Consider the following 72,089-nt stretch of genomic DNA (forward strand, 5'->3'; position numbering starts at 1 on the left):
GCTGTGTTGGGTCTTCGTTTCTGCGCGAGGGCCCTCTCTAGTTGCAGCACGTGGGGACCACTCTTCATCGCGGTGCGCGGGCCTCTCTTGTTGCAGAGCACAGGCTCCAGACGCGCAGGCTCTGTAATTGTGGCTCACGGGCCTAGTTGCCCCGCGGCATGCGGGATCTTCCCAGACCAGGGCTCGAACCCGTGGCCCCTGCATTGGCAGGCAGACTCTCAACCACTGCGCCACCAGGGAAGCACCCCATGTTTATTCTTTAGCCCCTGCAGTCCTCTAAGCAGAAAGAATGGGAGAGGAGAGTAACGAAATTTGAAACTTGCTTATCCATTGGCTTCACCCAAGCCAGCAGTTCTGTCTGGGGCACAGCCTTCCCTTTCACAGGCTGGGAGATTCCTTGGCACCTCAGTTGAGATTAGCTCAAAATGTAAAAAACTCAGTAGGAAGTAGAGATCATCTATACTGAAAAGTAAAAAACAGACAAACAAAAAACCCCCGAAAACAAAAAACAAGGGCCACCAAATCACTAGATTACCATCAGTTGACACTACTAAACCTGCATACGTTTTAGAATCAGCTAGAATAATGTTATGTAAATTTCATACTTAAAAGAAACACCATAAGCCATCTATTAAGCCCATCATTAAAACTTTAAGCTTGTATCTGTAAAGTTAGCTACCGATGGAGGTAGAGGCCAGTGTCCCCAGTAAGTCTTAGGACAAGTAGAATTAGTGGCAAATAGAGTATATGGTAAGACCCAGTAAGACCTTAATAAATGTTTATTGACTGGTATTACATGAAAAAAGAAAATTCCCTTGTTTTCTGAAAGCAGTCTGAAGGTTGTGAACCACGGTCAGAACAATAGGAGCAAAGCAAGAATATTAATATGCATAGTCACTGTGAAACATAAGCTTTTTAAAAATAGCCCTTTTCCTTTTAAAAAGTAGTCAGGAATTTAGAAAATACAGATGAGTGAAAAGAAGCAAATTACATCCACTCATCATCCCATAAACAGTCCTATTAACAATTTGCAGGTTGTTTTTTTTTTTCCTTAACAGCTTTATTCTATTGAGATAGAATTCACATAATAGAGAATTCACCCATTTAAAGTATTTGATTCATTTTTTTTTTCGTTTGTTCAAAGGGTGTGCAGTCACTACCATAATATAATTTTAGAATATTTTTGTCCTTCCTAAAAGAAACCCTTACCCATTAGCAGATAATTCCCATTTTCCCCAGTCCTAAGCAACCACTAATCTATTTTCTATCTCTGACAAAATTTGCCTACTATGAATGTTTCATACACATGGCATCATACAATATATGACATTTTGTGTCTGGCTTCTTTCACTTACCATAATTTTTTCAAAGTTCATCCATGTTGTAGTATATGTCAAAACTTCATTTCTTTTTAATTGCCAACTAATAATCTACTGCATGGATATACCACATTTTATTTATCTGTTTAACAGTTGGTAGACATTTGGGTTGTTTCCACTTTTTGGCTACTGTGAGTAATGCTTGTATGACCATTTATATTCATGTTTCTGTGTGGAAACGTTTTCATTTCTCTTGGGTGTAAACCTAGAAGTGAAATTCTTATGGCATATTCATCTTTTTGCCTTTGCTTACATATTGATATATAGGGGTTCCCTCCCCCTACTAATGGACTCATTTTGAACATACTGTTAAGTAGCTTGCTTTTATTTTTTTACACTTAAAAACGTACTCTGAAACATCTTTTCATATCATTAAGTATGCCCAAACTCTAATCTCAAAAACAAATGCGTGTTTTGGGCAAAATACAACCCGTGTCTAGAAAATAATATTTAGGAGGTGGCATTGTAAGCAGCTCCCCAGAGGCCCCCACCCCATCTTTTCTGGGGGTTATTTTGATAATAAAGCCAAACAAAACACAAATTGTTTTCGTGGAGTGATGCATAATTTAAAAATATTAATAAAGCTCTAATAGGGAATCATAAGAATTCCTTACTGTTGGGAGTTTGGGCCATGTATTTCCACTTGGATGCCTTCAGCCCGGGGTTCCTTCCCCAACAAAGGCCCTGCAGGAGGGAGGGAGGCCATTTCTTCTGCAGGGAGAGGCTTCCTGTGTGGCTAGCAGGGGCCGGTCCCCCGGGGGTTTCACACTGTCCTCAGCTCCTTTGTGACCTGCTGACCCTCCAAGTGTTCAGAGAGCTCTGAACTGACAACAGCATGCTTCCTGAGAAGGATTTTAGGGATTTTTCAATTCAATTTTCAAACATTTTGGGTATAAAAAGGACTAACACCAAGTACAGAAAATGTACCTAAAATGAAATTCTGGGATTAAAAATGATTAAAAGTTAAAACGGTCCATTGGGACGCCACACAGGACACAGGAGGCTCGTACTTGAAAACCAGTGTGTCTGGTCATGTCCCAGACGAGGAGGCAGAGGTGAAGCATAAAAAGAAAGAACAGGAGCAGGAGAAAGGAGTTAGCGATTCAGCGGCACAGGCTTACCTCTCTTGTTTTTCATCGTTTTGAGTAAATTTTGGATTAGACACAAAGTGATATTTTATTTTATTTATTTATTTATTTATTTTTGGCTGCGTTGGGTCTTCGTTGCTGTGCACGGGCTTTCTATAGTTGTGACGAGTGGGTGCTACTCTTCGTTGCAGAGCATGGGATCTAGGCACGCAGGCTCAGTAGTTGTGGCTTGCGGGCTCTAGAGCACAGGCTCGGTAGTTGTGGAGCACGGGCTTAGTTGCTCCGTGGCATGTGGGATCTTCCCGGACCAGGGCTCGAACCAGTGTCCCCTGCGTTGGCAGGCGGATTCTTAACCACTGTGCCACCAGGGAAGCCCCACAGAATGATATATATATATGTATTTTAAATTTCTTTATTTAATTTTATTTTTGGCTGCTTTGGGTCTTTGTTGCTGTACATGGGCTTTCTCTAGTTGCGGTGAGCGAGCGGGGGCTACCCTTCGTTGTGGTGCGCGGGCTTCTCATTGTGGTGGCTTCTGTTGTTGCGGAGCATGGGCTCTAGGCTTCAGTAGTTGCAGTACACGGGCTCAGTAGTTGTGGCTCTCGGGCTCTAGAGCGCAGGCTCAGTAGTTGTGGCACATGGGCTTAGTTGCTCTGCAGCATGTGGGATCTTCCAGGACCAGGGCTTGAACCCGTGTCCCCTGCATTGGCAGGGGGATTCTTAACCACTGTGCCACCAGGGAAGTACCAAAATGATATTTTAAAGGTCAGTTATGCTACAAACAATAAATGTGGGAGAGGGTGTGGAGAAAAGGGAACCCTCCTACTCTGTTGGTGGGAATGTAAATTGGTGCAGCCGCTATGGAGAACAGTATGGAGGTTCCCTAAGAAACTAAAAATAGAACTACCATATGACCCAGCAATCCCACTGCTGGGCATATATCTGGAGAAAAACATGGTTTGAAAAGATAAATGACCCCAATGTTCATTTCAGTGCCGTTTACAACAGCCAAGACATGGAAGCAACCTAAATGTCCGTCGACAGAGGAATGGATAAAGAAGATGTGGTACATATATATAATGGAATATTACTCAGCCATAAAAAGGATGAAGTAATGCCATTTGCAGTGACATGGATGGACCTGGTGATTATTGTACTAAGTGAAGTAAGTCAGGGAATGATATATATCATATGATATCACTTATATGCAGAATCTAAAAACAAGATACAAATGAACTTATTTACAAAACAGAAACAGACTCACAGACTTAGAGAATGAACTTATGGTTACCACAGGGGAAAGTGGGTCGGGGGGAGAGATAGATTGGGAGTTTGGGATTGACATGTACACACTGCTATATTTAAAACAGATAACCAACAAGGACCTACTGTATAGCACAGGGAACTCTGCTCAATACTCTGTAATAACCTAAATGGGAAAAGAATTTGAAAAAGAATAGTTACATGTGTATGTATAACTGAAACACCTGAAACTAACACAACATTGTTAATCAACTATGCTCCAATATAAAATTAAAATTAAAGAAAAATAAAGGTCAGTTATGGATGACGGAGATACACTGGACACCGGGACCACCGCCCACTGGAGAAAAAGAACGTGGAGTTCTCTGTGAAGACCCCTGGTCCTTCGATTCCACCCACTCCTTGCCCTCCTCGGGGGAGCCCATGGTCCTGAACTGTGTTTATGGTTCCCTTGCCTTTCTCTGAAGTTATATTACACGTGCTCTTATCCCTACATAATAGGTTGTATCATTTACATGTCTTTGAACTTCATAGAAATGGAATTATACTCTGCTTTCCTCTCACTCTGTCACCCCCTTCCTGCCCCCCACCCCTGGCTTCCAATATTTCATACCCGAGATTACTGCATGTGGTTCTAACCCGTTCATTTTCACAACACAATAGGGCCCTGCTGTAGGAATAATCCAGCTTTGTGTTTCCAGTCTACTTGTGACGGATCATTTGAATGCTCCTTTTTTTATTTTATTGTATTTTATTTTTGGCCGTGCCGCATGGCTTGTGGGATCTTAGTTCCCCCACCAGGGGTTGAACCTGCACCCTCGGCAGTGAAAGAGCAGAGTTCTAACCACTGGACCACCAGGGAAGTCCTGGGTGTCTCCGTTTGATGTTAGCAACAGAACTTGGATGAACATTGAACATTCTTGTTCTTGGGGCCACGTGTTTGTCCTTTGATTTCTCACGATGGCAATCCCTCCCATTCTCAGCCTCATCACCTAGTCCTGTTCACCTGCACCCAGTTGTTGCAGCAGAGTGCTGGGGGAACCCACCTGAGTGAGTTTTCCAACCACCTTTATTGTATGTCTGGTTTCTACAGAGCTCTGTCCAGGCCTTTCCTAAGTGGGGCCCGTGGGCAGCTGGGTTCTGACCCCTTTGAACCACCCTTGGCTTAGTGATGGTTTTCCTTCTGGGAACTAGCTGATGCTTGTTGTCAGGGGATGAACCCCTGAGCCTGGGTCTCTGGTCCTGCCCCTACTTGGGACATACCTTATGACTTTCAGTACCTCAGTTTCCCTATCTGCTAAATGGGGGAAGAAATACCTGTCCTGCCTAACTCAGAAGGTTGTCACAAAAAGGAACTGTTGAAAACTGGCTCCAAAAAATATCACCAACACAATCTGCTGGGAAGACCAAGTTGAGTTTATTACTTACCAGGTAAGGAGCAATCCCACTTGGCAAAGTTCCCCCAGGGCCTCTGAAGGGGCAAGGCAAGGTCAGAATTGATTGAGAATTGGAAGTGTGGCTTCAGGCAAATCGTTCAATGAGGAGACTTGATTAGGTCTGGGTAAGAATCATGACACAATGGTCCAGGATTTTTGGGAACGGTTAAGACGAGGATTTTGAAATAAGCCAAGAATTCGAGGGATTCAGAGAATCTTAGGGTGCAAACTGTCTGTTGGTGCTTTCCACTGAAGAGTTGATGGGTCTTTCAGCAATTTCTTGTGATGATCAAACCATTTTCCTGGACAGGAGACTCTGGGCAGCACAAAGACTTGCTCCGGAAGACAGGGGAAGAGTGAAGTCACCTTAATGCAGACAGTCGGGTCTGGTTCTCAGCTGAGTGTTGGCGAAGATGGTTTCTGTTTCCCAAACCCAAGCATGGACTGGAAAGAATAAAGCTCTGTACAAAGTCAATGAATTAGTGATATTAATAAATATGTCTTTATAGAGAACAGACTTGTGGGTGCCAAGGGGGAGGAGGAGTGGGGGAGGGATGCCGTGGGAATTTGGGGTTAGCAGATGCAAACTAGTATGTATAGGATGGAGAAACAACAAGGTCCTACTGTATAGCACGGGGAACTATATTCAATACCCTGCGATAAGCCATAATGGAAAAGAATATAAAAAAGAATGTATGTATATGTATAACTGAATCACTTCGTTGTACAGCAGAAATTAACACAACATTGTCAATCAACTATACTTTGATTAAAAAAAATATCTCTAGCTTTCTGGAAAGCACTGATGTCCAGATGTGGAGTGAGATGACCCTAGTTTGTACAACCCAGAAATACAGTACCTGGGGAGGTAGAATTCCAGGTTCAGGGCCAGGGAGCCTGAGGCTCAAGGATAAGGAAGCAGGATGTCCCAGCCCTTGTGCTCTGGTTGCCCCTTGTGCTGTTTGGTAGGGTCAGGGGACATGTGGGGAGGTCTGCAACAACCTGTGTTTCTGTTCATGGGGTTTCTTCCACCTGGGGTACCGACCCTCTTCCTCTTTGGCTGGCTGATAAAAATGAAAGAACACCAAAGCCTCTTATGTTGCTTTAAATAGAGCCCATACGGAGGACTTGTAAACCAACTACCTCTTCTTCCATCTTCACACTGCTCCTGACTCCCCAGACTGTGGACTGGGTGCTCCCTCCTCTGGGCTCCTGGCACCTGTATATCCCACATCTAGCACCGCCTGCTTGCAAGGTTGTCTCCCCCATCAGACAGGGAAGACCAGGCTGGGACTCCTCCTATTCACCGTCATGTCCCCACGTCCAACCCAAAGCAGATGCTCAATGCGTTTTCTTTGGATGGATGAAGTGCTTCTCCGTAGGGTATGTAGGATTCCACTTTCTAGGTTCCAGAGACCCCCTCTCTGAGTCTCAGATTACTCTCATTGTCCTCTCATTGTCTCATATCATTGTCTCAATACTGAGATTTGCTGGTGACCTTCTTCAGGAATCTACCTGCACCCGTGAGCATCTGAAGGAGAATGGGATCCAGGCTTTGCAGGCCTCCGGATCCCCTTTCCAGGGGGGACTGGCTGTGGGGATCGCAGGAAACTCCTCCATCTTCCCGTGGCTCCAGCAGGATCTCTCTGGACTCCGGCAAGTACATGGATTAGCGGGCCAGCCACATCTCTCCCCAGCTTCCTGGACCAAGAGGATGACCCCAGTCAGCAACTCAGCTCAGCAGGCTGCCCGAGGCAGCATTAGCCAGGCATCCATGACACACTGGTTTTGGCACCGGTCTGCTGTTTGGATAATGTTTTTCTCCTGTAATCAGCAATTGACAAAGCACTCTGGCTCCAAACACCATGTCAGAGAGGGTGCGTGGAGCAGGATGAGAAAACGTCAGCTCCAGGCCGGGCTCAGTACCTCTCTGAATGGAGGGAGGGGTACTGATTTCTCTGCAGCTTGTGGACCGACCTTAGTGGGGGCATCAATGGAGGGTCTTTAGCTTCCCTACAATCTCCACCAGCATCTCCCCCAAGTCATCTCCCCAAACACAATCTAGATAAAAATGTGCACGAGTGCAGTTTTTTTTTTTTTTTTTTAATGATTGCTTATTTATTTATTTATTTATTTGGCTGTGTTGGGTCTTCATTGCTACACGCGGGCTTTCTCTAGTTGCGGTGAGGGGGGGCCACTCCTCGCTGCGGCGTGCAGGCCTCTCCTTGCGGTGGCCTCTCTTTTTGTGGAGTACGGGCTCTAGGCGCACAGGCTTCAGCAGTTGTGGCACATGGGCTCAGTAGTTGTGGCACGTGGGCTCTAGAGTGCAGGCTCAGTAGTTGTGTCGCACGGGATTAGCTGCTCCGCGGCATGTGGGATCTTCCCAGACCAGGGCTCGAACCCATCTCCCCTGCATTGGCAGGCGGATTCCTAACCACTGAGCCACCGGGGAAGTCCCACGAGTGCAGTTTTAAGGCGAATCTTTGAGTCTCTCTTCTGACCCAGATGCTATATTACCCAGAAATTCCTGCTCAGCTTGTATCAGTGTCCTCTAGGCTGAAGTTCTGTTTCCTGGCTAAGTTTATCCAGCCAAGTTAGCAAGGATTGCAAAGAGATTTTACGTGGTAACATTCCTGTGTGACTGTGAAAATAATTTTTTTCTAAAGAAAAAGGATCTCACATGACTTCATCACACAACTACCCACTTCTTTCACTGCCTTTAACACCCATCTCAGATGTTTTCTCTCTTTTCATCTCCTGGGACACTTAGTGCTTCCACAGTGTTAGACCACCGGGCATTTTATTATATATCATTCACTGCTTTTCCATTTTGTAGCTGATTGTGTCACGTTACTCCTCTCTGGAGGAAAGTATCCCAACTTAGCCCTCAGGATTACACAGACTAAGTTCAACTAAATACAGGCTCATGATACATGATTTCCAAACACATAAGGAAACCAGCCATCGTGAGTGAGAATCAGCAGAATCTATGAACAACAGACTTAGATCACCTAAGATTTCAGACTGTGGAGCAATCAGATACAAAACACGAAATAATGGTATGTGAAATTTAAAAAAAAAAGAGTTTAAAAAATGAACAATCAGGGTTTCCCTAGTGGTGCAGTGGTTGAGAATCTGCCTGCCAATGCAGGGGACACGGGTTCGAGCCCTGGTCTGGGAAGATCCCACATGCCGCGGAGCAACTAGGCCCGTGAGCCACAATTACTGAGCCTGCGCGTCTGGAGCCTGTGCTCTGCAACAAGAGAGGCCGCGATAGTGAGAGGCCCGCGTACCGCGATGAAGAGTGGCCCCCGCTTGCCGCAACTGGAGAAAGCCCTCGCACAGAGACAAAGACCCAACACAGCCATAAATAAATAAATAAATAAATAAATAAAAATTAAAAAAAAAAAGAAAAAATGAACAATCAGAAGAGACTTCCAAAAATGACCAGGTACAATTTTAAAAGAACCAAATAGAATTTTTAGAAATGAAAATGAATGGAGTAAAAGCAGACAATTAGACACAATTGAAGATAGAATTGATCACCAGGAGGACTGAGTGTAAAAAGTTAGCCAGTATGCAGCACAGGGAGACACAGACAAAAACCACAAGAGGTTAAGAAACACAGAGGACTGAATGATAAAGTTTAAGGTAAGTTTCATTGGAGTTCCGCAGCAAGAAGAGAGAATGGGGAGAGGCAATGTCTGAAAAGATAATGGCTGAGAGTAATCTACGACATACATAGGTTACAGGGGAAAACTCATATGATGGTCTCAATAGCCTGGAAAAATCATTTGAGAAAAGTCAACAGTCATTAATGGTTAAGAAAGCTTAGCAAAACTAGGAATAGGAGGGAAATGCCTGAATCTGAGTGGATTAGTTTTCTAGGGCTGCCCTAACAAAGCACCACAGACAAGGGGACTCACAACAGAAAAACATTTTCTCACAGTTCTGGAGGCTGGAAGTCTGAGATCAAGGTGTCAGCAGGCAGTTCCTTCTGAGGGCTCTGAGGGAGAATCTGCTCCAGGCCTCTTTCCTTGTAGATGGCCGTCTTCTCCTGTGTCTCTTCAAACTGTCTTCCCTCTATGTGGCTAAGTTTCCCCTTTTAACAAGGACACCAGTCATATTGGATTACTCCTCCTGCCCCCACCCCAGCCAATGACCTCATTTTAACTTAGTTATCTCTGTAAAGATCCTGTCTTCAAAACCAGTCACCTTCTGAGGTACTGGGGGTTAGTACCTCAACATATGAATTTGGAAGGGGGGATACAACTCAACCCATAACATAAACTAGAAAATTCCTTAATCCGAGAAACCATCCTTTTAAGTTGGGAACATAACAAGGATCCCCACCATTACAGTTCTATTTAATATGAAATAGGAGGTCTTAGCTAATGCAGTAAGACAAGAAAAATAGATTAAATGTAGAAGAATTAGAAAGAAACCAAACTGTCATCATTTGAAGATGACCTGACTGTTTATATCCATGCTATCCAATAGAAATATAATGTGAGCCACATATACAATTAAGAATTTTTAGTAGCCACATTAAACAAAGTAAAAAGAAGCAGGTGAAATTAATTTTAGTACTGTATTTTATTCAACCCAGTATATTCAAAATGTCATTTCAATATGTAACTAATATAAAAACTTATTCATGAGATATTTTCACTTTCTCTTTGAAATCCAGTGTACATCTTAAGCATACAGCACATCTCACTTTATCCACATTTCTGGTGCTTGGTAACCATGTGTGGCTCATGGGACGGCCACCCATACCTTCAGCAGTGAAGCAGCAGCCGTGTTTCTGTGGGAGGGTCTGTGTTACGTCAGGCACTGTTGCCGCTCACACATGTTGATCGTTACAGGTTCACCTTGTTGCTGTGGAGTCACAGGTGGTCCAAGGCAACTCCAGCTCCTGCCGGACCTCCTCCAGCCAGGTTTGTGTGCAGCTCTGGAGGGAAAACCCCGACTTCTCTTGCAGGTCACCCACACCACTGAAGTTGGAGGCATGGAGGAGGTGATAGACCAACATGGGTCCAGCTCATCCTTGTGGGTTCCAGTTATCCTTACTTTCCCCATTTTATGTCCATCTTTCCTGTTCAACTGTCTGCCTACACTGAAACACAGCTGTACATAAACTATGTGACCAGCTCCCACATTCACCCAAGGTCAAAACCTCAAAATAGTACCTTCTTCTATAGTTCATTCTTAGTGGTTCTGGTCAAACCTTAATGGATATAGGAAGAATAGTAATGGAAATTCCCTGGTGGTCAGTGGTTAGGACATGGTGCTTTCACTGCCCGGGCCCGGGTTCAATCCCTGGTCAGGAAACTAAGATCCCACAAGCCGAGTGGCACTGCCAGAAAAAAAAAAGGGGGGGAAGAATAGTAGATGACTGTAGTGAGTTCTACCATAATAAATATATAAAAATCTACAAGTCAATGATAAACAAGAAAAAAATATGAAAAAAAAGCTTAAAAATATGCCCGTCTCATTTGTTACCATTGGAGATGACTATAACATAAATTCTTTTCTCTGGAAATTGGTAATTGAAGGAAAAGAATGAGAGCATTTATCCTGGTGGAAACTATTTCAGGGGCTTCCCTGGTGGCTCAGTGGTTGGGAGTCCACCTGCCAGTGCAGGGGACACGTGTTCAAGCCCTGGTCCGGGAGGATCCCACATGCTGCAGAGAAGCTAAGCCCGTGCTCCACGACTGCTGAAGCTGAGCCTGTGCTCTGGAGCCTGTGAGCCACAACTACTGAGCCCACCCACCACAACTGCTGAGGCCCGTGCGCCTGGAGCCGGTGCTCCGTAACGGGAGAGGCCACCGCGGTGAGAGGCCCGTGCACCGCGGCGAAGAGTAGTCCCCGCTCACCGCAACTGGAGAGAACAGGCCACTGCACGCAGCAACGAAGACCCAGCGCAGCCATAAATAAATAAATGAATTTATTAAAAAAAAAAAAAAGAAACTGTATTTCAGGGTAACCAAGTAGCGTCCATTGATAGGGGAAAGCTCTGCTTACAGAAGAATGCCAGATAATTAATGTAGACTGATAAAATTAGAAAATAAACATTGTGTGTCCTTGATGCAAAAACAATTATCAATGGATGCTAAAGCAGCGAGGCAGAAGGTTGGTAGTGACGTGTGTGGTTGCATGATGCCCAAGTTCGCCCCTTGCAGACTGCTTTCTGGCTCTGGGGGAGGCATGAGGCTTCTACTGTCTTCGCCCTGTGATCAATCCTCACATTACAGTACCAGGACCAGCAGACATGTCCTCATGACCTGATGTTATAGAAAATACTGAGGACCAACGTCTGAAGGATTCCTGCTGAAAAAAAAGGAAACTGGATCTAGATCTGCCCTTTCACAGGAAACACAGGAGACAGAGGAACAGGTTAAATTACACCACAAGGAAGCAATCCACATACTCCACGTGACAAATGACCCAGTTTCTCTAGCAAATCACAGTTGTAAAAAAAGAAATAGGAAGGAAGGAGTGACTGGTAGAGGAAAATGGAGACTTACAGGAACCTGACAACCTGCCACAATGTGGTTCCAGATCCAAACAAACTAAACGTAAAAAACACTTTGGAAACAAATCAGAGACATTTAAATATGGGCTGAGTATTAGATGATATTAAGGAGTTACTGTAAATTTCATTAATTGTGAGGGTGGCATGGTCATTCTGGCAGGCTGAATAATGGCCCCCAAAGATATGCCCATATCCTAATCCAGATCTAGAAATATGTTACCTTACATGGCAAAAGGGACTCTGCTGATGTGATTAATTTAAGGAACTTGAGGTGGGGTGATTGTCTTGGATTACCTGGGTGGGCCCAAAGCAATCACAGGGATCCTTATAAAAGGGAGGCAGGAAGGTCAAAAGCAGAGAGGAAACATGAAGTAACAGGAAACATGAAGTAGAGGTTGAAGTGATGCAGAAGCTAGAGAGTGTACGAGGCTTTGGAAGCTGGGAAAGGCAAGGAAAATTGTTCTCCCCTAGAGGCTCTAGAAGGAATGCAGCCCTGCCCAAACTTTGATTTTCAACCCATTTTGGATTTCTGACCTTCAGAACTGCAAGATTATAGTGTGTATGGTTTTTTTTTTTAAAGGAATTCCTTTATTTTTATTATTTTTATTATTTATTTATTTTTAGCTGTGTCTGGTCTTCATTTCTGCTCAAGGGCTCTCTCCAGCTGCGGCAAGCGGGGGCCACTCTTCATTGCGGTGCGCGGCCCTCTCACTATCGCGGCCTCTCTTGTCGTGGAGCACAGGCTCCAGACGCGCAGGCTCAGTAGTTGTGGCTCACGGGCCCAGCTGCTCCGCGGCATGTGGGATCCTCCCGGACCAGGGCTCGAATCCGTGTCCCCCGCATTGGCAGGCAGACTCTCAACCACTGCGCCACCAGGGAAGCCCGTGTGTATGGTTTTAAGCCACTAAGTTTGTGGTAATTTGTTACAGCAGCAATAGGAAACTAATACAGTGGTTATTATTATTATTATTTCTTAAAGGCCTTGTCAGTTAGAGATGTAACGAAGCATTTAAGGGTGGAATGACACAGGATTTACTTTAAAATATCCCCAAAAAGAGGGCTTCCCTGGTGGCGCAGTGGTTGAGAATCTGCCTGCCAATGCAGGGGACACGGGTTCAAGCCCTGGTCTGGGAAGATCCCACTAAAATAGAAAAAAAAAAAAAAAATCCCCAAAAAGAAAAACAGTGCATGTGGTAGGAGATAAAGTTGGAAAAATGTTGATAATAGTTGCAACTGAATGGTGAGCTTAAGGAAGCTCAGTATACCATTATCTCTACTTTTATGCATGGCTGAACATTTCTAGAACAAAAAATTTTTAAATATACTGTGTCAATGATGTGACCCTGGACTCCATCCCAGACCACTTCTGTATCTACAGTCATGCCCTGGGTGGTCTCACTTGCCTCCCAATTTTATATCTCAAGCCAGACCCTCTTGTGAGCTCCAGACACACACATTCAAGGGCCAGCTCACTTTTCCCTCTGGGGCCAATGAACATTCAAACTCAGCATGTCCAAGGAGTGATTGCCAGGATCTACTGTAATGTGAACAAAGCTAGGTGCATAACAGGTTTTGTAGAATGCTAGCTTTTAAGCAAAAAGTGTAGGGAGGGGAATGTGAATTCACACATGTGTGTCCGCATGTTTATTTATGTGTTCAAGGAGAAACATGACATGGTCCCAGATGTATTATTCCTAACTGTCTCACTCTCCCTGCTCCCTTCTTCTGCTTGCTTGGATCACCCCCGAGTGAACCACCCGCCCCCAAGTTCTTGCTGCAGTTTTGTCTTTGGGGGACCATGTCCTTCCTGTCTCAGGAAATGGCAGCTCCCATCTTCCAGTTGCTCAGGTCAAAACCTTGAGGTCTAGGTCAAACCTTGACTTCTCTCTCACACCCCAGATCCAATTCATCAGCAATTACTATTGGCTCTGCCTTCAAAATACATGCAAGCTCCAGGGACTTCCCTGGTGGTCCAGTGGTTGAGACTCCGTGCTTCCACTTCAGGGGGTGCAGGTTCGATGCCCAGTTGGGGAACTAAGATCCCACAAGCCACGCAGTGAGGCCAAAAAAAAAAAAAAAAAAAAAACATGCCAGCTCTAGATATTTCTCCAAACACTTCTCACCACTTCCCTTGCTACCCAGGTAGGCTGGGCGTAGGTTATCTCACCCCTGTGTTATCATAATTGCTTGCTAACTGGTCACACTGCTTCCATCCTTGGCCCCTTGCAGCCTCTTCTCTGCACAGAGTGCCCAGGGTAGTTGAATCATCAGATTGTGGCCCTGCTCTGCTCAAAATCTGTACAACATGAAAAAAATGTCCATGATACAGAGGTGGAAAAAAATCTAACCTTGGAGCCATCTGCATAATATGAACCCAACTGTGTGTGCATGTGTGTGTATGTGTGCATCTAGAGAATATCTAGAAGGACACACACCTACAGTTAACAGTGGCTGCCTCTGGGGAGTGGGCTGAGTGGAGGAAAGGAAATGGATTTATTTTTATTCCTTGATACACTACTTGGATATTTAATTTATTGCTTTATTTTATTTTATTTATTTCATTTATTTATTTTAAAAACAAGCATGTATTACTTGTAGTGTACAATTTCGTAGTCTACACACATTTGCCTGTGGCTGGGATTCAGATCAGGTGTGGTAAAGGGTGGCCCCGACAAGAGGGGGTGACATCATGTGTGCCCCTAGGGCAGATTGGAGAAAGGGAATGGCCAGGGGGAGGGGAGGAGGGGAAGCAGCCATGGCTAGCTTCAGTTGGGTTTTCATCTTCACTTCCTCGACCCAACGGGATTATGAGCCACAAGCTAGGTGGACCTCTTGGTGGGGCCCTGCAGGGTCCACTCAGGCCCTCGGCCTTTTCTTCTTTTCTGGGGAAGGGTGTATTTGATGATGACATTTCTTGCTATGCAGAGTTGGCCCTGGGTTCCAGAAGTAAATAAAAGTGATGCATTTTCTTCAGTCTCCTTTTGCTTTGTCTTCCCCGGTGGGGTGCTAAGGACCAGCCAGGGCATGTTTCCAAAAGTTCCTTTGATTATTTAGAAAAAGCCTTACATAATTTCACCAGAGGGACCCCAGGAATCAAATGCATAGTCAGCATAAGGTTGTGCTGAACAGAAAGTTCAAATTCAGTGACCAGGGCTGTTTTGCTTAATTAACCACCTGGGTCTCCCAGTAAGGGGTCTCCAAAGACTGCAATGTCTTTGCGGGTCCTGGAGGGCCCCCCGGATTAGCTTCTACGTGAACACAAGGGTCTTGGGTGAGTCCATGCTCTGGGGATGGGCAACTGGGTCAGGGGTGACTCCCAGGTGACCCTGACCTGCTATTGGCCAACTTGAGAATTTTGCTGCTGTAATCTCTGAGGTTGGGCCGATTGAAAGTGACACAAAGATTCAGGTGACAAAGGCTTTGTGAAGATTCTTGCTATTTTTCAATGAACATTTTAAAGATACATTTTGTTACGGGGCGGGGTGGGGGGACTCCTCAGAAATCATCCCTATGTTATTCTTGTTAATTGCTCTGTGTGTGTGCTCTAAAAATGCAGATAACTTACCCCTTAGTTTATTTCCTTAATGAGTTCATATTGCCGAGCTTCTAGAGACCCAAGGGTCAGTAATGCAGGGCTCCATCCCCTCTTGGGAAAATCCCTGTCCACATGAGAAATGACTCCTCTGCTTGTTCTCTAACCTGGTAGGGAGATACAGTGTCGGGAAGACTGCCAAGGCTTAGCTCATAAGGAAGGAGAAGTTCCTAAGCAAGGGCTTTGGAGTCTGAGCTGGGTCCTGGTGTCTTAGACGGGGTTCCCGTGAAACACTGCAGAGGTTGCCTGGGGAGTCTCTGGGGAGAGATGCCCAAGGCAGTGAGGAGGGCAGGACTGGGCACAGGGAGAAGGCAACCCTAGTAGCTGCAACTGAGGCCCATCCTGCAGGAAAGCTCTGGTCCCAAATTGAGGCAAGAGGGCTGGGCCTTTGTATGCCCGCATCACCAGGTGGAGGATGGTTACCTGCCATGAAGAGGGGATCTGGATGTGATTATATTATCCACTACACCTGGCTGCTGCTGGCTGGCCAGGCTGCCACTGACACCTTCATATCACCTGAGAAAGTTACTGAATTCCTCCAAGCCTTCATTTGCTCGTCTGTAAAATGGGTCCAAAGATACCTTAACTTTCAGGGTTGTCTTAAGGATTAGAGATACAAAATGCATATAAAGTTCCTAGCACAGTGCTAGTATGGCTAGTAATATGCAAAATACACAATGGATTGCCAAGACTTAGTACGTGAAAAATAACGCAAAATATCTCATAAATATTTTTCTTATAAATTACTTGCTGAAATGATAATATTTTGGATATGCTGGATTAAATAAAATTTATTATTTAAATTAATTTCACTGTTTCTGTTTACTTTTTTAAAAGGTGGCTATTAGAGAATTAAAATTACTTGTGGGGGCTTATTAGATTCATACCCCCTGCTCATACACAGATAGGAATGTCTAGAGTCTAGATCCTAGACAATATCCTCGGCAATTCCATCATTTCATCAATGAAAAATTATTCTTAGCACCCCCTGTGCTAGTTAATAAACCATCTGGCATTGATTGAAGATGAAGAGAGCCAACGTGAGCTTTTGATGAGTCTTTTATTTTATTTTATTATTGTTTGTAATGAATTAATCCTATTTATTTATTTGCTTTTTCTTTTGTTTTGTTTTTTTTTTGGCCACGAGGCTTGTGGCTTGCAGGATCTTAGTTCCCCGACTGGGGACTGAACCCAGGCCCTGGCAGTGAAAGTGCCGAGTCCTAACCACCGGACTGCCAGGGAATTCCCGAATTAATCCTATTTAATTACATTAATTTTAAGGAAAAAATTATACCAACACATTGGTCTTTCACAGTAATGAATAATAACATTATGTTACGCGAAAACTGGGTTCACCTCTTGGCGAGCGTTGAGCCAAAAGAAACAACCAAACCAAATATTGGGAGAAGGGAGGATTTATTATTTGCAGAAAGTAAGCAGAACACGGAGGATCTTTCCCAAAGCAGTGTCTCTGATGAGTCTTTTAAATGTAGGTTCTAACTACCTTTGGATTTTTGCATTTCCAGCTTAGCCGAGTGGGCTGCCCCTAGGAAGTAGATTGAAACTAATTCACATGTACAGATAGATCCTGCTGAAGGATTTTAAAGTAGATTGCAGGGACTGTCCTGGTGGCGCAGTGGATAAGACTCTGCACTCCCAGTGCTGGGGACCCAGGTTCGATCCCTGGTCAGGGAACTAGATCCCACATGCATGCCACAACTAAGAGTTCGCCTGCCACTACTAAGGAGCCCCCCTGCTGCAACTAAGACCTGGTGCAACCAAATAAATAAATATATAAACATTAAAAAAAAAATAGATTGCAGGCATTATCCCCACTTTCCAAGCTTCGCTCTTGAGAAGACCACTGTGTTGTAGCTCAAACTGGGTCTGACTAATGTGTTTATAATCACATTCAGAACGTTCTGTTTAAGGAAACAGGAAATCAAATGCTCAGTTTTAGAAAGCATTTCATCCAAAATGTTTAACATATTTATCATGGGGGCTTAAAGGGAACGTTTGTTTATGCCAAGCAGCTCCTTCTCCATTGATACTAAAATCAAGAATATTTTACTGTAGAGGGCACCCAATACACCCCCTCACTCTTTTCTCCTTTTAAAGAAAACATGACAAATTAGTGACCTGGAAGCTTTGAATAAAAAACACACCAGGGAAATCATTGTTTTGAGAGTTCTTTTCAGCTTAATTAATTCACTTTGGCTGTCCAAATTCATTCTAGGGCTGCAGGCAATTTTCAAACAAAACGTTATGACAGAGTTCATACCAAATATTTGGGGCAAGAATTTCTGTTTGCTGAGCTGTCATCTCAACATAAACAAATGCCAACAGAGAATCCTTAGGCGATTAACTTTCCCCTGAATGGGTTCTTTTATGTCACCCATCTGCATTCATTCTGGTGGGTACTTTCAGATAGGGCTAGCAAGTTAGATCAACAGGTCATTTGGGAAAATTTGATCCTGGTCTAAATGAAATTCTTCCTCTATCCATTTCAAAGAATCTAAAAACCTATTTCAATTTTCTCTCTCAGTTTCAAGGAGCCTAAAATTTTTTTTTCTTCAAAAAGTTAAATGGGGAGAGAGTGATAAATTGGGAGATTGGGAATGACACATACACACTACTATATATAAAATAGGTAACTAATAAGGACCTACTGTATAGCACAGGGAGCTCTACTCAGTACTCTGTAATGGCCTATACTGGAAAATAATCTAAAAGAGTGGATAGGGACTTTCTTGGTGGTCCAGTGGGTAAGCCTCCATGCTCCCAGTGCAGGGGACCCAGGGTTCGATCCCTGGTCGGGGAACTAGATCCCGCAACTGTAGGGGCAACTAAAGAGTTCGCATGCTGCAACTAAAGAGTCTGCATGCTGCAGCGTAGATCCTGAGTGCCGCAACTAAGATCCGGTGCAACCAAAATAAATAAATAAATAAATATTAAAAATAAAATAAAATAAAAAAGAGTGAATATATGTATTTGTATAATGGATTCACTTTGCTGTACACCTGAAACTAACACAACATTGTAAATCAATTATACCCCAATAAAAATTAAAATAAAAAGTTAAATAGAATTACCACATGACTTAGCAATTCCACTCCTAGGCTATACCTAAAAGAATTGAAACCAGGTACTCAAGCAACGGCTTGCACACAAATGTTCACAGCAGCACCATTAATAACAGGCGAATGGTAGAAAGAACGGAAATGTCAATTAACAGCTAAATGGATAAACAAAGAAATGGAATACAATGTTGCAAATGGATGAACCTCAAAAAAATGCTAAGTGAAAGAAGCCAGACATAAAAGTCACATACAGCACGACTCTATTTATATGAAATATCCAGAACAGGTAAATCCACAGCGACAGAAAGCAGATTGGTGGTTGCCAGGGGCTGGAGGAAGGAGGGAATGGAGAACGATGGGCACAGGAGTTTTGTGGGGGTGATGAAAATATTTTGGAGCTAGATAAAATGGGGATTGCACAGCATTGTGAATAAACTAAATGACACTGAACTGTACTCTTTAAAAAGGTTAATTTTATGTTATGGAAATTTCACCTCAATTTTAAAAATTCTATCACTTTCTCTATAACCACATATTTGATGGTTTGGGAAATGGGATTCCCTGAAAATCCAAACCATCTTTTTTTTTTTTGCCACACCCTGTGGCATGCAGGATCTTAGTTCCCCAACCAGGGATTGAACCCACACTCCCTGCAGTGGAGGTGCAAAGTCTTAACCACTGGACCGGCAGGGAAGACCTTAAACCACCTTTTCTGAGCAAAGACCCTAAACCACCTTTTCTTTTTTTTTTTTTGGAGTTGGGCACAATGGATGTTTTTTAGGGACGAACACCTATGGAAGGAAAGGGCAGAGAGCAGGGGTGGGCAGGGGGGAAGTTGAACCGGTCTGACAGATCTCAGCCCACCCTGGGGAGCTCTCGAGCCTATAGTGTCCCGCAAAGTCATCCCTGGAGGGCCGAGATGGCTGGGCCTTTATACCCACCATGTGGTCAGTCGCAGGGGTGGGGTGGGCTGGGCTGGAAGAGGTGATCATCATAGGCAAGATGCCATCCTGCAGCTGAGATAGTTCCTGAAGGAACCATAGCTGGAGGCTTCTTGCTGACAATTGGGGCAACAAGTCCTTCTTTGAAGGGGGACCTGGGGGGTGCAGATCCTCGTTCATCCCAAAAGAAGAGGTGAAAATATGCCGACCTCGAGATGTGACTGGCCAGTATCACCGGGGGATTTCCCACTGCGCGTACCAGGAATTGGGTTGTACGGCATTGTAGATACTGCCAGAGAGCAGGGTGTTTCTATCCTGCTCCCCTCACAGAGTGACATGTAACACCCCCCTACGTGAGGGGGTGCCGACCGCAGCACTTCCTGTGACTAAGGTCTATGCTTTTCTGGAAGCTTGTGTTGCTATAGCGCAGGGTTAGTTAGAAGAGGCAGAGACAGGGTTACTCACTGCCCAAGGAGGAGTGGACAGCAGCAGTGGCTACAGACAAGGAATGAAAAGACAGCTAGCTCATCCACGAGTGTTCTGGGAAAAGCTAAACCACCTTTCCTGAGCATCTGTCAAATAGGTTTCTTGGTCCAGCCTGGATTCTCCTTGACATCTCAGCAGCGAGATACCAAACTCATCCCTCTTTCACTGTGGATCCTTTATCCCTCTACAGATCAGCTGTTTGCAGTTACCCTGGCTCTTGTATAAAAGTTTAAAAAATTCTGCATGGTATTTTTCTGACCACTGGATGTCATGAGCGCACAGTATATGCTTCAGCTAGAAAAACAGCATGCTTAGGGGAACACGGCTTCATCCACTCTGGCAGCGCTCCTCCGCGTGACCGCATGGAGGGTGCCTGGCAAGTAATCAAGTAATGAGCCCTTGAGAAGTTTGTTTCTGCAAGCATGACTGAGAAGCAGACAAAATGCAGGGGATTGAAGATAAGTAAAAATACAGCACTGGCTTCTTCTTTGTGTTTTCCAGGATATTTCAACGGATCACCCGTTACGGGAAGAAAATCAAAATCTAACATAAGGTATTCGTAGGGCCACTTCTCAAGTATTTTGGCCAAGGAAGGTGAGTGACCTGGGACTCCTTGACCTCAGAGAGTACAGGACTCCGCTCAACCAGAAAATTAAAATGAGGACGAGTAGATGCCAGTTGTCACTATCTTATTTCCCAATGACTGGTCTTTTAATTTCACTAGAGAGTAACTTCCTTGTAAATCTTCCTGAGTACAGTTGATCCCACTTCATAATCGTATGATTATGGAATTTTTGGCTATGCCCAGTTTTGGCACCAGTACTTCCTCACTGATAAATGTACTCTTGGTTTCTTCTCCAAGCTGGGGTAGCCGAGGAAGGCCTGAATGTGCAAACCAGTCCCTTTAATTATTCCTCTTGGCTATGGGAAATTGCCTGTGTTGATAACATAATTAACATTTTTCTAATGAGGATCGAAGGTCAGTGAACAAAGTAGGAAGTAAATTGGGGCTCTTGAGAGGTTAAATCTAATACTTCCGAGGACACCACGGAAGGTGGGTCATTTATCCACCGTGGGTCTGTCTGCAAGTTATAAGGATTTTAATGGTTTGTTAAAAACCTATTCATGTTCATGAAGGTGGAACTGTTGAAACCTGGGCTTAGGGAAATTGGAGCCAGGGGGCTGGAAAAAAAAAGAAAATATCCACAAATTTGCATAAGACTTCTAAAAAATATACTTTTATTTCTATGAGGTATTCAACAATAGATCATTTAAAGCAGCAGCCCAACATCTGAGCAAACCCAGGAGTGAAGAGAGGGATGCTTTGACTTTGAGAATTCACCCCAATTCTCCCCATCCTTAACGCTAAGGACATCCAGCACAGAAAAAAGATCAGACTCAGAACTTAAAAAGAAGATTTGGCCGGTCTTCACAACTATAGCACAGGAATAAATACGAAGGACCCAGAGCGATGAAGGACCCAGAGCGACAGGTGGGTGTTTTGGGATGCGTGGTCAGAGAAAGCTTCTCTTTTTTTTTTTTTTTTTTAAATAATTTGGACAGGCCATGAGAATAATTCCTTTTTATTTATTTATTTATTTATTTATTATTTTTGGCTGTGTTGGGTCTTCGGTTCGTGCGAGGGCTTTCTCTAGTTGCGGCAAGCGGGGACCGCTCTTCATCACGGTGCGCGGGCCTTTCACTATCGCGGCCCCTCCTGTTGCGGGGCACAGGCTCCAGACGCGCAGGCTCAGTAGTTGTGGCTCACGGGCCCAGCTGCTCCGTGGCATGTGGGATCTTCCCAGACCAGGGCTCGAACCCGTGTCCCCTGCATTAGCAGGCAGATTCTCAACCACTGCGCCACCAGGGAAGCCCGAGAAAGCTTCTCTTAAGAGATGGCCCTTGAGCAGTAATCTGAATGGGATGAAGGAGGAGCCATGTGTTATCTGGGGGAAGAGCATTCCAGGCAGGGGGAACAGCAGGTGCAAAGGCCCTGTGGTGAGAGCACGTTTGGTAGGTTTAAGCAACAGCAGGAGAGGAGGGCGGAGTGGTAGGAGATGGTGTTGCAGAAAGAGCAGGGCAGATGGTGTACGGCCTGGAAGTCATGGTGAGGACTCTGTAACCCTGAGTGAGATTGGAGCCATTGGATGGCTTTGAGCAAGGATTGCCCTGAGCTGGCTCATGTTTTAGAAGGATCTCTGTGGCCACTTGGAGAATAGACTTCAGGGACCAGAGTAGAAGTGGGAGACCAGGTGGAGGTCACTGCAGGTGTCCAAGCAAGGGAGCTAGTGGCTTAGATCAGGCTGACGATGGATCAGGGGATTAATGGATTGTGTGTGGGTGACCTTCACACTTACCGAATTTCTTCCCCCCTTTGGGTGGCCATCCTGGTGGGTCTCCTTTGCCATTTCCATTTTTCGTTTCTTTCCCTGAAAGCTGTGTGCAGGTAATTCCATGTGCCATTGTTGCAAAAAAACAAACTACTTTTTAGATTGGTGCTGGTGTAAGTGGCCACTTTCCTCTTAGGTGTGTATTTTAGAAGTTTTTCTGTTTGTTTGTTTTTTAATTAATGCCAAAAAGAAAAAGCATTATAATTTGTAAACTTAATTATATGTCTTGTATCTTATTAGCTTAGCAGTTGGAACCACTTAGTCTTTAGCTGCGAGACTGTTGCTATAGTACCAAGAAAAAAATGTTGTATGGGTTATGAGACTATACACTTAAAAAAAAATAGCAATATGCAATAAAGAGATGAATTTAAAAAAACTGTTCTTTGCCAGGAATACTCTTCCCCTCAGATCTTCACTTTGCTCCTTCTCAGTCAGGTCTCAGCTCAAATGTCACCTCAGAGAGGGCTTCCCCGACCCCCCTGTCTTCCTCCTCCCACCTTCCCCTCATCCTCCGTCTCATTATCCTGCTTTATCTTCTTAATGTATTTATCATTATTTGAAAAACCTTATCTACTTTTAATATTTGTTTCCTCCAACCAGAATGTAAGCTCTGTGAAAGCATAGCTTAGAAAAGTGACAGACATATTGTATATTTGTGGATGTATCACATGCTTTTATATGCAGTTGACAGCCCCCCTCCCCCAACTACCAGAGACTCATTAAAAAAGGTATTTTTCTTGGATAACAAGAAGTCTAGAGGCAGTTGTTAACACTGCTTCAGCTGCTCTATGAAGCCATTGAGGACCCAACTTTCCTTTCATTCTGCTCTGCCATCATTAGCACCCTGGCTTTTTATCTTCATGGTCACAAGATAGTTGCCTCAGCTCCAGGCATCACACCTGATTTTAGTGCCAAAAAAGGGGGAAGAAACAATGTTGGCAAGCTCTCCTCTTGCCTGTTTTTATAAGAAAGCAAAAGATTTCCCAGAACTGTCCCCAGCTGACTACCCTTTATGTCTCAGTGAGAGACATGACTATGATTAGCTACAAGAGGGGCTGGGAAGTGGGCAAGGAAAAGGGGATGCTTAACCAGAAATGGTGCCTTCCAGGGTTGAGTAAACGAATTGGAAGAGATTGATCAATAAAAAGATGACACTCATCTAAGGGACCCAAAAAGCCCAGTGAATATAGGCTGAAAACTAGGAAAGTCTCAGGAAGATGGGACTTCCCTTGTGGTCCAGTGGTTAAGAATCTGCCTTCCAATACATGGGACGCAGGTTCGATCCCTGGTTGGGGAACTAAGATCCCACATGCCATGGGGCAACTAAGTCCACATGCTCTAGAGCCCGTGCTCCACAACTAGAGAGCCTGCTCACCACAGCTACTGAGCCCACATGCCCCAACGATGATCCCGCGTGCCGCAGCTAAGGCCTGACGCAGCCAAATAAATAAATAAATATTAAAAAAAAAAGTCTCAGGAAGACTTTCATTCATTCATTCCTGTCTTGTTTAGGTTTTTTTCTGTCCAAGTTCACAAGTGACATTGGCTTATAATTTTTCTTTTTCATGCTATCCTTGTTAGATTTTGGTGCCAAAGCTATACTTGCCTTATAAAATGAGTTGGAGAGAGTTCTCTATTTTTGGCATGTTTTTTTCTGTAAAGGACCAGATAGTAAACATTAGAGAGTAAATATTAGGCTTTGCAGATTCTATGATGTCTGTCCTAACTACTCAGCACAGCCGTTATGGTGTGAAAAGAACCACAGACAATACGTAAAAGAATTGTCCTGGCCAAGTTTGGCCCACAAGCTGTGGTTTACCTATCCCTGCTCTAGGCTATGTTTTATGTACATTTGGAATTATTTGTTTTTTAAATATTTGGGAAAACTCTCCAGTAATACCTCATGGGCCTGTTTTTGACTTATGAAAATAACTTTAAACAGTTGATTCAATTTCTTTAATAATTATAGGACTGTTCTGATTGTCTCTTCCTAAGAGACATTATGTTACATTGTGTTTTTGTAGAAATGTGTCCATTTGATCTATGTTTTCAAATTAACAAAGAATTTTTGACTATTAACTCTTTTTTTATTGTGGTAAAATACATATAAGGATACTCATTCTAACCATAAAACTTAAGAATTTAAAAAAATTGTGGTAAAATATACATAATATAAAATTTACCACCTTAACCATTTTTAAGAGTATAGTTCAGGAAATTCCCTGGTGGTCCCTGCAGTGGGGTCCTGGTGGTTAGGACTCCACACTCCCACTGCAGGGGACCTGGGTTCAGTCCCTGGTTGGGAACTAAGATCCCACAAGCCGAGTGGTGAGGCCAAAAAGAGGGTATGGTCCAGTCGTGTTAAGTACATTCATATTGCTGTACAACCCATTTCCAGAACTCTTTTTACCTTGCAACACTGAACATTTTAGCCATTTTTAAGTGTATAATTTGGTGGCATGAGTACATTCACAATGTTGTAGAACCATCACCACCATCCATCTCCAGAACTTTTTCATCATCCCAGTTAGAAACTGTACCCATTAAACAAAACCTCCCCATTCCCCTCTCCTCCCCAGGCCCTGGTAACCTCAATTCTACCTTCAGTCTCTATGAATTTGCCTATTCCAGGTACTGCATTTAAGTGGAGTCATACAATATTTGTCCTTTTGTGTCTGGCGTATTTCACTTAGTACAGTCTTTTCAAGGTTCATCCTCATTGTAGCATGTATCAGAATTTCATTCCTAGCTAATGCTATGGTGGCAATCATTTTGCAATATTAACAAGTTAACATGTTGTACACCTTAAACTTACACTATATGTCAACTATATCCCGATAAAGCTGGGACAAAAATAAAAAAAAAAGAATCTCATTCCTTTTTGAGGTTGAATAATATTCCATTGTATGGGTCTACCGTGTTTTTTTTTTTTTTTAATTTATTTTATTTATTTATTTTTGGCTGCGTTGGGTCTTCGTTGCAGTGCGCAGGCTCCCCACCGCGGCGGCCTCTCGTGTTGCAGAGCACCGGCTCCAGGCGCGAGGGTTTCAGTAGTTGAGGCTCGTGGGCTCAGTAGTTGTGGCTCACGGGCTTAGTTGCTCCGCGGCACATGGGATCTTCCTGGACCAGGGCTCGAACCCGTGTCCCCTGCATTGGCAGGCAGATTCTTAACCACTGCACCACCAGGGAAGCCCTGGGTCTATCACACTTTTTTCACCCGCTCATCTGTCGGTGGGCATTTGTTTGCACCTTTTGACGATTGTGAATAATGCTGCTGTGAACATGGGTGTGCAGGTATTTGAGTCCCTGCTTTCAATTCTTTTGTGTCTACACTGAGAAGAGGAATTGCTGGCTCATATGGTAATTCTATGTTTAACTTTTTGAGGAATTGCCAAACTGTTTTCCTTCATTATGAACTTTTTGATTGAAGTTTTACATACTGAAAATTGCACAAATCATAAATGTACACTTCATTAAATCATCTCAAATCAACATCCCTGTGTAAACTGTCACCAGTTCAAAATCATGACCAGCTCTCCAGAATACCCCTTATGTCCCCTTCCATTCATTTCTAACACCATTGATTAGTTTTGTCCATTTTGGAACTTCATAAATATAAAGTCATATTTTATTTATTCTTTTGTGACTGACTTCATTCAACATATTTTGAGGTTCATCTATGTTGTTCCCTGGAGCAGTAGCTAATTCATTCGGTTGTACAAATATACCACCATTTACTTATCCATTCTTCTGTTAATGGGTATTTGGGTTGTTTCCAGTTTGGGGCTATAATGAATAGGGTTGTTACAAATATTCGTGTGCCTGTCTGTACACAAATGTATGGATTCCTGTTGGGCTATACCTTTGCGAAGAATTGTTAGGTCATAGAGTTTGTTTATATTCAACTTCAGTAGATACTGACAGTTTTCCAAAGTGGCTGAATCAATTTCATGCTCTCCCACTGGAAATGGACAGGAGTTCAGATTGTTTTGCAGTCTTGATGACATTTGGTATTATCAGGCTTTAAAGTGTTTGCCATCAGGGTAAGGATGACTGTGTAGTGCTACCTCACTGTGGTTTTAATTTTTATTTCTTTTGTCACTAAAGAGTTTTAACTTTTTCTGATGTTAATTGTCTATCTGGAAAGTCTCTCTTTTTTTGTTTTTAGCATGTTTATTGGAGTATAATTGCTTTACAATGGTGTGTTAGTTTCTGCTGTATAACAAAGTGAATCAGCTCTACATATACATATATCCCCAAATCTCCTCCCTCTTGCGTCTCCCTCCCACCCTCCCTATCTCACCCCTCTAGGTGGTCACAAAGCACCGAGCTGATCTCCCTGTGCTATGCGGCTGCTTCCCACTAGCTATCTATTTTACCTTTGGTAGTGTATATATGTCCATGCCACTCTCTCCCTTAGTCCCAGCTTACCCTTCCCCCTCCCCCATGTCCTCAAGTCCATTCTCTATGTCTATCTATTTTACCTTTGGTAGTGTATATATGTCCATGTCACTCTCTCACTTAGTCCCAGCTTACCCTTCCCCCTCCCCCATGTCCTCAAGTCCATTCTCTATGTCTGCGTCTTGATTCCTGTCCTGCCCCTAGGTTCTTCAGAACCTTTTTTTTTAGATTCCATATACGTGTGTTAGCATACGGTATTTATTTTTCCCTTTCTGACTTATTCACTCTGTCTGACAGTCTCTAGGTCCATCCACCTCACTACAAATAACTCAATTTCGTTTCTTTTTATGGCTGAGTAATATTCCATTGTATATATGTGCCACATCTTCTTTATCCATTCATCTGTCGATGGACACTCGGTTGATTCCATGTCCTGGCTATTGTAAATAGTGCTGCAATGAACACTGTGGTACATAACTCTTTTTGAATTATGGTTTTCTCAGTGTATATGCCCGGTAGTGGGATTACTGGGTCGTATGGTAGTTCTATTTTTAGTTTTTTAAGGAACCTCCATACTGTTCTCCATAGTGGTTGTATCAATTTACATTCCCACCAACAGTGCAATAGGGTTCCCTTTTCTCCACACCCTCTCCAGCATTTATTGTTTGTAGATTTTTTGATGATGGCCATTCTGACTAGTGTGAGGTGATACCTCATTGTAGTTTTGATTTGCATTTCTCTAATGATTAGTGATGTTGAGCATCCTTTCATGGGTTTGTTGGCAATCTGTATATCTTCTTCGGAGAAATGTCTGTTTAGGTCTTCTGCCCATTTTTGGATTGGGTTGTTTGTTTTTTTGATATTGAGCTGCATGAGCTGCCTGTAAATTTTGGAGATTAATCCTTTGTCAGTTGCTTCATTTGCAAATATTTTCTCCCATTCTGAGGGTTGTCTTTTTGTCTTGTTTATGGTTTCCTTTGCTGTGCAAAAGCTTTTAAGCTTCATTAGGTCCCATTTGTTTATTTTTGTTTTTATTTCCATTTGAAAGTCCCTCTTTTAAAGTGACTCAAGTCTTGGCCTATTTGTCTACGAGCTGTTGCATGTTTTTTCTTACTGATTTGTAAGAGCTCTTTACACAATCTGGACATGAACGTTGGTTACATGTATTGAAAATATCTTCTCCCACTATAGGGCTTAATTTTTCACTGGGTATGGTGGCTTTTTTTTTTTTTAAATTTATTTTTGGCTTCATTGGGTCTTTGTTGCTGCGCGCGGGCTTTCTCTAGTTGCGGCGAGCGGGGGCTACTCTTTGTTGCGGTGCGTGGGCTTCTCATTGCAGTGGCTTCTCTTGTTGCAGAGCATGGGCTCTAGGCGCGTGGGCTTCAGTAGTTGTGGCTCGCAGGCTGTAGAGCGCAGGCTCAGCAGTTGTGGTGCACGGGCTTAGTTGCTCTGCGGTGTGTGGGATCTTCCTGGACCAGGGCTCAAACCCATGTCCCCTGCATTGGCAGGAAGATCCTTAAACACTGTGCCACCAGGGAAGCTCAGGTATGGTGTTTTGATGAGCTAAAGTTTCTAATATTAATGTCGTTCAAACAATCTTTTTCTTTATATCTTGTTTAAGAAATTCTTGCCTATTCTTTTATTTATTAAGGTTTTTAATTTCCCTCAATAATCTCTTATCAGAATTATCCAAGGGCATTTGATATTGTCTGATGCCATTGTAAATGATATACTTAAAAAAATAGACTTCATATTTCAGAATAGTTCTAGTTTTACAAAAAATTTACAAAGATGATGCAGACAGTTCCTGTAGCGGAATCACTTTTTAAATTAAAAAAAAATTAAGTTTTATTTCCTAATTTTCTGTTGCTGTTATATAGAAATACAATTGTATTTAGTATATTGACTTTGTGTATATTAGCTTTATATACTTGCTCATTAATTGTAATAATTTACCTGTTGATCTTTTTGGATTTTCTACCTACCCAATTATGTCATCTAAATAAGACTGTTTTATTTCTTCCTTTCTAATACCTAAAACTTTTCCCCTTTATTGTATTTGCCTGGACTTTCAGGAAAAATTTGATATAAGTTGTGGTAGCAAGCATCCTAGTTCTCTTTCCCAAACTCATGGGAAAAATCCACTATTTCTCCACTAAGTATGATGTTTGCTGTAGAATTTTTTTTTTGTAGATATTCTTTGTCTACAATTTAGATTGAGAAATCCACCCTTTTCCCTCAGTTTTTTAAAAAAATTATAAGTGGATTTTGATGTTCTCTTCTGGATGATGAATTTTATCAATTGATTTTTCTCCATATGTTGAAATGCTTTCGGTATCTTTTTCTCCTTTATTTTTGTTATGTTAATTTTCAAATGTTAAACTAACCTTGCATTCCTGGGACAAACCCAACCTCTGGTGATATATTATCCCATTTATATAACTCTGCCTTGATGATCTCTGATGCTATTAGAGAGATTTTTCAAAAAAAAAAAGTAATTTGTCCCACATTTGAAGTATTGGGATAACCTTTGCTGAAGATTTTTAATTTCAGTGTACTGTTCTGTCCTCCAGAGGGTTGTGTGGGCACAGAGCAAAGGATTCTGTATCTGATGCAGAGGCACCCCCTGTGTGACTCAGGCCAAAGGCTGACCGTTCCTTCTCCCATGACACATTCAAAGGGTGTTGGTCCCACCCACACCTGGCAGATTGGCTACATTGGGTCTTTGACCCCTTCTCCTCCGTGCTATTGACACTTTTTCAGGCTACTGGGTTTCTGTTCCAGTCCAACCAGCTGACTCTGGTCATACCATTATGGCCATTGAGAGCTCAGCAAAGTGCCTGGCAATTGTGTGTTCTCCCAACAGGTCAGCTGTTGTCCATCTTGTTCTCCCACAGACCTTCCTTTCCTGGTGTATTTCATGACATTGTGGATTTGTTCCTCTGTTCTTTAAAGTCTAAATCCCATTTTCAGCTACTCATGGTTTAATTTAGCTTGGTAGTCCCCTGAACCCTTGTGGTAGGCTGAATAATGGCCCTGCAAAGATGTCCACATCCTAATTCCCAGAACCTGTGAATGTTACAAAAGAGACTTGCCGGTGTGATTAAGTTAAGGATTCTGAGTTGGGGGAGATGATCCTGGATTACCTGGGTGAACCCTAGATGTGATCACAAGGATCCTTATAAGAGGGAGGCAAGAAGATCAAAGGAGGAAGTTGGAGATGTGATGAATGAACCAAGAGATTGGTGTGATTCAAGGAAGGGGTCGTGAGCCAAGGAGTGCAGGTGGCCTCAGGAGCTGAAAAGAACGAGGGGTGGATTCTCCCTTGGAGCCTCCAGAAGGAACCAGCCCTGCCAATGCTGGACTTCAGCCCAGTGAAACTGATTTTGGATTTCTGACCTCCGAATCTGTAAGAGAATAACATTGTTTTGTTTTAAGCACTGAGTTTGTGGCAATTTGTTACAGTCTTCTACTTGTGTAACCAGTCCCTTGGGGGTAAGGGGAGAATTAGGACTCAGTATAGATTTGGAATTGCATATTGAACAGTTAAGGGTGGAGGTGAAGGCACACAAACCTGTCCTACAGAAATAAACTAGGGGAGGAGTACATAAAAGGGACTGAAGCAAGACCTGGCCCAAGAGTCTTCCAAGAAGCCAAAGAGACAGCCCAGCAGGAGAGGCAAATGGGACTTCCAACTCCAACAGCAGGTCCTGCGGTGAGTTTGCACAGACAAGGGGCACAGAATGTGGATGGCAGGCTGAGCTGTAAATATTTTTAGGTATTTGGATCCTATTTTGCTTGTCCCTATATTAATAATGGAGAATTGCCACCAGGGTTTTGGTCTGGATGTTTTTTGATGAGAGTTACTGGTACCCAGTAAGGAAGAAGGATAGATATAATGGAGGAAAATGCCTGCTGGTAGACTAAATGGTAGATGCCAAGTTCTAGGAGGACAGATGAGACTGGAAATACCCTATGAGATTGGGAAATTCATCCACTAAGAGGCTGGTGAGAGAAAACATGGGCCCCACTGAATTGGGGCTGGATATGTTTGAATATTCTGCAAGTAGGTTATTTAACTTGACAATTCAGTAATGCTTCACTTATATGGGTATAACCAAAAGTCAGAAAGGAAATAAAAATTTCATGAGTAGTCAAAACAAATATTTCAGTGTTTGCGTTCTTTGGTTTTAGAACAGCCTCTGGACCCTCAGTTCAGCTCTAACCGTTCTTCCTGTGCATATAATTCTAAGAAGTGCAGTCATCTGATCGCTGGCCAAATAGGTCAAAAACAGCAAGTAAGAAGTCAGGAGAGGAGGGCAGGCAAACGGACAACTAAGAGGCAACAGCTGGCAGCCTATGTTGCAACACTAGCTATTAAAAAGTGAACATACACACACTGGTACCTCCAGGGCCCCAGCTGCCCAGCCTTTCCCCAGGATCTCCCAATCTCTTTCTAATCCATCAACTAAAAGGTTAACTCCTGGCAGAGCAGGGGCTTCTGGACCCTGCCTTAGCACAAAGTCTCATTTCTGTTCTGATTGGTCCTGCCCTGGCCTTATGCATGTTAATAATTTGGCTCTCACCCATGAACATAGGTGTACATTGCTTTAATATTTGAGCAATTGAATCCCCCCCTCAATATCTAAAATAAGAAATCCAAAAGTATAACAGTTAGGGTTGTTTCACATAGGAAGAAGAATCTATAATTATAGGCCCAGCGGGCGTCAATATATTACAATGCAGGATAACAACTGATATTTATATTAGTGGGTCTCAGTCATTAAGAAAAGTTTAACTGGGATTTCCCTGGCGGTCCAGTGGTTAAGACTCCACGCTTCCACTGCAGGGGGTGCAGGTTCAATCCTGCTCAGGGAACTAAGATCCCGCGTGCCTCCTGGTGCAGACAAAAAAATGGATACATATTTTAAAAAAAGTTTAATTGCATTCAGCTTAATCTATTTAAGAAAGCAGGCAAGAGCATAGCATACTTTATTTATCTTTTAAATATTAAAAATTTTAAGTTTTATATTGGCGTATAGTTGATTAACAATGTTGTGTTAGTTTCAGGTGTACAGCAAAGTGATTCAGTTTATACACATACATGTATCTATTCTTTTTCAAATTCTTTCCCATTTAGGTTATTACAGAACATTGAGCAGAGTTCCCTGGGTCCACTTTAGAAGTTTTAATCCAAAGTGGACTAAACGTCTTGGTGCTTAAATAGAATTGAGCCTTTACTCATCTAGACAACTAACTTGTCCAGAATGACTCAGTCTTCAGGGTGCCAGAGCTGGAACTCCTGAATGAAACAGAACAAAGGCCTGTCTGTATTACTTAGAGTCAAAATGTGCATATTCTTGTGTAGCCAGATTTTTTAAAAAACTATTTATTTATTGTTTGGCTGCATTGGGTCTTCATTGCTGTGCGTGGGCTTTCTCTAGTCAAGGTGAGCGGGGGTTACTCTTCGTTGCAGTGCGTAGGCTTCTCATTGCAGTGGCTTCTCTTGTTGCGGAGCACGGGCTCTAGGTGCGTGGGCTTCAGTAGTTGTGTCTTGCGGGCTCTAGAGCGCAGGCTCAGTAGTTGTGGCGCACAGGCTTAGTTGCTTCCTGGACCAGGGATAGAACCATGTCCCCTGCATTGGCAGGTGGATTCTTAACCACTGTGCCACCAGGGAAGTCCCCCAGATTCATTTTCCATGCCAGTCCTGTGCAAACCTGAGCATTGGCTCACCTGGGCTGACGGTGCCGCCATGCTCCCCTGGGCTGATGGTGCTTCCCTGTTTATGTGGGCTGATAGTACTTCCCTGCTCACCTGGGCTGATCACCCCTCCCTGCTCACCGGGGCTGATCACCCCTCCCTGCTCACCGGGGCTGATCACCCATCTCTGCTCACCTGGGCTGACCATACCTTTCCGCTCACCTGGGCTGACCATACCTTTCCGCTCACCTGGGCTGACCATACCTTTCCGCTCACCTGGGCTGACCATACCTTTCCACTCACCTGGGCTGACCATGCCTTTCCGCTCACCTGGGCTGACCATGCCTTTCCGCTCACCTGGGCTGATCATGCCTCTCTGCTCTCCTGGGCTGATGGTGCTTCCCTGTTTATGTGGGCTGATCGTACTTCCCTGCTCACCTGGGCTGACCACACCTCGCTGCCCTCTCTTTTTCTTGGCCTCAGCGGGCCTCCATCACGGAGCTGTGGTGGCACCAAAGAAGAACAAATCTCCTTCCTCGTTTCTGACATTGTGCTGTGATTAAAAATGGCATACTTGTCGACTCATCTCAGGCAGCCACTCAAATCATAGGCTCCAGAAAAACAGGAGTTGAGCATAAGATACACCCTTCATGAGCTGGAGATGTGGTTGGATGAAGGCAGAAAAAGCAAGTTCAGAGTCGAATGTGGCACACAAGAGAAACAGAATCAAAGCAAACAATGTGCTTTGCAAATTGCAAGGCGGAAACTCATGTTCAAAGTTAATGGAAAATTTTAGGGTTGAGGAACACAGTGAGTTAGAAAGTAGGCAACAAAAGTGCCTGATTCGGTGTGGATGAGATCCCTGGAGTACGCTCCCTAGGAGAGGGAGGGGACCCCCACCTCTCTCTAGTAACGTGCCTCGTTAGCAGATGGGTCTTGACTAGTCTGATTGCTTTATTAACTTAACTACTCACTCTAACCACTTATTCTCAGCATTAGCTGAATAGATTACCAGCCAGCCCTGGCTCTTCCTGAGCCAAAGATACGGAGAAACCAGGGCAAAACTGCAGGTCTGGTGGAGGCACGTGTTGCAGTAGGGCTCCATGGGAGGGTTGCTAAAATTACAGATGCACAAAAGTAACCCTGCACTCACTGCGAGGATTCTGTGGGGCCATAAAAGCACCACAGTTCTCCTGGGCATCCCAAAGCATTGGCCTCAGGACCGCACTTCCCGTGAGAGCCCAGGAACCATTGGAAGTGGCTGTGTGCGTCCAGGAGCCCTCCTTTACCCGAGCATCTGTTCCCGTCTCCTCTCACTCCCCACGGCCCCTTCTTGCCTCCCTCTCTCTGCGGTTTCCCCTGCCTCATGGCTCAGGCTTACTCAGAGTTCCTTCTCACCCCAGCAAGCCTCCCTGGCTTCCCCACATCGTGATCCTTCTGGCTCCCTGTGCAGTTCCCTAATTCTTTGTGTGATTCTCAAGAAAAAAATTCAGATGTCTCAGTTTCTGTTTTCTGAGCAGGATGTCAAGGCTCCCTGGTGCATCTAAAAGGTCCTAAAGATTGATGCCCATCTTGCTGTCCTTAGCAGAGCTGGCGTCTCACAAGGTGGCCCTTTCAGCTAGACCGGGGCCCAGCGGGCAGGGATCTGACTTCCTTAGCAAAGACTGGAGAGTGGGTTTCCTATTTCTGAAATCATGGGAAGCAGTTCCACGAGTTGGAGATCGAGTCCTTCATTCTCACCTCTAGTTCCCTTACAAACAGGCTGGGTGACAATGATGTCATTTCCTTTCTCCATAAAATGAGAAAGGAAATGATACACACCAGGTGCTACTCCAAGTATTACACACAGATTTGTTATTGAAGCCTCAGGAGGAGGTACTATCATTAAATCCTATTAAACTGGGGAAACGGAGGCACAGAGCAGTTGAGTAACTTGCCCAAGGTCACACAGCTAGTAAGTGGCAGAGCAGGGATCTGAACCCTGTGGGTCTGGCTGCAGAATCCTTGCTCTTTACCATGGTTAATTCATGCTACTGTCTTGCCGTTAATTCATGCTACCGTATTGCCATCCCATCATCCCTCAGACTCCAGCAAAAAGTGGGCCATGAGATAAAAGAGGCTGCAGAGGGCGTTAGCTCTGTTCTGCAGAACAAGATGGTCCTTTGTTTCTGGCCAGGAACGCTGCTGCCCTTCACCTGTGCCCTCTCTGAAGGGCATGGGAAGAGCTGGCCTGTCAGCAGGTATAAACCCAAAAGTTTCTCCCTCAGCTAATTTCAAGGACTTTTTCCTAAGTGAACGCAGGGGGATTAGGCAATCCACTGATCCACGTGCTGGGTGGGTTTGGGTGTGACCAAGCGCACTGCGGCTGTCAGAACAAATCCATCCCACGGAGAAACTCGGACGCCTATACCAGCTCGGACAGCCCAGGACACGTGTTGGGTTGTGGCTCGTGAGCTGGGGCTAAGGGTCCACCAGTGATTAAAGAGTTAGGGGGCTTCCCTGGTGGCGCAGTGGTTGAGAATCTGCCTGCCAATGCGGGGGACACGGGTTCGAGCCCTGGTCTGGGAAGATCCCACATGCCGCGGAGCAACTAGGCCCGTGAGCCACAGCTACTGAGCCTGCGCGTCTGGAGCCTTGCTCCGCAACAAGAGAGGCCACGACAGTGAGAGGCCCGCGCACCGCGATGAAGAGTGGACCCCGCTCACTGCAACTAGAGGAAGCCCTCGCACAGAAACGAAGACCCAACACAGCCAAAAATAAATAAATAAATAAATTTATTAAAAAAAAAAAAAAAAAAAGAGTTAGGGTGAGAACAGGACTGCCGCCAGTTGGATTCTCCACTTTATGCCCAATACGTGGGACCCAGGCCATCTCTCTCGCCGCCTGGCTGAGGGCAGCCCTGAGTCTGCATGAGTGGCAGGTGTCGATTGCTGAGACAGGCAGGAAATACCACTCGGCATCCGGCTGGCGTTTTCAGGCACCCATGATGCCCCTCGCCAGCTCCCTGGGCCCCCCTTGCCAGGAGCAAGGGCTCAGGAAATGCCATTGTTCTGGGAAAGCCTCTCCATCCTGCTTCTCTCTGCCTTGGGCCATGCCCTGGCCTGTAGTCGCTCGTCCACAAAGGCTGCACTGTGGGACCCTGTGAGTGAGTTTTCATAAGTCAGACAGTGAACAACCAAACCCTTGGGCTAAGTGGACACATCACGGCTGACGCCAGAGGTGATGAGACAGGTGCACCCCACCTGGCTGAGTGAAGCCGGTGAGAAGGCCATCCTGTTTTTCAGTGGGCGCAGCAAAGGGTGGATCAGCTGACCAGACCTGGTAAATTGTTATTTACAGTTTCTGAGCTTTTAAAAGAAGAGCTTCCCCAGAATCGGCCCTGATTCCAGACCCACAGCGTCATGACGGCTCTGGTCACCCTGCTGTCCCTGCTCCTGCTGGGAGCCCAGGCCCAGCACAGGGCCGAGTGGACCTACTCAGGTAAGGCCCACCCCAAGGGCTGCATGCCCCCTTTCTGCCATCACATCAAGGAAGGGGTCACCCCTTCTTGAGGACGAAGCCTGGCCTTTCGGGGCGACCATGAACGATGATTGTGTACGGTGCTTGCTGGGGTCTCAGGGCCTCGGGCTGGGGCAAGAGCAAACTAAACTTAGACCTCGGCTAAGGAGAGGAAGCCAGAACTCTCCCCATTCCCGGATCTCTGAGTCACCCGCAGGGTTTCTGCTTTTCTGCCCCGGAAGCTGGCTTGAGAGCCCGCTTAGTGCTCCAAGGGCAAAGCCATTTGCTCTCTTGGTCTGTGTAGACAGAAAATAAAGCAGTTGCAGGGGGCTCCCTGCAGCCCCACCGAGGGTGTGTGGGGTTTGCAAGAGATTTCTTCCAGGAAATTTCATGATACACGGTTTATCCAGAGCGTCTCGACGTGCCGAGAACCCAGTGACCGTTGCATGGCCTCCAGGCTGGCCTCTCTTGGTCGCCGTGGCCCTGCTGAGACCCCAGTCTCACATCCAGAACCCCACTTATGGGACATGAAGTGGAAAACCCTGGCATTTAGCACAGGTCCCGGCCCACGTGTGGACCAAAGAGAGGAAGACAGCGGGGTTCAGACACGAAACGCCCCTTCTGGGTGGCAGGGGAGAGAGCGCCTGGCCGGCCCTCCTCTTCTCTGTCCTGGACGGAGGCGTGGGGCCGGAGAGGATGCTCGTGGCCGCTGGCTGATGCAGGATCCAGGGGCAAGCAGGGTTTACAGCCTGCTGTCTGCACAGTCTGCCCTGGCCGCAGACACAGGGTGAAGCGTCCTCCCAGGGTGGATGTGTGTCCTCTAAGTCAAGGGCAGCGAAGTTAGGAGCACTGTGGCGAGGCTCAGGAAGTCCAGCTTCAGAGGGCGGGACAGCTGACTCTGACCAACTGTTCTGTCTGGACCAGAGGATTCCCCCACCCGGCCCAGTGCCACGAGACCCCGGGGCCTCTGCTCCGTCAGGCCCATTGGTACTGGGAGTGGTTCGAGGGTAAGGAAGAGAGAGGATTCCAACAGCAGAGTCTGTCCTCCCAACTCAGCACAGCCTCTGAGACGGGGCCCAGGAGAACTCTGGCAGCTGCTGCGAATGCCTGGTGGGGATACTTGAGAAACACCAATGCTGGTAAAAAACCTTTTGATCCATGAAGGGGCTGTGTTCAAGATGTCTGGCCTTGCTCCTGGCACCTGCCCCTAGGAAAGAATTGTCTACAAATTGGTTTGTATTATTAAACAGTGAAGAGAGGTACAGAGAAAAAAAGAATTGACTTTTTATTGAACCGAGAAGCTGTGAGAGGCCTAAGTACAAACATCTTCCTCAAAACAAGCTATGGATGACGCCGTCCCCTAAGGGGGAAAGAGAGCTGGATTCCCTATTGCAAATGGATGAGACCAGGACCCACAGTTGTTTGGAGGCCGAGTCACCCAGTATAATGACTTGCTTTTATCACCCTCTCTCCTCTCTTCTGTGATTAGTAACTACCTTAAAAAAGATAAATTTCCTTATTTTGATATTTTTTCAACTAATCATTCTAGATCATCCTTGAACCTGATGCTTCCTTTCTTGTCCTGAATCCATAAGTGTAGGCACCCAGGTGGTCTTTACCATACTGGGAACCAGTTAAAGGGGAGGGGTCAAGAAAGGAGGTGGGGAGGTCCTGCCATAGGGCCTAGGGCGTGGAGTGGGCCGTGGTATTGTTGGGGGCTGGAAAGGAGAAACTGCCATTCAGAGGAAGTGAGGAAAAGGCCCTGAAAGTAACACAGGGATGCCAAGCCCAAGTAGCCCTCGAGTACATTTATCAGCCGACAGTCATGCAAAGGAAAAGCCAAAGCTATGTATTAAAGACATTCATTGCTTTCAAAACACGAAGGCATGTTCTCAGGGCCAGTGGGTGCAACAGGAAAGTTACGAACCAGCCCCAAAGCCCCCCAGACACCAGGGTCCGTGGAGCTGATTTAGTTGCCCCTCCCGCCTCCTTCTGGAAGGAGGCCCTGCTTTCTAGAAGGCAGGCCTCTGGTCTTGACTGTGGCCTCTGCAGGCCTCCTGTTGGGCAGGCCCAGCTGTGAGCTGAAGGCTCTGGCCCTGAGTGAGGTGCCCACAGGGAGCCCCTTGCACTGTGACCCCCTGTCAGAGGGGGTGCTGCATGAAGCACACTGGCCGAGAGAGTACCCCAACTGTGGGGGGAAGAGACAGTCGCCCATCGACCTGCACAGGAAGAAAGTGTGGTACAACCCTTCCCTGAGGGCTCTGAACCTGTCCGGCTACGAGGTCCAGCACGGGGCGTTCCCTATGATCAACAATGGCCACACAGGTAAGGGTGGGCGACAGGCTCCCGTCCCCAGGCGGGTATGGGGGGAGGCAGGCAGGCAGGGCTGCCAGGAGCTGTATGAGCAGAGATCCAGAGCGTGGCCTGGGGGCTGCAGGCCTCAGGCTCGGGGCAGACCGGTGTTGAGTCCTGGCACTTCGTCCCTGCTTGGGCAGCATCCGTCTGTAGACTCGGTTCCCCACTGGCCCCTTCATCCTGCACTGGCCTCTCTCTGAGCTCACTCCGACCCAACCAGCAGGAAATCAGCGGACAGAGAGGCAACACCAAGAAGCCACATGACCCACTGTCTGTTCTGTTGATCTGTGCCCAGGTCTGATATGCCATATTTTCTATGTGTGAAGTTCAGACAGGAAAAGCTGGGTTTTGGGGGGCCTCCATTTCAGAAGCCTAGACTGGACAACCATAAAATCCTGCTTAACGTTTGCAGACACCCTTCTGATTTTTTTCAAGTGGGCTCGTCTCCTCTGAGCTTCATGACAAGCCCAGAGGGGGGCATTTTTTAAGCTGCAACCAGAGGCTTTGGGAGGCCGAGGGACTTATGGTCATGCAGTCTCTAGTGGCCGAGCTGGATCCAGACCCCGGATGTCTGATTCCTTGGTCGTGTCCTCCTTGGAAACTTCCCTCTCCACTCCCACCTGGCCTGGGACAGTTTACTCTCCATTTGCATAGGTGTATGTTGTGGGGGGGGGGGTCATAGGACTCAGATTTCCTTTTTGCACTATTAAGAAAATAAAACCATTTGCCCTTGATGGGGCTGGTGAAGGTAGTAGCCCTCAGATAGCTGTGATTTGGATCACTGAACTCCACACATAGTTCGTGAAAGCCTCATTTTATCATCCATATCAAGTTCCTGTTTCCAAAGTTACTCTCTGAAGCTACCAGCAGGTTGGCAGAAGTGTATGGCCTTTTCAGATTGGCTTCTTTCACTCAGTAATATGCATTTACGGTTCCTCCGTGTCTTTTCATGACTTGATAGCTCCTTTCTTTTTAGCATTGGATAATATTCCATTGTCTGGATGCACCACAGTTTATTTATTCATTCACTTACTGAAGGACATTGTGGCTGCTTCCAAGGTTCAGCAATTATGAATAAAGCTGCTATAAACATCAGTGAACACCAGTGTGTAGATTTTGGTGTGGACATAAGTTTTCTGCTCATTTGGGTAAATACCAAGGGGTGTGATTGCTGGATCATATGGTAAGAGTATGTTTAGTTTTGTAAGAAACTGCCCAACTCTCTTCCAAAGTGGCTGTACCATTTTGCATTCCCACCAGCAATGAATGAGAGTTCCTGTTCCTCCACAACCTTGTCAGCATTTGGTGCTGTCAGTGTTCTAGATCTTGGCCATTCTATTAGGTGTGTGGTAGCACCTCATTGTTGGTTTAATTTGTATTTCCCTGATGAACTATGCTGTGGAGCATCTTTTCATATTTGCCATCTGTATATCTTCTTTGGAGAGGTGTCTGTTATGGTCTCTGGGTTATTTGTTTTCTTATTGTTGAATTTTAAGGATTCATTGTATATTTTGGATAGCAGTTCTTTATCAGATGTGTCTTATACAAATATTTTCTCCCAGTCTGTGGCTTGTTTTCTAATTCTTTTGATATTCTTTTTTGCAGAACAGAAGTTTTAAATTTTAATTAAGTCCAGCTTATCAATTCTTTCTTTCATGGATTGTGTCTTTGGTGTTGTATCTAAAAAGGCATCACCGTACCCAAAGTCGTCTAGGTTTTCTCCTATGTTATCTTCGAGGAATTTTATACTTTTGCACTTTACATTTAGGTCTGTGATCCACTTTGAGTTAATTTTGGTGAAGGGTGTAAGGTCTGTGTCTAGGTTCATTTTTTGGCCTGTGGATGTCCAGTTGTTCCAGCACCATTTGTTGAAGAGACTCTCTTTGCTCCATTGATAATCTTTGCTCTTTTGTCAAAGATCAGTTGAATATATTTATGGGGGTCTCTTTCTGGGCTTTCTATTCTGTTCCACTGATCTACTTGTGTATTCTCCCACCAAGACCACACTGCCTTGATTACTGTAGCTTGTTTTTTTTTGGTCACACCATGTGGCTTGCGGGATCTTAGTTCCCGATGGAACCCGTGACCCCTGCAGTGGAAGCGTGGAGTCCTAATCACAGGACCGCCAGGGAAGTCCCTACTGTAGCTTTATAGTAAATCTTGAAGTTGGGTAGCATCAGTCCTCCAACTTTGTTACCCTCCTTAAACATTGTGTCAGCTATTTTGGGTCTTTTGCTTCTCCATGTAAGCTTTAGAGTTAGTTTGTTGATATCCACAAAATAACCTGCTGGGATTTTGATTGGGATCACATTGAATCTCTAGGTCAAGTTGAGAAGAACTGACATCTTGGCAATAGTGAGTCTTCCTATCCAGGAATATGGAATATCGCTCCATTTATTTAGTTATTCTGTGATTTCTTTCATCAGAGTTTTTCAGTTTTCCTCATATAGATCTTATATGTAATGTGTTAGATTTATACCTAATTATTTAATTTTGGGGGGAGGTGCTAATGTAAATGGTACCGTGCTTTTAATTTCAAATTCTACTATTTTTAAATTAATTTTTTTTTTTAGCTCCATTGGGTCTTCGTTGCTGCGCGGGCTTTCTCTAATCGAGGTGAGCAGGGGTTACTCTTCTTTGTGGTGCGTAGGCTTCTCATTGTGGTGGCTTCTCTTGTTGCAGAGCACAGGCTCTAGGTGTGCGGGCTTCAGTAGTTGTGGCTCACGGGTTCTAGAGCGCAGGCTCAGTAGTTGTGGTGCACGGGCTTAGTTGCTCTGTGGCATGTGGGATCTTCCTGGTCCAGGGCTCAAACCCGTGTCCCCTGCAGGGATTCTTAACTACTGTGCCACCAGGGAAGCCCTAAAGCTTATTTTCAATTTTTCTATTTTGTTGTAAACAAGGGACAGTTGGTGGACCAGTACTGATTGATTGATTTTTTTTTTTTTTTAATTCCCCGAAACACATATGCATAGGCTCCAGAAAAGATTAAAGGTTGGAAGTACTGGGCCTGTAGTGTTCAAGGGGAAGGGCAACACTGCTCTCTTAATAGGTACTATCAGCCACTCCATTTATTGGTCTCATTGAAAGGAGGGATGATCTCTCATTCATCCTTCTATCCTGGTACCTGGCACAGAACCTGACATAGATTAATGCGTTTGAGGAGAAAAGACTTGTGTGTGAAAGGATAAATCCCCAAATAGGCTCCATGAGCGATGCAGGATTCTGAGTAGGTTTTTTTTTTTTTTTTTTTTTTGGCTGCTTCAGGTCTTAGTTACAGCGTGCGGGCTCTTCGTTGAGGCACCTGGGCTTCTCTCTAGTTGTGGCTCGCGGGCTCCAGAGCGCACAGGCTCAGTAGTTGTGGCACGCAGGCTTAGTTGCTCCACAGCATGTGAGATCTTAGTTCCCTGACCAGGGATCAAACCCACATCCCCTGCATTGGAAGGTGGATTCTTAATCACTGGACCACCAGGGAAGTCCCCTGAGCAGGTTTTGATCTTTGAAAGTTGCAGGAGCAAGACTGGTTCTGTCTTTGTGTTTTTATACTTTTATTTTGAAATAGTTTTAGGCTAGAAAAATTGCAGAAATAGTACAGAGAGTTCCCAAATACCCTTCTCCCACTTCCCCTAATTTTAATATCTTATAACTGGACTGCGTTGATACCACGTGATGAACTACACTCTAGACCTCATTTGCGTCTCATCACTTGCCCATAATGTCCTTATCCTGGTCCAGCATCTAATCCAGGATCACACATTGCCTTTTGTCATCATATCTCCTTAGTCTTCTCCAATCGTGGTCAGTTCCTCAGTCTTTTGTAACCTTGACGCTTTGCCGTTGTTTCTTGAGCACAGAAAATGCTCAGATCATGTGTTTTTTCTCTGGTCTGATAAGAACTTGGTTAAATTAGTTTCAAACAAAGGGGAGTAAGTTCTGGAAGTTAAATCAATTTTTTTTCAGAATCTGGAAGGTTCAGCAAATTGATTTTTGGGAGGACAGATATTTGGCCTCACCTTTTCAAAAGCACAGTGATAAGCCCAGAATTGCTGCCATTTTTCAATCTGGCCTGTGCGATCCTATTGATACAGCTTGAGAATTGAGACATTCTGTCTGCAGGGAATTGCGTTTCAAGGGAAACATTCTTGTCTGGATCTCTGTTATTGCTCCTGTGCTACTAACTCTCCTCAGCTCTCCAATCTCTGGGAAGAGATGACTGCATATCTCCTTTGAAAAGCTCTTCCATTTTCCTCATGTGAGCAGTGATTTTTGAGGCCGGCTACAGTTTAAGCACTAAATACAAAGCACCTGTTCTGCCAAAGGGCATGTAAAAATCTTTGAGGCTGGATTTCTGCCTTCTGGCATATTACGTTATGAATTTCATCACAGCTTCCTGCTGCTTTAGATAATTTGGAAGGGAAGAAGGGGTCATTTGACAGATATCAAATACCTACTATTTGCTCTTTAAGAAAATTTACTTGTTTATAACCATCTTCGATGACTTTAAATAGAAAAACCTTGTTATCAGGAGAGATGCTGACTGTCCCTTTTCAAGTCCTAAATTATCCCTCATAGATACTTTTCTTGGTCATTTTCTGGGGTCACTCTCCATGTCTCCCTTTTGCCTGGGTCATTCCAAAATATAGAGATTTCTCTAAGACCTAAGCCAGTGGAATGAACAAGGCAGCTGTCTCACCAAAGTAACCTCCCTGTAGAAAGTCTGTGGAGCACAAGGCAAAAGGAAGCTGGAAGACTGATCCATTTTCCCATCGGCAAGAACCTAACGTTTGAAAGCATCTGTTAATGATCACATCAAATTCAATCCCGAGCCAAGAGTCTGTGTGTTCCCTGACTTGCCGCAGAATGTGGTCTTCTGTCTTCTGAAGACAAGTTGAAGCCTATAATGGTGATGTCCCGTCCAGGCCCAGTTCTGGCCCAGCTCTGCCCTGACCAATGAACTGAGTGACTCTGCAAATCTTTCTACCTCCCCGGGTTGGCTTCCTTGTCCATAAAATAAAAGTATTGAAGGCCCGCAGGGATGCTACTTTCTGTGAAGTGGGATGGGTTGTTAGTTGGTCTAGTTCTAGAAGTCGATATGGGATGAAGATTTTAACCACATCATAGAGAAGATAATGACTTCAACTTGACCTTACAGAGCACTCATGCTGGGTAGTAAAGTAATCAAAATAGTCCCAAGAGGCCCCACTTCCTATCCCTACCTTGTGGGCAAATTCCAAAATTGGCCAGAGGTGGAGAGTGGAATTCTGATTTCCACACTCATTAGCCCTGTTTTTTCAGGGCTCCCCCCTTCGTTAGGGCTAACAAGCTGGACCTGCCACTTGGTGGTCCTGCCCCTGACCTTCTGGTCCTGGGTGGGAAGGTGCGTGCTCTGGGACAAGGGCCTGTCCAGCCCAGCTTACTCAGTGCCTGGTCCCCATCCTTCCCCATGTGCCAGGTGCCCCCTCTCTGTTGGTCACCCTGCTCATGGCAGTCTAGGCCTGTCTATAGTACCAGCTTGCCCCAGGAGTGGGCAGGTGACCGGGGAAGCTGCCTCACCTGTAGGCCTGACCCATACACGCCCATCTGCACACTCCCTGCCCCTCGTCTTCTCTTCCAGTACAGATCAGCCTGCCCCCACCATGCGCGTGACGGCTGCTGATGGTACCCAGTACACAACCCAGCAGATGCACTTCCACTGGGGTGGCGCCTCCTTGGAGATCAGCGGTTCCGAGCACACCATTGATGGGATCAGATATGTGATCGAGGTACCCTGAGGATCCTCTTTCTTTCAAACCCCATAGTCACTTTTCTTATTAAAACAGCCAAAAAGACTTTGTGCAGTGGTGAGTCAAGTCACCCTGAGGTTGAGTTTATTTTTCATTCATTTACAACAATTCACTGGTCACTGCTATGTGCTGGGGGTTCGGGCAGGGTCCCTGCCCTCATGGAAGTCACCCCAACGCAGGAGTTTACAGCCCACAGAGTGGGGCAAGCCCTCTTTAGTTTCAACTGGATTTCTATGTGGTAGATTTGCTGGGTCCCCCTCTTGCTTAGGATGACCGCAGGTCTACAGTGGCCTCCTGGGGTAAGGGGGCACATGCCCACGCTAGGGAGACCTCGGGAGAACCCAGTGGCCTCATATGATCCCTTGGACTCTGCCAGCTTGTCTGCCGGGGGGAAGGTGAATTGCCATCTCCCCAGAATCCCACTCACACTCTTTGCATTCTTGGAGAACTTTCTGGTCTTGATAGATCTTGTAGCCCAGAGGGAGGGAGACGGTGGTCAGAGGTGTTTATGTGGGTCAGCTGAGGTGTGGGACGGAGCATCTTTTTTTATTTTCCTCCTTCCCTGAAAACCTGAAACACTTGAGGTTTACAGGAACTGCCCTTGACTTACACTTTCTTGCTTCTACAGATTCACGTCGTTCATTACAATTCTAAATACAAGAGCTACGATAAGGCTCAGAAAGCACTGGATGGCTTGGCTGTGCAGGCAGCCCTCGTTGAGGTAGGCTGAAACTACACATGCAAAGTTAGAAATTGGTGTCAACAAGGGGTTAAGTGTAGACAAAGGGTCTTCCTACTGGTCCCTCCTCACCTGTTCCTGAGCTCACAATTCTTGGAAACTCTCACCCAATGAAAGACCTACCCTTCTTCCAGTCCTTGCTCACAGTTACTGCATTCCTTCTGTGTCACCAACCTCAAGGACATTGCATAGCTTGGACGAGCTGACTTAAAAGAACTGGGATCGCAGAAGGGTTCACTGGACGTAAACTGCTCTGAGGGCAAGAGGAAGCCTGCAACCCCCTAGACGAAGCCAACATCTCTGCATCTCTCAGAAAGTCTGGAGAGTGGGATTTATGTCTAGGTAGCAAGAAGTGGTCAGTGAATCCAATCACCCCCAAACAAGTTTAATATTGGATAAAATTGTCAAAAACAAACATATCAGTGCTCTGGAAATGGACCAAAGACAAATAACAAGGTGAGGCATTTATTTATGATAAATGGCTAGAATTTTGAGTAAGAACAATGGGAGTTTGTGGACATCTTGCCTGGGGCTGTTCCCATCCCCTTCCCCCAACGTGGTCAGCAAGGTAGTTTTATCGGGGCAGCATGGACAGGAAAACCAAAAGCTTCACTGCCTGGTACAGGGGACTAATTTGATTTGGAGTAGAAGTTGAAAACCCATGCCCAGGGGGCACTGCTGGTAAAAGTAGCAAACAACCGAAAAGACAGAAAACAGGGAAAACTTGCAGGTTTGATAGTCTGAGATTGCAGTCCTAGTTGAGGTGAGTGGCAAGTGGCAGACCAATCAGAAATTTAACTGGGAGATGAGCCACAGAAAGGCTGTATAAGCTTCCCAGGAAACCCTGATGGAAAGTAAAGCCTGAGGCTGACTTGGTAACTGGCTGATCTTTGAATGTGCTTCTCAACCCACATACAGATCCGTCCGCAGAGGGTGCAAATCTTGGGCTCACGGGGTTTGAGCACAACCTCTGCAAAAATCATTGGCCACAAGACTATGTTGACCCTAGATGGCCCCAGGCTGAAAAATAAAAATAAGACTTAAGACCTAAGCAGGTTCATCAGCTGCTGTACACTGCTGTGAGACATATCCTGCAGATGCAGTCCAGGCAAGTCACTAAACAGTCACATGAACAACAACAAAAACCCCTCAGGACAATTTTCAAAAATCAGAAATCAGATTTGCTGCCATGTATTATCTGAAATGACAGTTATCAAAGAAAAAGTTGGGCATGCAAAGAAATAGGAAAATGTGATCCATATTTAGGAGAAAAAAAAAAAGCAGTCAAGGGGCTTCCCTGGTGGCACAGTGGTTGAGAGTCTGCCTGCCAATGCAGGAGACACGGGTTCAAGCCCTGGTCTGGGAAGATCCCACATGTCGCGGAGCAACTAAGCCTGTGAGCCACAATTACTGAACCTGCGCGTCTGGAGCCTGTGCTCCGCAACAGGAGAGGCCACAATAGTGAGAGGCCTGCGCACCGCGATGAAGAGTGGCCCCCACTTGCCGCAACTAGAGAAAGCCCTTGCACAGAAACGAAGACCCAACACAACCATAAATTAAAAAAAAAAAAAAAAAAAAGCAGTCAATATAAACTGACTCTGAGTAGACCAAGAGTGATTTAGCAGACAATACTTTCTTTATTATTATTATTATTTTTTAAAAATACATTTATTTATTATTTTATTTATTTATCTTTGGCTGTGTTGGGTCTTTGTTGCTGTGCGCGGGCTTTCTCTAGTTGTGGCGAGCAGGGGCTACTCTTTGTTGAGGTGCTTGGGCTTCTCATTGTGGTGGCTTCCCAAGTTGCGGAGCACGGGCTCTAGGCATGCGGGCTTCAGTAGCTGTGGCACGTGGGCTCAGTAGTTGTGGCTCACGGGCTCTAGAGCACAGGCTCAGTAGTTGTGGCGCATGGGCTTAGTTGCTCTGCAGCATGTGGGATCTTCCCAGACCAGGGCTCAAACCTGTGTCCCCTGCATTGGCAGGCGGATTCTTAACCACTGTGCCACCAGGGAAGCCCTATTATTATTATTATTATTTTATTTTTTGGCTGCTCCACGTGGCTTGTGGAGTCTTAGTTCCCTGACCAGGGATCAAACCCTGGCCCTCGGCAGTGAAAGCGTGGAGTCCTAGCCACTGGACCACCAGGAACTTCCTTAGCAGACGGTACTTTCAACAACTATCATAAATATGTTCAAAGCATGAAAAGAAACTATGTTCAAAGAATTAAAGGAAAATATGATGACAATGATTCAAAAAGGATCTCAATAAAGAAACAGAAACTATAAAAATGCACCAAATGGAAAGTCTAGAGTTGAAAAGTATCAAAGAAAGATGAAAAATTCACTACATGGGCTCAAAGCAGATTTGAGGCAGCTGAAGAAAGAATCAGTGCATTTGAAGACAGGTTAAATAAATTATTGAATCTGAAGAACAAAGAAAAAAGCTAGAAGAAAAATGAGCAGAGCCTTAGAGACTCATGGGGACAAGATCGTGCATCCCAACATATATGTAATGGGGGTCCCAGAAGGAGAGCAGAGAGAGAAAGTGGCAGAAAAAAATGTTGAGGAAATGATGGCCAAATTTTCCCAAATTTGATGAAAAAACAATAATTTACCAATCCAAGAAACTCAACAAACTCCACATCTGATAAACACCTAGACACATCAAAATCAAACTGTCAAAACTGACAAGAGAAAAAGGGTTCATTATATAGAGGGGGCTGACAGTGCATTAATGGCTGACTTCTCATTAGAAGCAAAGCATCAGAAGGCCGTGGAATGACTGATGATCAGGATTCCTATGTCCAACCAACCAAACTTCAGAAATAAGGGGCAAAATAAAGACATTCCCAGTTAAACAAAAACTGAGATAATTGTTAACAGATCTGTCTTACACGAAAAGTTAAAGGAAATCCTTCTGGCTGAAAGGACATCACACCAGACAGCAACTCAAATCCACAGAAAGAGATGAAGACTGCCAGAAATGGTAAATATGTAGGTAAATATAGAAGACTATATATATATATATATATATATATATATATATATATATATATACACATATACATACATACACATATATATACACATATATACATATTCTTGTCTTCTTTTAATTTCTTTTTTTAAAAAACCCATAAGATTGTTTAAAGCAATAATTATACCCCTGTAGTATTAGCTTTACAATGTATGACAAAAATAGAAGAAAAAATGAGGAAGGAATAGAGCTATATTGGAACAAAGTTGCTATATTTTACTAGAATTAAGTTAGTATTTACCTGATATAGATTGCGATAAGTTGTATGTTGTAGTCACTAGAGCAACCACTAATAACTTAACATGGTTAAATGGTATGCTAAAAGTATTTGTTTAACACAAAAGGTAGAACAGAGGAACAAAAAAAGATGAGACATTTAGAAAACAAATAAATGGCAATCAGAAATCCAAGAAAGTCTGAATTTATACCTAGTGGAAGAATGGATCAGCATCGCGGACTGAAAAGAACCATTGTCCATAGACCTTTTTCACAGAAAGCAACTATTCTGCCTTCTAAAAATTCAACACTCATACAATAAATAAAGGATGGCAGTGGTCAGAATTGGAGCAGTTTTGCCTTGGACATCTGGCTTTCCTTCACTCAGTCAAAAGTCCTGAGGATGAAGAAGGGAGCACTTCAGAGCAAGCCCCCGCATCACCATGAATCTGGGGACTTCCCTGGCGGTCCAGTGGTTAAGACTCCATGCTTCCAATACAGGGGGCATGGGTTCGATCCCTGGTCAGGGAACTAAGATCCCGCATGCCACATGGCCAAAAAAACAAAAACAAACAATTGAAAAAACACAGTGAATCTGACTGTGGCTGACATTGCCCAAAACAGGGTCACTGGGGATATCTTGACAGTGACTTTTGGCCATTCCTTGAGGACATCACCAGTCACCACCAAGAAGCTCTTTTCCCTGGAAGCTGCCAAAATGCTTCAGATCTTGTCTTTCCGGAAGAGACTGGTGAGCCCAGGCACTTGGTGGCAAAGAACAGCCAGATGGTCTCCCCCAGCACAAGTGGGGCACGGGTGGGCTGCCTCCTTGCCCTCGCGGCTCTGCCCAATCAGCCAGTGTACAAAAGAGCTGGATTAGCGGGGATAGTATTGGATGGACGGCCCTTCTCCATTAGGTGAACTGCTCTGTGTTTCTCCTGCGGGTCAAGGGTAATGCTGAAAATGCTTACTACAGCAACTTCATTTCTCGCTTGAAGAGCATCAGGTATCCAGGTAAGGGAAACCAACAGCGGCTGCACGAGGGCAGAGGAATGAGCATGAGTGTGATGGGGGGCAGGGCAGCAGGGAAGAGTGTTGCTGGTGGAGAGGGTGGCAGATAAGCCTGCCAGGGGACGCTCCCCTCCCTGTGCAAGGTCTCTGGTTCCAGCAATTCCCAAGGTTGGCTCAGGCTGTGCACACCTCTGAGAAACCCGTTCATAAACTCTACCTGTCAATTGCCACGGTTGGAACTTCTGGATGGCCAGAGTTCCACTAATGAGGGATACCTTCATTTAAGCGACTCTCACCTCTGGCCCCAGCTGGAAGTGATGATCCTGGTCCCTAAAGAGAGATGGCCTCCTTGGCTTCAAGCTGAGAAGAATCTCAAGAGTGAAGCCTCTTGTCATGGTGCCTGCACACACAGACACAGGGCTGGTCTCCCTTATCTCTGCCACCAGAAGGCAGGGTTCTTGTCAGAGTGTCTGCCCACTCCCACGGTCAACCCTTGACCTTGAGCAGTAACCAGGTCTGTTGCAGCCTTGGTTCTGTGCATCCCACTTCGGCCACATCTCCCAGACTCCAGGTCCCTGACCTCAGTCCTCACCCCCTCCAGCAATCTGCTGACCTCCAATCCATGGACCTGCACGTTCTCACTACTAGTCACGCCTCATGCCTCTCATCTCTCTTTACCTAGCTTGGATTCCACGGGCCATACTTCTGACACACCCACTCAAATGCCCTCCATTCCTCCACAAGCTCACCTGGCAAAGCCCCAGACTAACTCCCACTTACTCACAGCCTGTAGCCAAATGGCTGAATGTAGCTGGAGAGAAGCACACAGACTTCTAACTTCATTCACAGCTACAAATATACACAAGTACTAACACTGCTCAGAAATCCTGAAATACTACTCTGGGCATTTGCTTTTCCCCTCTCCAAAATTACTGCATCATATTTTCTCCTCTCTCCCAAAGCCCCTCCTCTCTGGCCCCAGCTTCTCCCTTGGAGGCGATGCCTGGCCTCTCACTCCATGGAGAAGGTAGTCAGAAACTCACTCATCTTAACCTGCCTGCGCCTGACCAAACTCCATGTCCCCTCCTCTGTTACACTGGATGAGAGGTCCCTGCTCTGGTCCAGGACCAACCTTCCATGTGGGCACTGACCCCCCCCCCCATTCTCAGGGCCTTTTCTCCTGCCCGTCTCCCCTCTCTCCTGCATCTCCCCCTTCACCCGGTCACTCCACTCAACACACATCACAGTGCTCTCATTTCTTCCATTTCAAAACACAAACCCCGTCTCTTGACCCCATCATTCCCTCAGCCTCCACCCCATTCTCATCTCGCCTTGAAAGAGTTGTCTACTGTCCTGTTCTCTTTTCTCACTCACCCTAAGCCTTCAAGGTCACCCCGGTTGTCAGATCTCCTGGGCACTTTTCTCCTCTTCTCTTACTCCACCTCCAAACAGTGATGCATTACACGCGGCTTGTGTTCTGGCCAAACCCCGCCCCCACCCCCAGCACTACTCTCTTGGTCTCTCTTCCTGGCTCCTGCCTTAATGTCCGAGGGTGCCAGGACTCTGACTTCTCTCGGTGACCTCCTTTTTAGTCCCATGGCCTGAGTTGTCATCTTTAGGCTGTGGACTCCAAAAATCTCTATCTGGTACTCCAGGTAACATCAGCATCAGGCAGGACAGGTGAGGCAAAGTCGAGGCAAGAACTGTCTAGTTAATCTATTGACCATGAACAAAGCCAGCAGGAGACACCACAGGCCTGTGGTATAACTAAGGAGTTTCCTTGAATTCACTGACCTCAGATATTCTATTTCTATGAACTGATCCTGATATATTTCCTTCTCCAATTCAATAAATTCCACTGCTGATCAATAGTGCCCACAACACTGGCCTCTCTCTGAACTCTGGATTCCTTCACTCAACTGTTTAGTTGATGTTGCCATATGGATCTAGAACTCAACATGGCCAAAGCATAACTTATTCCCGTCCCTTTCCAGGCTTGTCCCTAAACCGACTTTCCCATTTCAGCCAACAGCATCCCCATCTATCCCCTTGTTTAAGCCCAAAATCCCAAAATTTCTCTGGACTTTCCTCTTTTCATTCCCCACTCTGCCCTGCCACACCCAAACCATCAGTGGGCCCTGTTGTTTTTACCTCCCTGCTTCCAATTCTTTGGGGTATATTCCGAGAAGTGGAATTTCTGGATCATATGGTAATTCTATGTTTAATTTTTTAAGGAACCATCATATTATTTTCCACAGTGGCTGCATCGTGGTTCTGGAATTCTTCACTCACTTGAACGTATTGGAGTTATGAGACAAAATCTATGCAATAGAGTCCTTTAGAAGGTTATATCTTGAAATCTATCCAATAAGAACAAAACTTAGAAATCTTTTACTTATTCATGGGATTACGCACTACTACACTTCACAGCCTTGGTTAAAGAAACCTGTTTATGTATATAACAAAATGATATCCTCTTTGCCATTAAAAAATGCAAAAGCGCTCAGGGAAGGTGAAGCAAAAGTCAACTCGACTCCGTGTTGCTTTGATAGTCTCTTGCTGAGTTCAGGGACTCAGTGTCACTGACATGAACAAAAGAGGAATTCTATAGATGCGGCGATAAATGTGGGTGCTGTGGAGGCTTCAGATGCCCTGTGGATGTCCCCCTCTCTACACGTCACCTGTGGCTGAGCTTGGTTCCCAATGGGCATGGCAGGAAGCGCTCGTGACCTGATGCCTGCACCTGGACTCCCGCTTAGCTCTGATTCTGCCTTTCTAATCTCTATCCCTCCCCTTCATTTATAAATGAGCACAACTCAAGGAATTTTGTTCTTTCTTTGAGAGCACTTACCCAAAAGCCCCTAGGAGTCATAATTTCTTTCATTTATCGTAAAATGTATCCTGTGCCTAACAATGATGATGGTGACGGCTACACTCATGACCACTTTCCTATGTGCAGGTCCAGTGCCGGCACTTCGTAAACACATTCCCCTTTACCCTCACGGCAATGCTCCGGGTGTCCCCTTTCTACAGACCCCGCCAGGGCCACTCAGCCAGGAGGAGGTATTCGAGTGGGTTTCTGCCCAAAGTCTTTGCTCTTAACCCTTCCCTGGAAGCAGCACAGTGGGGGATGTTTCCCAATGACCAGGTTCTATGTCCCCCTGCTTAAATCAGGAGATTTAAAGATGGTGAGATCTGAGCCAGAGCTGTCCTTGCAAGGGGCAGCAGTGGTCCCTAACATTCCTTTTTGTCCCCTCTTTTAGGACAAAGCGCAGTTCTGAGGGGCCTTGACGTTCAGGACATGCTACCTGGGAACCTCCACTACTACTACAGCTACTGGGGGTCACTCTCCACTCCTCCCTGTACTGAGAACGTCCACTGGTTTGTGCTGGCAGATACTGTCAAGCTCTCCAGGACGCAGGTAGTGTGTAGAATCACTTTATCAAAGTCTCTCCTTTCAACGGCCAGGTTAACAAGAGTGCTCCCCAGATCTCACCTAATGCTGATACCTGGGCTCCTACAGTGTTTTCCACGTACAGGGCTGCAGTGCCTCACCTCTATTGCTATGGGTGATCTTACTAGTGTTGTGGCAGAAATGGGCAAACAGGCATCAGGGAATCCAAGAAACCTATAACTGATGCAACAAAAAAACTGGGACGTGGTCCAAGTCATAGGACAAGAGTTGAACAGTGAAGGCAAATATTTACTGAGTGCTGCTCTCGCCAGGCACAAGTAATACATTACTTCATAAATGACTTCATGCGAGAAGGATAGCTTCATATTTAGCCTTTTACCACATAAAATGCCTGTAGCCCTTTGAGGGGAAGAGCTATATCAGTTGTCTTTTGTCCTTCAGCATAACATGGGTACATAATAAATATTTGTTGAGTTAAATAAAGGACACATGTTACTGAGGTTTCAAAACAAAGCTGACATTTCCTTCTGGGTGATGCTCTTCCTCAGAAACAAATATTTCTTTTTTTAAACTTTCCATTTCCTTATTCCAGGAAAAGGTGGAAAGACCCCTTATAACCACACAAAAAACATTGCCAACCAGGTTGGAAGTGCCCCTAGATACCTAACAAAAGCCAATGTCAATTATCTCAGGAAAAATGCACCTTACATCCAGATCTATAAGAATTTACACGAATAAAGTTACCTGAAATGAGCTCAATTTTTAAAAAATCACAAAATATCAGGAATAAGGCACTATGAATGAGTGTCAGCAGAAATAGAACTACAAAGATTTCAGATATAGTAATTATCAGTCAATTAATATAAAATATGTTTAATATGCATAAAGAATGCATAATATGTAAAATAAAACATTTAATATGTTTAATATGTATAGGAGTTTTAAAATTATGTAAAATGCAGCACAAAGAGAAAAAGAGATGGAAATATGAAAAAGAAAGGTCCAACAAATGTCTGGCTGAAATTTAGAGGGAGAAGAGAGGTAGCATAGAGAAGAGGGATAATTTGAGAAATGTTGGCTGACAATTTTCCAGAGAATTGAAAGACACCATGTCATATATGAAGGAAGCCCAACGAGTCAATGAAAACAAAAAGAAGCCCACACTAAACCATCACAGTGAAACCACAAATTATCAAAGACAAAGAGAAGATTTAAAAATCAACCAGAGAGAAAAGACAGATTTTCATGAAAGAAATACTATAGACCAAGAGTAGATGCAACACAGCAACAATGAAAGTCAGAAAGCAGTGGAACCATATTTTCAAAGAACTGAGAGAAATGAATAGCTAACCTAGAGTTGTACAGGCAGCAAAAATGTCTCTCAAGAACATAGACAAGGGACTTCCCTGCTGGCGCAGTGGATAAGACTCTGCACTCCCAATGCAGGGGGCCCGGGTGTGATCCCTGGTCAAGGAACTAGATCCCACATGCATGCCGTAACTGAGAGTTCATGTGCTGCAACTAAGGAGCCAGTGAGCTGCAACTAAGGAGACCACGAGCCACAACTAAGGAGCTAGCGAGGCGCAACTAAGGAGCCCACCTGCTGCAACTAAGGAACGCACATGCTGCAACTAAGGAGCCGGTGAGCTGCAACCAAGGAGCCTGCGAGGTGCAACTGAGGAGCCCTCTTGCTGCAACTAAGGAGCACACATGCTACAACTAAGGAGCCGGTGAGCCACAACTAAGGAGCCCATGAGCTGGAACTAAGTAGCCAGTGAACCGCAACTAAGAAGCTGGTGAGCCACAAGTAAGGAGCCCATGTGTTGCAACTAAGGAGCCTGCTTACTGCAACTAAGGATTGCATGTGCTGCAACTAAGGAGCTGGCAAGCCACAACTAAGGAGTGAGTGAGCCACAACTAAGGAGCCTGCCTGCCGCAACTAAGACCCAGAGCAACCAAATAAATAAATAAATAAATAAATGTTAAACAAAAAAGAATGTAGACAAAATACAGACATTTTCAGAAAAAACAAAAATTGAGCTTGCTGCTTGGTATGTCTCTGTTTACTTCTTTCTCTCCTTTCTACTATTGACTAAATACTCATAGAAAAAGACTAAAAGAGATTGTTGGAGGAATGAATGGGTGGATGAATGGCCTGGCACATAGCACCCAGAGCCACTTCTGCAATTGAGATCTTCTCACAACCGCTTTATCAGGGTTATATAAATCCAAGCTCTAGTTCAGTTGTTAGCTAAATTTAAAAACTCACCCAGTGCCTCTCCTCTCCATAATTCCCTTCATGTTGCCTGCAGGTTTGGAAGCTGGAGAATTCCTTACTGAATCACCAGAACAAGACCATCCACAATGATTACGTGGGACCCAGCCCCTGAACAACGGAGTGGTAGAAGCCAACTTCATGTCTCAACCTAATCAGCGTGAGTGAGATCAACTCTTGTTTGTTCTTTGCAATTTGCAATTATAATTTCCTGTTTTCCTCCTTCTCTGGGTGGACCCATCTCTTCTGGCAATAGTAAGGGAAGGAAAAGGGACTTCCCTGGTTGTCCAGTGGTTAAGACTCCATGCTCCCAATGCAGGGGGCACGGGTTTGATCCCTGGTCGGGGAACAAAGATCTCTCATGCCACACGGCATGGCCTAAAAAAAAATAGTAAAGGAAGGAGAGTTATCTAAACAGCAGGAGGCTTTGGGCTGTACAGCGCTTCGGCAAAGGGGATGACCCATTTTCCCAGTCCAGGCAGTGGTACCAGTGAGTAGAACAGAGGGGACAATGAGCAGCTACATGATTTATTACCCACCTAGTCTTGGCCAGAGACAGTAGGAGAAGCAAGACATCAAGCAACATCCAGATACTCCCATAACAGTTTCGGCTCAAGTTAATCTTATCAAGCCCAACTCAAATATTTCACACTTCTATCTTGGTCTCTATTACAAACCCAGCCACAGCTCCTCCTATAAATTCCCTCAAGGTGGGGTTAACTAGGCCACAATTGTCTACTACCTTTTCTTGGGGATCAAGCTGCAGACACCATGGTGCTGGAAGTAGGCATGAGGACCTCCAAAGTTCTGAACTTTTCCTATTAACTCTTCTTTTCATAGGCTCTGAGCTCCAGTTTTATCTAAACAATATTGACAGTAATCTTGAGTACTTGAGAAGGTTTATTGAACAGAAGAAAGCAAAGAGAAAAAGACAAGGGTAATGACCTTGAAGAGTGAGCCCTGCCTTGTCTCCAAGAAGCCCTGTATGTCTGGATCACACCATTCCCACTGAGGCACCTGTTTAATTTATGATTAAAACAGGAGAAACCATCATCCATGAAAGGAAGTGAGATGGCTTAAATATATGAGAAGGCATTTGAGTTAGACAACACCAATGGGAATTGATTGGAATAGAAATTTAAAGGAGATGGAGACCTAACTATCCTCCTCTCGAATCACGCACATTGATGTGTCTAAATTACAAATCAGGCCAAACATCCCTGTAGCATTTAGATGAAATAAAATAACTTTGGAAATTTGTTACTTAAAAATTTTCTCTTTTCTGTGCCTTTGTACCACTTCAAATATCCCTTCTTTGCTCTATGCTGAGGGACCCAGGTGATGGGGTAGAAATCAAGGTGGGAGGGATTTCCAGGACAAAGATTAAGAAAAAGGAAAGAGACCTGGGAATTCCCTGGCAGTCCAGCGGTTAGGACTTGGTGCTTTCCTCTTACATTAGGAACGTGTGGGTGGAGACATTTGGAGCAGTGATCTTGCCCAGTGAGTCAAAGAGAGACAGAAGAGGGAGGAGGCGGGCTCCTGGGAGAGGAGGCGGGGGTGCGGGCTGGGGGGAGGGGTAAGGGCTTCCCTGAGATCGTGTCCTTGCTGGTCCAATGGTGTCTGCTGTCACTAGTCCTGGGTTCAAGTGCTAGTTCTGCCATTACTAGTCACATGGGATAATAAAATTACCTGTCTTTTAGGGCTGTGGTTTTGAGTAAATAAGACAAGCCTGGGGAGCAGCCCACAGAATGGCTGTGAACCTTTACTGGCCAGTTACCATCCTCTTCATGGAGGACCTTCCTTGTCCATCTTCAGCTTCCTCCTCATCTCCGACTGAGCTCACCCTCATTCTTCTGAATCCCTTTATCTGCTCTCATTACTACCTTTGTTCTTCCATGTCGTTATTCATGGTATCCAAAGCACTTTCACATCTGACTTCATTGACCCCTCCAGGCAATCCTCAACGAAGTTCCCAGTTTCTGGAAAAAGAAACCAAGTTGCAGAAAGGCCAGGTGACTAACCCAAGATCGCCCAGGTGGTAGACGATAAAGTCGGGATTTGCCCAAGTCTTTTGTATCCAAGTTCTTTTAACTACAGAAGTTGTCCCTTTCATTTACTCAACAAGCTTTGTCAAGCACCTGCAGACATCATGCTAAGTACTGGGGTGTAGAGAGGGGGAGGAACGGTTCCTACACTCGGAGCTCTGGTCTGTGAGCAGGACAGACGTTTACATAACCAATCACCCTCTCATGGCGAGAACAACTGTTTAAAAACTCCACGGAGGGGCTGGGGCTTGGTGGGGGTTTGTAAGGCTGAGGAGTTCATCTGGTGAGTCAATGGGGCACCGCAGCCAGTGGGGTAGCATGTACGGATGGTGAGAGTAGTCTAGTGTGGCCAGAGGACCAGGTTCAAGGGAGCTGGCAGGGAAAGTGGGGATGTGGCTGGGCGAGGTCAGGCATCCATCACTAATGCTTTCTGTGCCACTAAAGGTTTTGGATTTTACCTTGTGGGTGATGGGCAGCTGTTGCAGGGTTTTCTGCAGGGGATGACATGACGACATGATAAGAGTCATCCTTTCAACCAGAAATGAGTCTGTGGTGCATCGGAGATGAAGCAGTGAACAAGATAGCCAAGGACTTACTTACGTTCCTGAGGGTTGAGAGATACTATAAACAAGTCAATGAATACACAGAAAAACAGGGTTACACAAGTCTGTTTGTGCTTGAAAAGGGAAAAAGGAGCTCCTGAGAGGTGGGCGCGTGAATCGCCGGCTGCGATCTCTGCGGCCACACCCACTCTTTCACCTTCAAGGTAGAGGAAGAGGGTGACGCGGCCACGTGCTGGCTTTGACCATGCTCTGCCTCACCGAGGGGGCCAAACATGACTGTAAGGTGGTAGAAGTCGTGGCCTGGAACCACGACCACCAGGAGATCCCAGTCGCTGTGGCCAACCTCAAGTTGTCCTGCCAACCCATGCTCGGTTTGGATGACTTCCAGTTCCAACCACCTGTAACCTTCCGCCTGAAGTCAGGCTCTGGCCCTGTGCGGACCACTGGGCGGCACCAGATTGTTACCATAAGCAATGACCTTTCTGAGGAAGAGCGCGAAGAAGAGGTGAGGAGGAAGAAGCTGAGTAGTGCCCCGTCCTGCCTGCCAGGAAGCAGGGGGGAAGCGCTGACCCTCCCTGGTTAGCTAGCTGCCTGCCACGTGCACCATGCACCAGGTTCCTGCACAAGTTTCAAGAATTTTGTGTCTTCTCCATTGAAGAGGAAGGGTAGCGGTGGGGTGAGTGGGGTCTTGGTTTGGTGCTAGGAGAGAGGGGGTCCCGTTCTCCATAGGGCCCTGGTGTTCTAATCCTGTACCACACCGGGTGTGGTATAGGAGTGGGAGGAACTCTGAACTTCTATACTGAACCTCTCTCCCCACTTGCCTATGAGGTTGTAGTTCAGCATCTGAAGCTCAGGACTACACATTTTAAACATTTTTTACATTTTTGCATAAAGGTTGAAAAAAGGGAAAAAGGAACCAAAATTAATTACAATGGTTACCTAAGCAGGGGGTTGGTGGGCATGGGAAAGGGTGTAGGAGGGGCTGGAAAATGGACTTTTCTGGCTGCACCCTGTTTGGTAGTTTTAACTTTGGAATCTTGGGTTTTACATAGTTATAAAATTAAATTAAATTTAAATGATTTTTAAAATCTCTAAAACTTCAGTTAACTTAAAATGTAAAAACACAGTAAAATGACTGAACAATCATACATTGAGTTGGTAGCATAAACACAGAGAGAAGAGTTTTTCCTTAAACACACTATTTTTACTATCATACCTAGCGGGGTTTAATTCTAGGGACAAGAAGAACGGATGTGTCTGTGTGTAATTACTATAATATGTTACTATATACACATAACTAATTATGTTTATGTCTTTAGTAGCATGATTTTCAGCATAGGAACATAGAGATCCAAATATAAAATTTAAAAAGCTAAGTAAAAATAAGAACCTGCTGTATAAAAAAATAAATAAAATAAAATTCAAAAATTCAAAAATAAAAAGCTAAGTAAAAACCCTGTATTTGTAGATTTGAATTGGAAATAGTATAATTTATAAAATATTTTTCTCTTTCTAAAAGCACATATTGGGACTTCCCTGGTGGTCCAGTGGTTGGGACTCCATGCTGCCATTGCAGGGGGTGAGGGTTCCATCCCTGGTCAGGGAACTAGGATCCCGCACACTGTGCCGCGTGGCCAGAAAAAAAAGCAGGTATTTCCTAGCTTTGTGCACTCAGGTGTAGAAACAACAGTAACCCCATAGCAATGAACACCTTTATATCCAGACAGTGGTCTCTCAATGTTATTTCCCACTATCAGGAACCAGGGCTCCTTGGAGAAATGGCTGATTCCAGATCTGGGGCAAGGATATACAAGATGAACCTGGGATATCTTTTTAGGCCAGAAAACAAGAAATCTACCTAAGTCTACTGGGGTCATGCCCAGAAGACACAGTGACCATCTTTTTTTTTTTTTTTAGTTTTTTTTAGTTTTTGAATTTTATTTTATTTATTTTTTTATACAGCAGGTTCTTATTAGTCATCAATTTTATACACATCAGTGTATACATGTCAATCCCAATCGCCCAATTCAGCACACCACCATCCCCACCCTCCCGTGGCTTTCCCCCTTGGTGTCCATACATTTGTTCTCTACATCTGTGTCTCAACTTCTGCCCTGCAAACCGGTTCATCTGTACCATTTTTCTAGGTTCTACATACATGCGTTAATATACGATATTTGTTTTTCTCTTTCTGACTTACTTGACTCTGTATAACAGTCTCTAGATCCATCCACTTCTCAACAAATGACTCAATTTCGTTCCTTTTTATGGCTGAGTAATATTCCATTGTATATATGTACCACAGCTTCTTTATCCATTCGTCTGTCAATGGGCATTTAGGTTGCTTCCATGACCTGGCTATTGTAAATAGTGCTGCAATGAACAGTGGGGTGATGTGTCTTTTTGAATTATGGTTTTCTCAGGGTATATGCCCAGTAGTGGGATTGCTGGATCATATGGTAATTTTATTTTTAGTTTTTTAAGGAACCTCCAAACTGTTCTCCATAGTGGCTGTATCAATTTACATTCCCACCAACAGTGCAAGAGGGTTCCCTTTTCTCCACACCCTCTCCAGCATTTGCCGTTTGTAGATTTTCTGATGATGCCCATTCTAACTGGTGTGAGGTGATACCTCATTGTAGTTTTGATTTGCATTTCTCTAATAATTAGTGATGTTGAGCAGCTTTTCATGTGCTTCTTGGCCATTTGTACATCTTCTTTGGAGAAATGTCTATTTAGGTCTTCTGCCCATTTTTGGATTGGGTTGTTTGTTTTTTTAATATTGAGCTGCATGAGCTGTTTATATATTTTGGAGTTTAATCCTTTGTCTGTTGGTTCATTTGCAAATATTTTCTCCCATTCTGAGGGTTGTCTTTTCGTCTTGTTTATGGTTTCCTTTGCTGTGCAAAAGCTTTTAAGTTTCATTAGGTCCCGTTTGTTTATTTTTGTTTTTATTTCCATTACTCTAGGAGGTGGATCAAAAAAGATCTTGCTGTGATTTACGTCAAAGAGTGTTCTTCCTATGTTTTCCTCTAAGAGTTTTATAGTGTCCGGTCTTAACATTTAGGTCTCTAATCCATTTTGAGTTTATTTTTGTGTATGGTGTTAGGGAGTGTTCTAATTTCATTCTTTTATATGTAGCTGTCCAGTTTTCCCAGGACCACTTTTTGAAGAGACTGTGTTTTCTCCATTGTATATCCTTGCCTCCTTTGTCATAGATTAGTTGACCATAGGAGCGTGGGTTTATCTCTGGGCTTTCTATCTTGTTCCATTGATCTATGTTTCTGTTTTTGTGCCAGTACCATATTGTCTTGATAACTGTAGCTTTGTAGTATAGTCTGAAGTCAGGGTGTCTGATTCCTCTGGCTCCGTTTTTTTCCCTCAAGACTGTTTTGGCTATTCGGGGTCTTTTGTGTCTCCATACAAATTTTAAGATTTTTTTGTTCTAGTTCCATAAAAAATGCCATTGGTAATTTGATAGGGATTGCACTGAATCTGTAGATTGCTTTGGGTAGTATAGTCATTTTCACAATATTGATTCTTCCAATGCAAGAACATGGTATATCTCTCCATCTGTTGGTATCATCTTTAATTTCTTTCATCAGTGTCTTATAGTTTTCTGCATACAGGTCTTTTGTCTCCCTAGGTAGGTTTATTCCTAGGTATTTTATTCTTTTTGTTGCAATGGTAAATGGGAGTGTTTCCTTAATTTCTCTTTTAGATTTTTCATCATTAGTGCATAGGAATGCAAGAGATTTCTGTGCATTAACTTTGTATCCTGCAACTTTACCAAATTCATTGATTAGCTCTAGTAGTTTTCTGGTGGCATTTTTAGGATTTTCTATGTATAGTATCATGTCATCTGCAAACAGTGACAGTTTTACTTCTTCTTTTCCAAGTTATATTCCTTTTATTTCTTTTTCTTCTCTGATTGCCGTGGCTAGGACTTCCAAAACTATGTTGAATAATAGTGGTGAGAGTGGACATCCTTGTCTTGTTCCTGATCTTAGAGGAAATGCTTTCAGTTTTTCACCGTTGAGAATGATGTTTGCTGTGGGTTTGTCGTATATGGCCTTTATTATGTTGAGGTAGGTTCCCTCTATGCCCACTTTCTGGAGAGTTTTTATCATAAATGTGTGTTGAATTTTGTCAAAAGCTTTTTCTGCATCTATTGAGATGATCATATGGTTTTTATTCTTCAATTTGTTAATATGGTGTATCACATTGATTGCTTTGCGTATATTGAACAGGGACTGTCTTGAAGCAGCTCCTAGGACAACTTAAGCATCAAAAAGAATAATATCAGAAAAAGAAGAATAACTGCAATCGATTGAAACACAGCATATATATAGAAAGACATGAACTCATAATGCTGCTAAAAAAAGAATGAAGGAAAACTCATTGGCCAGGACTTCCCTGGTGGCACAGTGGTTAAGAATCTGCTTGCCAATGCAGGGGACACGGGTTTGATCTCTGGTCTGGGAAGATCCCACATGCTGCGGAGCAACTAAGCCCGTGCACCAGAACTACTGAGCCCACGTGCTGCAATTACTGAAGCCCACGCGCCTAGAGCCTGTGCTCTGCAACAAGAGAAGCCACCGCAATGAGAAGCCCGTGTGCCACAAAAAAGAGTAGCCCCTGCTCGCCACAACTAGAGAAAGCCCGCGCACAGCAAAGAAGACCCAACACAGCCAAAAATAAATTTAAAAAATATAATAATAATAATAAAAAAATAAAACTCATTGGCCAATTTTGGAGGTTGCCAGGGAAACAACGTATTATTCTGTAAATCGGCAAATAGAGGGGGAGACTCAAGTATTTGTCCTGCCTTTCCTGTCCAAATTGTATTTCAGAGTACAGTAGTCTCATAGTTGGTTGTTTTTGTTTCCTGTGGCTGCTATAGCAAATGACCACAAACTGCATGGCTTAAAAGAGCAGAAATTATTTTTTTCATAGTTCTGGAAGCTATAAATCTGAAATCAAGGTGTGGATGGGGCCATGTTCCCCCCAAAGCCTCCAGGAGAGAACCCTTCCTGCCTCTTCCGGCTCCTGGTGGCTTCAGGGGTTCCTTGGCTTGTGGCTGCATCCCTCCAGTCTCTGCCTCCATCTTCACCTCACCTCCTCCTTGTCTCTGTGTCTGTGTCCCTCTGTCTTTCTCTTATTACACTTGTCATTGGATTTAGGGCCCACCTCAATAATCCAGGACAATCTCATCTCAAAACCCTTCACTTAATTACATCCGTGAAGATCCTTTTTTCCAATAAGTTCACGTCTACAGTTTCTAGATGGACATATCTTTTTTGGGGGCTGCCATCCAACCCACTGCACGCGGTGAAAGGAAATTCTTCCTGGAGCAGTTCCATCTATTAAGTTCAGAAGGAATCATCTTGCAACTGAATGAACAAATGGGCCCAAGAGCTGATCATCACTGGTCCCTAACGCCAGCAGATGGAAGGTTGATGGGGTCTTCATACCATGGATTTAAGGACACTGAGCAAGGTTAACGCCACTTGACGTGGAACAAGCTGGCATTCTGGGCTTCTTGGAGTCCCCAGCACTGCCCATGAGGACCAGTGGCAAAGGGAATTTTTTTTTGAACCTGGATGTAATTAAGGCTTTAACTATAACAAGCAGTTTTCATGAAATTCAGAGGATAGAAGAACGTGTATTCACCAAGAAGATATAAGCTCCGTGATAATGAACTCCAAGGACTTCAGAGGAGTATCTGGTGCATAAAGGTGCTCAATGAAAATGTGCTGAATGAATGAATCCAGACTGTATAAAGAAATCCTAAAAATCAATAAGAAAAGGACCAGCAACCCAAGAGCAAATCAGAAAAGGGGATGAACTGACAATTTACAGAGAAAGAAAATGGGAAGGATCCATAAATACATGAAGAGACTCAATCTCTCTAGTAATTAAGGTAATAAAAATGAAAACCTTAATGAGATACCATTTCACACCCCCAGATTGGGATCTGACAATACCACATGCTTCTGAGGATGTGGAGCAAACTTCCTCCTTCTGGTGGGTGTGTGAACTGGTCCAACAGCTCTGAAAGCACTTTGATGATACCTTGCAAAATGTGCATATCCTATGACCCAGAAATCCCACTCCTAGGGATTTACCTTAGAGAAACCTGCGTATATGCATGAGAAACAAAAGTATTCCCAGCAGCATTACTTGTAATTGAAAAATAGGGGAAATATTTGTTAACAGGATCACATAAAATAATCATACTGGGCAGCAGTAAAGAATGAATGGATCAGAACTACACCTACCAACATGGTAGAAAGTCACAAGCAACAAAACAAGTAGCAGGGAAAATATAGTATCATATTATTTATAAAAGCTGAACAATAACAAGAGAATTATATACCTACATAATTTTAAGGTGTATTAAATAATACATAGTAAAGGTGATTTATAAGAAAAACTCCAAATTCAGAATGTTACTGAATGCACAGTGAGGTCAAACAAACTGAAATGTCAGAGTTTGGAGCAGAGAAAGGTTTGTTGCAGGGCCATGCAAGGAGAATGGGGGGCTCGTGCGCCCGAGACCCTGAACTCCCCAAAGGGTTTTAGCAAAGCATTTTAAAAGGCAAGGTGAAGGAAGGGCATTGTTGGTCGTTGCAGACTTCTTGGTGTTGGAATCCTTTGTTCTTGCAGCTGTCCACGTAGGTCAGGTCATGATGTTCCTGTAAACCTCCAACAAGAATAATGTTATTCTCTGTTCTGCAACTTTTTATGTGTGTGAATGGAAAAGTGTTATGCCCTTAAAGGTCAGAGCCTTGAGAATAGGCTATCCTATATACTTCAGGCTATAGGCAACATTCTTAAATGGAAGCAAAAGTACTAGAATACAAAGGTTAAAGTAAAAGAAACAGATCTAAGATGGAGTCAGATTTGTTCTTCCCTATTACAAGAGTAGTGGTGGCATCCAGCATGGGGAGGGAGGGGTGGGAAGAAACAGCCCTCAATTGTGTCTGTAAAGACATTGCTTAAAGTGGGTGGTGGATACATGGCTGGTCATTACTCTTTGTTAATTACTATTTATTCCTTTTAAAATATGGAATCACTTTCCTACTCAAAACCCTCTAATGGTTTCCCATTACACTTTGAATCAATTCCAAAGCCCTAATTTTGGTCTACATCATTTGGCCCCTGGCTACTTCCTGGACATCTTCTGTTACCACTTTCTCTTTTGCTCACTGAGCTCTGGCCATACCAGACATACCAAATATGTTCCAGCCTCAGGGCCTTTGCATATGCTATTCTCCCTGCATTGAATGTAGGGCATAGGCTCCTACTCTTTCTTGCTATGCTTCTCTACTCACACCTCCACAAAAGCCACCAGACCACCTTCTGTTTTACCCTAGAGATTGACAATGAGCTTGAGATGACCCTGGCTCTCTTATGAAGCACTGCAGCGGGCTGCTTCTTCACCCTCCTGCCCTGAACTGTGATCCCAGGGTTGGGCCCATTGCTGTGCGGTCATTTAGGGCAGGCACATCTGTGGATGGGGGAAGAGGTTGTAAAATGGCTCTGGAAAGGATGCGTCGTGTAGAAGGGGGGGTACTGTCATTGCGGGTAGAATCGTGGTGGTCTCCAGGGTCCTCTCCAGTGAATTCCTGGGCTGGATGAGCCACGTGCTCTCTGCAGCCTCCCTGGGCCACCAGCAGATTCAGACATTGCTCTGGGGAGACACACAACTCCAAGTACAAGGTGTGAGGCTGGAGGAGGCTTTGGGATGAGCTAGGCAGGAATCGGACTCAGCACTGACCCAGCTTCCAGGGACATTTTAATTACATAAAATTAAAACTCACTCACATTTATGTTGTGCTTCAAAAGTTACCAAAAGTTCCCACAGACCTTATTGAAAGGCTGAAAATGAAAGTTTCCAATCATCAATTGATATTTTTATAACTTTTAGGGAAACTGTAAATACTACTGTTTAATTGTATTATTACTTACTGTTAATTTATGATGCTAACTTTTCACTATTACAAACGACACAGAGTAGGAATTTGGCTGAATTTAGTTTAAAAACTAAAAAAAAGCAACTAGAACAACAAAAACAACAACAGAACCCCCCAAAACACCAAACACCCAAGGAAAAAATAAAATGGCTTCAGGTGGTATTAATTTGGGGCTCATGTTATTTCTCTAGATTGTCATCGTGAACACTTTTTAAACTAAATTGCTGTCAACTTTGTTTTCCAAAAGTTTTCTCCCAGGAGCCGCTGAGGATGGAGAGCACATCCTCTCCCAGTGAAAGCAGAAAGAATCTGCTCTTTAAACAGCCTTAAAAACAGCTGCCGGTTGTCAGTGGGAAGAAAGTCACCTGGCCGACTGCCCCCCTCAAGGGCAAGGCTCGGTCCCCCGGGAGCAGAAGCTGGGAAGACCCCCCCTTAGCAGGCCCTGGGATTTCAGAATTCCAAAACTGGTTTCTGTGAGTTCATGGTTCTCGAGAAAAGTTTTGAGAAACAAAATATCCCTTAGAAACAGCCCCTTAGCTGTTCCATGGTGCTCTCAGCCGATGTTCCTCTCTCACCAGTGCCAGAAATTTCCCCAAAGGCCTTCTGTGTTGGTGCCATTTTGTGAAAAACTAACTAAAGCAAAGGTGTTTGCGGAGGACGGATTAGAGGGCTGAGTGGATGGGCTGCGTTTGCAGGGAAGCTGCTGCCCTCTAGTGGCCACTCTGAGGATGGCGAGGTCCGTGCCCAGGGGACCTTGGCTATCCCGTCCACCCCTCCCATCTTTCTTATTGGTAAACTGGGATACACAGGACCCCTAAAGGTCTCCTGTAAGTTACAGGCATATCAGGGACAAACAACACAATGCATGTCCCTGGACTGCCATCCTTTCTCACACAATAAGACGTGGGATTGCACTGAGCTATGGTCCCTCTTGCCTCTATGTCCTTTTAGAATTTCAAAGCACTGTCACCCTGGATGATAGATACCCAACCGTTGCCATCTACCCTCTTGTCACCTGGGGGGCCCCCTCCCCTGCCCCCGCTGAATGGACGGGCTGGCCACTCAGATGCCCCCTCTCAGGCCTGAGTCAGCGACTTGAGGCCCAGCTGACATGAGGCCGTGCAGAGGGGCCCAGGACTGGCACCTGGTAACCCCACACCTCACATAAGTGGATGTTGGAGGAGCAGACACCCTGCCGTCCCAGGGACAGCTGTGTACAGAGAGAAGGAGGCAGGTGCTGGAGAGCAGCAGAGAAGGACCTCCAGGCCTCAGAGAGGGGGGTCAGTGTGGCTGAGGTCGTGGGTGATGATGGCCTGCTGGTGACCACTGGTATGGGCTGTACTTCCTGCCCTTGGAAATCCCGCCCCCGCCCCCACCACCCCCCGGGTCTTGACTGAGCAGGTATGATTGCATTTTTGCTCTCCACAAACACACAATCCCTAACTAAGACACAACACGTCTTATTTTGTTGGAGCCTCAGAAGCAACCAGGGATGCTGGAGGGCCTGGTTTGATCATCTCCAGTTGAAGAAACTGGGACAAGAGAGTGTGATCTGACACACAGCATCTTAGTAGGGAAGTGGGAACTCGAAGTCCTGGGCTGCAACCACTTTCTCGTTGACCCGTTGGACTGTTGGAACTGACTTAGGGAACAAGTCAGGAAGAGGCATGGTGTTCATTTTCCAGGATGCAGCTCAGCAGCCTCAGCTCCACCAAGGAAGACCCCCTAGGCTGAGTTTTAGGGTATCAGGACCCCAGCATCTCCCAGAAGCATGGTAAATGTCCCATTGACCCCTGCTCCAGAGTTCCCCACCCCACCGCTGATAGCATAACAGGCTCCTGGGGGTGGAAGCTGAGAGGGAGAGAGGCCCCCCACTGCTCCAGGGTGGGCTGCTCAATCACTGGCCCCTCTTTCAGGGGGGACGTGGGAAAAACCTGCTGATCACATCTTTCTTAGAGGCAGACACACGTGGGCAAACAGAGCCATCACTAGGCCCTGGATCAAAAATACCAGATGGGACCACTAGCCTTTGTCAAGAATGAAAGGACCCACCATCCATGGAAGGGTCCCCTGAGGCGGTGCCCCCTCCTCATGTACAACAAGGAGGGTGTCATATGTGCTTCTCGCTCTGTCACCCCCTCTCCACCTGGTGAGCTCCACTTCACCCTTCAGGATGCAGTATCCTTACCCACGAGATAGGGCACCCATATCATGCACATTTAAGAGCAAGGAACAGAGGTGAGGAGGTTAAGCAATTTGCTCCAGGTGCCTCGGGTACCAAACGGCAGAGCAAGATCTAGAACCAGGTCTCCTGTTTCTTAGGTTAGTTATCTTTCTACTCATTTCCCATTTGAGGAGAACCACAGGGCTCCTGTCAGAAGTTTATATCACCAGAGATTAAAAATCCTTTATCGTCAACATGCTTCTCTTTGAATCCCAAAATGTGCTACTGAGCACTTGAAATGTGGCTAGTGCAAATTGAGATGTCCTGGGATTTCACTGACTTAGCATAAAAAATGTCAAATATCTCATTAATAATTATTTTTATGTTGGTTGCATGTTGAAATAATGTTTTAGATATGTTGGATTAAACCTAGAATATCATTAAGACTAAAAAAAAAACCCACAAGCTTCTCTTTGAAGATGAAAACACTACAGATTAGGCTGTTACCAGTTATTTAAATCTTGGTGTGAATTAAACGGCACAGCTCAAGCCCAGTAAATATTTGCAAGCTGAAAGATTGTGATACTTTTCCTTTGGGTTTAGAATGGTGGTTTTGATGAGGAGGAAGAGGTAGGAGTAATTTGGAGTGTCACAGGCTGCTGGAGGGCTAGGATTGATTGCGTGAGGGCCTGAGGTTGTTGGCTTGAGGGTTCATGGATACAGTGATGAAAGAGGGTCTGGAAGGTGAGAAGGCGCTGGAAATTATTTTCTCTGTGGTGACCCATGGTCTATCGGCCAAGCCAAGGGTTTAGAGGGCTTCAGAACTGAGCCAAAGGAACCTCCACCTGAGCCTGGTGGGCCGTGAGGCCACCGTACTGAGCCTCATCTCCTTACTGGGCTCTGGATCTGAATCTAGGAATCTCTGGGGCCACAGAAGAAGGTTTGCTAGGGCATCAGTGGGGCTGTTCCTGGAAAGATGGTGGCGGTAGGGGAGGTACAAAGTGAAATGGATATGAAGACACAGCCAAGATCAGACAGCTCAGGGGCCAGGCTCTGTGGGCAGAGGCAGGGCTGTCTGTGGCTGAGGGGGCATGGCCTGGGACCTCTGAGAGCCCTGAGTGCATGGATCAACCTGTGGATCCCACCCTCCATCACAGGAAGAAGGAACCACACCTGGGAGTTTGAGCACCTATATGGGCCTCAGGGGCTCTGTGGGCATTGTTAGTAAAATAAAATTAGGATGTAAGTCTTCCAAATGTGTGTATAAAAATAAGCAAAGTTAATCAATATAGCAAAAGAATGGAAATTGAAAAAAGAAAATAGCAAGAACATATAAGAAGCAAAACATAAAATAAGATGCCAAAGAGCAAAATGTTGATTATAACAAATATAAATGGATTAAACTCTGATATTTGAGGGCAAAGACTCTCAGATTAGATCAAAGAACAAAAAAATCTAGAGCATGTCTAAAACATAAGACACAGAGAGGTTAAAAATACAGGGGTGAGCGCTTACATACCAGGCAAATGCAAACAAAAAGCAAGTCTTGGTTGCTTGAATGTAGAATTCAAGACTAAAAAGTATGAAATATAAGTTGAAAGAGTAGCTACAGTGTATATTTGAGATGTTGTGGTGTGATCAAGTTGGTGTTTCAATAGCACTGGCTGAGGGTGCCAGGAATACCTAATCCTGACCCAGAGCCCCTTTCCTTAGAGGTCTCTGTGAGGAGCAGCTAATTCTCTTCTTCCTCCCCAACACTCAGTCCACGTGCTTTGGGTGGGGTGGTCAGTCAGTGTGCTCCATCCCGTTGGCCACAAGGATTGTTTTCAGGGATACAGGGCTCCAAGTGGCCCAATCAAAGCCAATCCCAGAATTTGGGGGAACTCAACCACAACATGCACAAAACTAAACTCATAGTTTTCCTCCACAAAACCCAGTATTCTTCTTGTGACCCCAAACTCTAAATGGTAGCACAGTCCATCCAATGAACGATGTAAAACCAAACCAAACCAAAACAGCAAACCTTTTAAACATCTCCCTCTTCCTCACCCACCATCCAATCCACTCCTAAGTCCCATTGATCTTATCTCCTAAATATCTCTTAACTCTCTCCGGTTACCTCTATTTTTCATTGACCTCTCTCAAGTCCATCATCCCTTCCCTGGGCTACTAAAGTAGCGTCCTCATTAGTCTCCTTATTTCCACACTTGGTTGCTCAATTCCAATCCAGCTGCCGTCAAAACAACCTTTCTAAAATGGAACTCTGACAGGGTCCCAGGGTGAGATTTGAGTGAGGGCCTTGTGTTAGGTTAGGACCATCGGGAAGGCTTGTTAAAACACAGATTCCTGGGCTCCACTCCAGAGTTTCTGATTCAGGGGGTCTGGGGGTGGGGGGTAGAATCTGTATTTGTAACAGGCTCCCAGGTCATGCTGACGTAGCACTTGAGAATTGCTAGTGTCGCTTACCTAGTTTACAAGAAGTCTTCATTGGGGTGTGGGTCTAAATCTCCAGTGACCCGTGAAGAATTTCTCTGACTTGCTTTGTTCCTTAAGAAACTATTTCATTCAGGACTTTTGTTTTCAGCGACAGAAAACCCAAATCAAGCAGGTTTCAGCAACAAAGGAAATCTATTGGTTCACTGAACTGAAAAATTCAGGTGAAGCACAAAAAAATTCAAGCTCAGTGGGATCCCAGCTCACACCATGTCGTCAGAACTGAGTTCATCCTCCCTCAGCCCTGCCCTCCTCCCTCTGGCCTTGCTCTCACGTAAGTGGTCCCTCAGAGTGGGTGCCAGAAGCTCCAGGAGTCTGTCCTCTGGGCTCAGCAACCAAGATGGAGAAGTTCCCAAGATGGAGAACTGGAATAGGGACCCCTATCTAAAGTGGGACCCTGGGGAGAATACCTTCACCAAAAGGGAGAGCGGGACAGAAGTCCACCCAATAAAGGAAGACAGCGTCCAGGTCTCAGATCTAGGCGGAGGGTGAGAAGGTGGGCCTTGAGCAAATATTCATAAGCACCAGCTGGCCCTTGCCTGGCTTTAGGGTTCAAATTCATATTATCTGTTTGTTAAAAGGACTCAAAAATAAAAACAATAGAAAAACACATACACCCAGCTAAACCAAAAAAAAACAAAACTAGAAATTTCAGTGGCCCCTCCTGGTGCCTGACAGGAGCACACACAGAAATGTTTTGGGGACAATTGCAGATATTTGAACATGGCAGAAATATTAAACGATATGAAGGGCTTACTGATATTTAAAAATTTTTTATGTGAAATAAAAGTATTTAATAAAATTGTGACTTTATTTTTAAAAGATCCATAATGAGGTATTTAGGGATGAAATTCATGATGTCTGTAATTTACTTTAAAATATATCCACAAAGAAGGAGGAGAGGAAATATGGCAAATTTATAAGTGTTTTTTAAAAAAAACCATTACTGGGACGTATCTAGGAGTTTGAGGAGACTGGAGCCTTTCAAGACCTGAGAATGAGGAGTAGGGGATTGTGGCAGGCAGAGCGGGGAGTAAGGACTGGAGTCTGGGACCTTTTAGCTGGTCACATTCTGCACCCTCACAGGGAAGCAAAGACTCTAATTGCCAAGTCAGGAAAATCAACAGGAGCCCTGACCCCGGTCCACTCCTGTTTCCAACCTTGGCCAATGGCGTTGACCCATCCTTCTCAGAAACCAAAGCACACAGATCCTCCCCCAGCTGGTGACCTAAGCACAGGGCCAGGGCACCAGCACCCACCAGTCTGTGCACGTACAGACTGCCAGCAAGAAAAGTCTTTCAGCTCAAAGGCCTGGACCACTCTGAAGCTCCCATCAGGATGACGGGAATGATGGTGAAAATGTTCTTGATCAAGGGTATGACCTAGGGTCAGACTCTGGGGACAGAAGGTGGTTGAGACAGTGGTATCTCTCTTTTTTTAAAATTTATTTATTTATTTATTTATTTATTTATTTATTTATTTATTTTATGGCTGTGCAGGGTCTTAGCTGCAGCATGCGGACTCTTAGTTGCAGCATGCATGCGGGATCTAGCTCCCTGACCAGGGATCGAACCTGGGCCCCCTGCATGGTAAGTGTGGAGTCTTACCCACTGGACCACCAGGGAAGTCCCAGAGATGGTGGTATCTAACTTTGACATAAAAGCACAACAAACTGAATGACAAGGGGGAATGTAATGGGTGAGCATCCTTACGGAGATGCCGGGAAGGTGTCTATGACAGGACAATGAAGGGGACAAACACAAAAGTGAGGACCATGGGGCCCACCTGCAAGGAGGAAGGTTTGGGATCAATGTAGGAAGAGCGTTTTATGGGATAAAGCTGCTGACATCAGTTGCTAACATGAATACGCACGCACTTCATGCCGGCCACTATGCAAAGTGCTTTCAACATTGGCTTAGTTCGGGTTCCCCAGAAGCAGAGCCTGAGTCGAGGGCAAGTAGTTCATTTGGAAAGTGGAAGAAAACACAGCAAGGGAGTGGAGAAATGATCCTGGAAAGAGCAAGGAGCCCATGAAGGGTGTGTTATGGGGCCAGCTACCAACAGGCATCTGTTGCTTTATCCCCAGAAGGTACATGAGGAAACATGTAGAACACACTCAGATTGACCTGGCGGGGGTTGTGGAAACCGGAGCATCTACACACCACCTCCATCAGCCAGTGGTGCAGGGCACCCACCACCCAGCTCTTTGGGCTCACCTGGGATCAG

The 72,089-nt window shown here is 44.8% G+C and overlaps 1 protein-coding gene across 1 annotated transcript; it reads left to right on the top strand.

The window, feature by feature from the left end:
* The first annotated feature begins 35,695 nt into the window (after positions 1–35,695).
* On the top strand, positions 35,696–55,560 carry CA6 (carbonic anhydrase 6). Its single transcript, XM_007170079.2, is given in 10 exon segments — positions 35,696–35,774; positions 37,938–38,117; positions 43,759–43,773; positions 43,776–43,906; positions 44,556–44,672; positions 48,869–48,932; positions 52,193–52,350; positions 54,657–54,714; positions 54,717–54,779; positions 55,460–55,560. Coding segments are annotated over 10 exon segments (966 nt in total).
* Positions 55,561–72,089: the final 16,529 nt, after the last annotated feature.

The sequence above is a fragment of the Balaenoptera acutorostrata genome, chromosome 1, assembly GCF_949987535.1.
Source record: "Balaenoptera acutorostrata chromosome 1, mBalAcu1.1, whole genome shotgun sequence".
NCBI lineage: Eukaryota > Metazoa > Chordata > Mammalia > Artiodactyla > Balaenopteridae > Balaenoptera > Balaenoptera acutorostrata.